The 72,089-nt window shown below is 48.8% G+C and overlaps 1 protein-coding gene across 1 annotated transcript; it reads right to left on the bottom strand.

Moving 5' to 3' along the window:
- Positions 1 to 16,819: 16,819 nt before the first annotated feature.
- On the bottom strand, positions 16,820 to 62,372 carry LOC147093056 (NACHT, LRR and PYD domains-containing protein 3-like). Its single transcript, XM_085976378.1, has 5 exons — positions 62,300 to 62,372; positions 57,992 to 58,158; positions 51,554 to 51,725; positions 51,383 to 51,448; positions 16,820 to 18,627 (listed from the first exon to the last, which is right to left on the bottom strand). The coding sequence occupies exons 1-5, from the start codon at positions 62,361 to 62,363 to the stop codon at positions 16,820 to 16,822; spliced, it is 2,277 nt and encodes a 758-aa protein (XP_085832504.1). The 5' UTR covers positions 62,364 to 62,372.
- Between the last annotated feature and the right edge of the window lie 9,717 nt (positions 62,373 to 72,089).

Below are 72,089 nucleotides of genomic sequence, written 5' to 3'. Positions count from 1 at the left end.
CACCAAAGCATCATGCTCAAGTACGGTGGGTCCCAGCCGCCCCTCACAGTGTGCGGCCTGGCTACCCTAAAGGTAAAGCCGCCTTCGCTATTCACGAACCTTACCCCTAACTGCCGGCCAATAGCGACCAAAAGCAGGAGGTGCAGCTGGGAGGACAGGCAGTTTATCGCGACCGAGGTAGACAGGCTCCTGAAAGAGCGCATTATTGAACGCAGCAACAGCCCGTGGCGCGCCCAAGTGGTAGTGGTAAGGGGTAGCGAGAAGAAACGGATGGTGATCGACTATAGTCAAACAATCAACAGGTACACCCTACTAGACGCCTGCCCGCTACCCCGCATATCAGAAACGGTGAACCAAATCGCCCAACACCGGGTGTTCTCCACCATCGACCTCAAGTCGCCATACCACCAGCTCCCTATCAGACCAGAGGACCGCCTGTACACCGCCTTTGAGTCGAACGGACGCCTCTACCAATTCCTCAGAGTCCCCTTTGGGGTGACGAATGGGGTCTCGGTCTTCCAGAGGGAGATGGACCGCATGGTCGATGACCACCACTTGCAGGCAACCTTCCCCTACCTCGACAACATCACCATCTGCGGTCACAACCAGCAGGATCACGACTCGAACCTCGAGAGGTTCCTGAAAACCGCACAAAAACTCAACCTCACCTGCAACGAGGACAAGTGCATTTACAACACCACACGCCTCTGCATACTAGGCAGTGTGGTGGAGAATGGGGAAATCGGACCAGACCCCGACCGATTGCGCCCCCTACGGGAGCTGCCCCTGCCCAACACTCCCAAAGCCCTGAAAAGATGCCTGGGGTTATTTTCTTATTATTCCCAATGGGTCCCCAACTACTCCGACAAAGCCCGCCCCCTCTTGAAAGCATCCTCTTTCCCGCTCTCTGCTGAGGCCCACGCTGCCTTCAAAAGCATTAAGCAGGATATTGAGCGGGCCACGCTACAGGCAGTGGACGAGAACACTCCATTTCAAGTGGAAAGTGATGCGTCTGACTTCGCCTTGGCGGCCACCCTCAACCAGGTGGGGCGGCCCGTAGCTTTCTTCTTGAGGACCCTCCAAGGGCCCGAGATCAGACACTCCTCCGTGGAAAAGGAGGCCCAAGCCATCGTGGAGGCAGTGCGCCACTGGCGCCACTACCTAGCTGGCAAACGCTTCACCCTACTTACCGACCAGCGGTCGGTAGCGTTTATGTTCAATAATAAACAGAGGGGGAAGATTAAAAATGATAAGATTCTTAGGTGGCGGATCGAGCTCTCCACCTTCGAGTACGACATCATTTACCGGCCAGGGGCCCTTAACGAATCCCCTGACGCCCTCTCACGAGGGATGTGTGCCAGCGCCACCGGGGATCGGCTACAGACCCTCCACAACGACCTCTGCCACCCAGGGGTCACGCGGCTGTTCCACTTCATAAAGTCCCGTAACTTACCCTACTCGATTGAGGAAGTTCGGTCCGTGACCAGGAACTGCCGCACTTGCGCTGAGTGAAAGCCTCGGTTCTACCGCCGAGTTAGAGCCCACTTAATCAAAGCTACACGGCCCTTTGAGCGGCTCAGCTTAGATTTCAAGGGCCCACTCCCGTCCGTCGACCGCAATTTTTCTTCCTGAACATTGTGGACGAATACTCCCGGTTCCCATTCGCCTTCCCCTGCCCAGACATGACCAGCGCCACGGTCATTAAATGCCTCAACAGCCTGTTCTGCCTGTTCGGTATGCCGAGCTACATCCATACGGATAGGGGAGCGTCCTTCATGAGTGAAGAGCTACGCCAGTACATGCTGTCCAGGGGGATCGCCACGATCTGTACCACCAGCTACAACCGCCGGGGTAACGGCCAAGTGGAGCGAGAGAACGGGACAGTATGGAAAGCAGTCACTCTAGCTCTAAGGACCAAAGGGCCTCCCTATCTCCTGCTGGCAGGAAGTCCTCTCGGATGTGCTCCATTCGATATGGTCGCTATTGTGTACGGCCACTAATACCACGCCTCATCAACGAATGTTTGTCTTTCCCCGGAAATCCACCTCAGGCGTATCCATGCCGTCATGGCTCACCACCCCAGGTCTGGTACTCGTGCGAAGGCATGTGAGGGGCCACAAGATGGACCCTCTCATGGAGCCAGTACACCTACTCCACGCCAACCCCCAATACGCATATATCCGGCACGCCGACGGAAGGGAGGACACCGTGTCCATAAAAGACGTTGCCCCAACCGGCATCGACAAAAACCACGGCAATAGCGGCAACGACGATCACAGCAACTCTTACCCACCCACTACTCTTTCATCACCCCCGGAAGAACACCGACCAATGGCACCCCCACCAACTACCCCTTCAACAACCCTGGTGGCACCCCCGGCAGAGACCCAGGAGGCTACCGGGGACACCCAGCCGACACCCGCGGCACCGCAACAGCCACATCGGTCGCAGACGACTATCAAACCCCCGAACAGACTTAGGGCTAGATTTTCAGTAGCTTGCGCCAGCAGTTAGCGCCTTAAGAGAAGTGATTTCCGGGCGCTATGCGTGTAGCGCCCGGGCGCAGCGCAGTTTGCGCCCCGCCCCAAATTAAGTTGCCCGTTAGCGCCGGCGCAAAGTTTAGCGCCCGCCCGGATGCGCACGCAGAAAATGACGTCACATCCTCGTGCAACGCCCTTTGGCCGCCCCGATTGCAAACTTCAGTCAGACCGCCCCATTGTGCGGCGGGCGGCCGGAGCGTTTGGAAAAAGGAACGCAACACAACCAGCGCGGGCCCCGGGGGGCGCTAATTAAAGGGAACGTCCTCTCCAGTATAAAGGCCATCCTTTTTTCAGAAAACAGTCTTGTGCAACGCATTTCTGGAGACACAACAAGGAGGATAGCTAACTGGTTTCAAGCAGCAAGAGCCAGGTATTTTTGGACTCAGGCAACAGCGCTGCAAGTGGCCATTTGGAAATTAGAGTGTTTGCCAGGATTTGATGGGGGTTGCATGGGGTGCCAACGCGGAGCTGCAGCTCCATGTCCGTAGGGCTCGCAGACGCATTGTGAGAGGGGCAGCCCTGGCTAGAGGCAGAGGGGGCTACAGGCGTCGGCCACGTAGGCCTTACCCAGTCAGGCTATACCGCCAGCAGCGCTCCTACCTAAACATGAGTGCCGCGCGATGTGTTAAAAGGCTCCGATTCCGAAAGGGGGTGATTGCAGAGATCTGCCACCTGCTTCGCCGAGATCTGCGGCCAAAGCTCAGGTGCAGGACGTCTCTGTCGGTGGAAGTGAAGGTGACGGTGGCATTGAACTTCTATGCCACCGGCTCCTTCCAATACGCTGCTGGGGACATAGCAAACATCTCCCAGTACGGCACGCATCGCTGCATCCGCCAGGTGACAGAAGCACTGTTCAGAAGGAGAAGCCAATTCATCTCCTTCCCCATGGCCCTGGAGAGCCAGCATCAGCGCGCATTGGGATTTTCCAGACTCGGGGAATTCCCCTTGGTGCAGGGCGCCATTGACTGTACGCATGTGGCTTTGCGGGCCCCTCTGGAGCATGGCGAGCAGTATCGCAACAGGAAGGGCTACCATTCTCTGAATGTGCAGCTGGTCTGTGACCACAAGCAGCGCATCATGGCTGTCAATGCCAGCTTCCCAGGCAGCAGCCACGATGCCTTTATCCTGCGGCAGAGTACTGTGCATGACATGTTCCAGGCACAGCCTCCCCCAAGAGGATGGCTACTCGGGGACAAAGGCTATCCTTTGTGCACCTGGCTCATGACCCCGCTCCGCGCGCCCAGGACCGCTGCTGAAGAGGCCTACAACGAGAGCCATCAAACCACCCGCAACATCATCGAGCTAACTATTGGGGTCCTCAAGCAGCGGTTCCGCTGCCTTGATCGCTCCGGAGGAACTCTCCAGTATTCGCCGGACCGGGTCTCCCAATTTGTGGTGGTTTGCTGCATGCTACACAACCTGGCTATCCGCAGGACTCAGGCACTGCCACCTGACGTTGGACCAGCACCTCAGGAGGAGGAGCAGGAGGAGCATGAGGAGGAGGAGGAGGAGGAGGAGGAGGAGCAGGAGTACGTTCCCAGGAGGGAGCGACCAGGGCCAAGGGCCGCACGACGCCACCTTATTACACGGTACTTCTAAGCCCCCTGTCAGGGAATGGCCAGGGGCCATGAGGGAAGATGAATGCAGCCGCTCCGCAAGCCCTCAGCCGGCGAAGCCAACAAACACTAAGAAGAACAACCATGGAGACTGCATGAATAAAGATAATTTTTTATTACACAAAAATGAAAAGCCCTTCCCACATGAATCCCCAAAAACAATAAACGGGCCCCACAAAAAGCCCAACAAACGACTCACTCCCACAAACTGGGGAGGAGCCACTCCACCTTTATTGAAACCGGGCCTCAACGTCGGCCTAACGCAAAAAAAAAGCCCTCCAAAAGCACAACCATGGGCAAAATAAAGATGGCCACCGCCATATTAAAGGAAAGCTGGCCACACCCTCTACTGAGTGGCCCGCGAGGGCGAGACCTTGGCCAGCATTTTGCCTCCCCTGCCCTGCCTGCTGCTCCTTCGCAAGCTCTGCCCAGTGGCTGCTGCGAGGCTGGGGGAAGGCGCCTGAGGCTCAGATGCCCTTCCGCCAGATGCCGCTGGGGGGCGGCCTACACGGCGTTTGGGCCTCGAGGGGCCGTCTCCTGAGTGGCGCACCTGAGCCTGGCCACCATCAGCTGCAGCCGCTTGCCCTTGACGCCCCAGAGGGGGAATGGTGGCGACGGATGGCGCAATGTGGGCCAGCTGGCGTCTGGGATGCGCTGGCTGGTGCTGTGGCGCGGTGGCACTCGGCCGGGCCCGCACTGCAGGATCCGCAGCAATCAGCCGACGGCCGGCTTGCTGGGATGGTCCAGCGCGGCGCCTGACCTGGCGATGCCTGCCTGAGACAGCGCATGTGGCAGCAGTGAGTGGCCCTGTGGTCCTGGTGTGCGCGCGCATCACATCCGCCAGGGTCTTGACGGCATCAGTTAGCATGCGGCCAGTCGCGGCAGTTGCTGCCTCGAACTCGCGCACACTGGTCGCCAGCGACTCGATGGCCTCAGGCATGCGCCCCACCACGCTCATGAGCTCCGTGTGGCGCCGGTCCGAGTCGTCGGCCATCTGATCGAGCTTCCGCACCTCCTCCGAAGTGAAGGTGTCCGGACTGGAGTCGCGACTCTCCCGCTGGGGAGGAGGGGGCCGAACTAGGGGACCCTTGCCGCGTTGGTGACGGCGAGTGTGCCGAGCAGCAGCACTCCCCTCTGATCCTTCCCCCCTTTGGGGGGAAGGCCGCGGGCCACGCGCACGGCTGCTGGGTGGCTGGACGCCACTGGTCCCAGAAGCTGCATTGCCCTGCGACAGTTCCTCCAGGCACTCGTCCAGTGAGGAGGTGTCGAGCATTTCCTCCTCTCCTGCGGGACGTGACTGTTCCCCCGAAGGTCCGGCTTGCTCCTCCTCCTCCTCCTGGTTGGAGGTGCTGTCACTGGCAGCCTCAGGGTCCTGTTCGTCACCAGCTGAAAGCAGGAATGCACAAGAGTAGCTTCAGAGTGAGGAGACGGCGTCAGCGAGGGAGTTAGGACTGGTGGGATTCAGCGCATTGGTGGGACAGTGGCAAAGGAGGTAGCTCGGATGGGCCAGTGCGACGCGAGAGGGCCAAAAGGCGAGGTCCTTACCATTGCCGGGCAGTGGAGGGTCGGATACACCGCACGCTGTGGGGACAATCACACGTGCTCCCATGAGCACACACACGCGCTCCTCCAGCCGAGTGAGCTTCTGCAGCTTGGCGCGGCCACCCCTGGCACGGGCCTGGCGATTAAACGCTACTTTAGCCTGCAAGAGAAAGGACGGGCTGTAAGTGCGCAGTGAAGCCCTGATGTAGTGTGCACTGCCTCCCATGGTGGAATAGCTTGGACAGAGTGAAGCCCTGATGTAGTGTGCACTGCCTCCCATGGTGGAATAGCTTGGACAGAGTGAAGCCCTGATGTAGTGTGCACTGCCTCCCATGGTGGAATAGCTTGGACAGAGTGAAGCCCTGATGTACTGTCCACTGCCTCCCATGGTGGAATAGCTTGGCCAAAGTGTAGAGTGCCGAATGGCCATTTGATGCTCATGACTGTCCCAATGCTGCTGGCTGAGGGCTGGCCAAAAGGACTTTCAGGTCCCTTTGCCCATCATGTCAGGTGTACATGCAAGAATGAGGAGGAGACTGGAAAGGCTACTCACCCTCACAATCCTGGTCAGATCGTTGTATTTCTTACGGCATTGTTTGTGGGTCCTGGGGGCCTCGCCGGTGAACGTCACCCTCTGGGCGATCTGCTTCCAGGCTTTGGTGTAGTCGTGGTGGGTTGGATTCCTCCCACTCTCTGGAAACAAGATCTTGCGCCTCACCTCCAGAGCTGTGACCATTATGTCCAGATCACCCTCTGAGAAGCGCAGGGCACGCTGACGGGCCTTCTCTGGCGTTGCCATGACTCCCTGGGGCTGAGCAGTAGTGTTGAGGCCTCTTTGCAAGGCTGCAGTGTGCAGGGCGTGGCAGCAGACCAATTCGTCCCTTCCCCCTTTAAGAGCTGGTCGGCACCACAGGGTCTGCTGTCAGTGCAAAAATGACCGCACCCGTGCTGCGCCCCGCCTGGGCGCTATCCCTCTGGACCGCCGGCTTAGCGCCTAAAGAGAGTAGTGGAACGCCTCTTTTAGCGCTCCACCAACCTCTTAGGGCGAAGCCACTGAATTCCCGGCAACGGGGCGCTACTTTGGGGCGGGCGCTAACTTCGGGCGGGCGCTAAGGTTAGCGCCCCAAAACTGCCTATACTGAAAATCTAGCCCTAAATCTATAGAAGGGGTGAACGTGATGAAATATTTCCATTCATCACTGCCTGTGACTGAGATCGGTTTCAGTGTCATTTCCCTTCCCCCAGACCTCATTGTATTGTGTAGTGGAATGTGCTGTATTGTATACTGGAATGTGCTGGAATGTGCTGTGTGTAGGGCTCCGCCCATACCTGGCCCCGTTTGTAAGCCAGCTTCAGTGTAGCCCCAATCTCCAGAAGGACGACATCTCTCTCGCTTACGTGTTTCGTTCTAAGTTAATAAAAGCCTTGTTTTGTTCTGCTCCCTTCGAGTCTCGGAATTATTGAGGCACATCAGGTAATATGCTTCTTTTTTATTCTTCCTGCCAAATTGGACAACTTCACATTTTCCCACATTATACTCCATTTGCCAGATGTTTGCCCACTCACGTAACCTATCTATATCCCTTTTTAGCCTCCTTATGTCCTCCTCACAATTTACTCTCCTACCTATCTTTGTGTCCTCAGCAAATTTAGCAACCATACCTTCAGTCCTTCATCAAAGTCATTTATGTAAATTGTAAAATGTTGAGGCCCCAGCACTGATGCCTGTGGCGCACCACCCGTTACATCTGGCCAAACCGATAACGACCAATTCAGGCCTACTCTCTGTTTCATGTTAGCTAGCCAATCTTCTATCCACGCCAATATGTTACCCCCTACATAGCTTTCATTTCCACAATAACCTGTGATGTGGCAGCTTATCAAATGCGTTCTGGAATTCTAAGTACAGTGCATCCACCGGTTCCCCTTTCTCCACAGCACGTTACTTCCTCAAAAAACACCAATAAATTGGTTAAACATGATGGCCTAAAATTCAGTTGGCGCCGCGCCAGTGCTTTAGCGCCGGAAAGTTAGCGCCGGCGCTAAGTCCCCCTGCGCGCACCAAAAATTCAGTTGCGCCGCGCCCAAATGGCTGCCGGCGCTACTGAAAGGTGTTTGCGCCTGAAAATGGGCGCTACCTGCCGCATTGCGGCGCTATTCCGGCGCTGCGGCGCCCAATGCGGTGCGGCAGGCTCGGGAAGTGCAGGCCTCCTCCTTCAGTTAAGGAGGAGCTGCCTGCACCCGCCCGCTGGCCGGTGAAATCTTCACAAAAATGAGCCCGGCACCTCGGGGAAGTGCCGGGCTCGCAGCCCAGAAGCATCTGTTCGGCGGGGGGGGGGTGGAGGAGTCCGGGGAGGAAGGTGCGGGCAGGCGGCCGGCGGGAAAGCGGCCGGCCGCCGCGCGACCTTAATGCGGCGGCGCAAACTCCTGTAAGACTCGGTTGCCAGAGTCTTAGTTGTGGCTGCCACCGGCGAGGCGGCCGCAACTCAATTTCGGCGCTGGGGCCCGTCACCACGGCAACCGGGACGCTGCGCACACCGATGACGTCATCGGTGCCGGCGCAGCGCAACCGGTCTACCGCCGATGGTAGGGCCCCAGGGAATTTCTGAACCGGCTGTAAGTCCAGCGCAATGACCTCTAGCGCCGCAAAATGGGCGCAAAGCCCACTCAATTTCTAGGCCGATGTCCCTTTCACAAGCCATGTTGACTCTGCCTGATTACTTTGAACTTTTCTAAGTGCCCTGCTCTTTAGTAATAGCTTGTAACATCTTCCCTCGGACAGATGTTAAGGTATCTGGCCTGTAGTTTCCTGCTTTCTCTCTCCCTCCCTTTTTGAATAAAGAAGTTACATTCACTATTTTCCAAACTAATGGAATCTTCCCCGAATCTGGGGAATTTTGTAAAATTAAAACTGACGCATCAACTATCTTGCTAGCCACTTATTTGAAGACCCTAGGATGAAGTCCATCAGCACCCGGGGACTTGTCAGCCCGCAGCTCCAACAATTTGCTCAGTACCACTTCCCTGGCTATTATAATTTTCTTGAGTTCCTCCCTCCCTTCTATTTCCAGATTTATAGCTATTTCTGGGATGTTACTTGTATCCTCTATCGTGAAGACCGATGCAAAATTCCTGTTCAATTCAACTGCCGTCTCCTTATTTTCCATTATTAATTCCGCAGACTCACTTTTTATAGGACCAACGCTCACTTTGTTAAATCTTTTCTTTTTAAAATATCTATAGAATCTCTTACTATCTGTTTTTATATTACTAGCTAGCTTTCTGTCAGACTCTACTTTTTCTCTCCTTATTAATCATTTAGTCATTCTTTTCTGTTTCTTGATATTCTGTCCAATCTATTGGCTTACCACAGATCTTTGCGCAATTATATGCTTTTTCTTAAAGTTTAATACTGTAGCTGTACCACCGAGTGTCCCTTACTTATTATACATAATTCCCTTTAACTTACCTATGTATATATATATAGTTTACCTGTTCGGGCCGTTGCCCCTTTAAGAACGTGACCTAATGCAATGACGTCACGTCGCGCATCACTTGACTCACCTAAATGCGAGCCGGCCCAGCTCGGCCTCCCGCGGCAATCACCGGCCCAGTTCGGCCTCCTGCTCCCGCGGCAATTACCAGCCCAGCTCGGCCTCCCGCTCCCATGACTTCGGCCGCAATGGCCAGCTCCAATACCGGGTGCCGGTTAAACGCGATGACGTCACATCGCAATTCACATGACGCCCCAAAAGCGGGAAACGCGAGCAACGCGATGACCTCACGATGCAAACGCGATGACGTCATCGAGCAAACCTCCAGACTGCCGAGTCAGTCCTCTTGGCATCCCCGTTCGGGTAAGACCTGTTCCAAGGCTTTCCTGCATTGATCTTGGTTGTTTTCTGTATTTCATCAAATCTTTCATTAAAGACCTATTGGATTATTTCTCCTGAGTCGACCTCAGTGATTTCGTTAAGAATACACTTATTCCTACATTGGTGACCCCGCCTCCACGAAGGCTTTTCACGGAAGAAGCGCACAGCCTGAACCTCGCCTTCACAGAAGATGACCGACGTGCACAGCTGAATTCGTCCTACAGCTACATTGGTGACTCCGCCTCCATGAACGTGTTTCATGGCAGAAGCGCACAGCCTGAACCTCGCCTTCACAGAAGATGACCGACGTGCACAGCCGAATTCGTGTGAACGCTTTCACAAAAGAAGAGCCCGACGAACAACATCCGACAAGCAACAACCGATGAACACCTATTCCTACATTGGCGAATGTATTCACAAAGGAAGCGCAACCTGGAGGTGATCCCTTTTTTCACGAACGAAACTCAACCAGACCCCGATTTTTGTGAACGATTTTCACAAAAGAAGCACGCCATGGAAGCATCAGCCGTTTCGCTGTCGCTACCACAATTCAGGGAGCAGCAACTGCCCTCGTGATTTATTCAGGTAGAAGCCCCGTTCGCCAAGAACCTCAATGCAGTGCAGACCAACGAGGTCTCCTTATTCATCAGCTCTACCGCCTTACGAATCGTCCGCCTCCACGACATCTCGCAACGCTACAGCAAGTATGAATCCCTCCAAGCGCGGGTTCCGCAGGTTTGCGGGCCCACAAGATTGGAGCGTGCCCTCGCGGAGATGCCACGAGAACTCGCTCCTCAAGACCCACGTGGACCCATCCCTCGCGAACCACGAGGACCCATCCCTCATGAACCACAAGGACGCACTACTCGTGAACCACGAGGACCCATTCCTCGCCAACCACGAGGAACCATCCCTCGTGAACCACGAGGACCCATCCCTTATGAACCATGAGGACCCATCCCTCGCAAACCACGAGGATCCATCCCTCGTGAAACAAGAAGACTCATTCCCCGCCGACGACGCACCAGCCCGTCAGCCTGCTGGTTGTGTTTTCTACCAAGCTTTTTGGTGCAAAAGCGAAGCGTTGCCGGCCTCCCGGCAGGTTTCCCCCTAAATCAACAACAACTCGAAGCGTTGCCACCCTCTCTACAGTGTTCCCCTCAACAAACGCAAACATCTACTGTCGCTGCAAACACCGACGACAGGTCCAACGGGCATCCGGCGGCCGCGCTCGGTTACGCGAAAGTTGCTGTCATCACCGATCACTGATCAACGCAGCAATGGTTCACGCTCTTTTGTGTTACCATCTTAGCACTACGGCACACACAGTTCCATGCGTTCCAGACTGCCGAAGAGTTCGCTCACCTGTTGGCGAGTTCACGAAACTCGCCCGCCAAGTCCTCCTGGATCACCCGTTCGGCGTTCCTGCAGATTTTGTCAGCCTGGGGACCTTTTCCAACATCATCAGAACCATGGTCCGCGTCTGCCCAACCTGCCCGTCACTATGATGCAGCCTGCTCTTTCGCCCCGGTGCCCGCTTCGACCCACGGGCCGCATCTCCACGGTCCTTTGCATGGCGAAATACATTTATTTGCCATGACGCCACAGTCCTTCGCATGGCTGGATGCATTTTATTCACCACGATGCACGGAAGGATCCTCTCATGTCCAGCACCTTTTGACCTCGCCCGCCAAGTGCAGACAGCACGACTGCCGTGATCACCGACCACCCATCTTCCTTACAGCACATCTGTTACGATCGTCCGCCTGATGACCAACCACCCAACAGTCTCTGTCTCGACACCACAGGAGGCGTTCGGACAGGCTCGTCAGACTACCTGACCTTTTGTCGTTCATTAAAGCGAATTCTGGGGAAGTGCATGTAGTGGTACCACTGAGTGTCCCTTACTTATTATACACTAGCTGGGGGTGCCTGGCGTTGCCAGGGCAATTTTGGGCCACGTGGTCTCCCTGCCCCTGTCTGTCCCCTCTCTCTGTCTCCTCCTCTCCCCCTCTCCTCTCCCTCCCTGCCCTCCATCCCTCCCCTCTCCCTGCCTAGCGCCTGAGGCCCGGTGCCGTTGTGATACCGGCCGTCTGGGGCCTAGCGCTTCAGGCACGACCGGGTTCTCTGGCCGAGACGGACCCCAGCTGAGCTGCCCCGCAGATGGCATGGTCGACGGCCAGCCGCTGCCACTCCCCCACCCGCTGTGTGTAAACTCACCTGCCGCTCCCGGAGCCGCAATGTGGGGGTTTGTTGTGCTGGTGCTGTCGCTGTGGGGATGAAAAAAATGGCGGCAAAGTTTCGGGAGACTGGAGGATTAGGCCCCGCCCATGACACTCCGATTGGTCAACCATCAGTTCACTGAACTGTAGGATTGGTCAACCAGCACGTCACTCAATGCTAATGAGTGGTAGGATTGGTCAACTGCTAATGAGCGGAGTTTTGAGGATTTTTGAAAGTTTTTTGTGTACTGTCCGAACAATTTTTGTCTGACCAAAAAGTAAATACACCTACGAGACTGCCCTAATGATAAGCTTTCTTTTGATATAACATGCGTGTAGGTACGCTCTATAACTTTTGATTGTATAGCCGGACAGTCAGACAGACAGACAGACAAACAGACAAACTCTTTTTTATATATATATATATACATATATATATAGATAGATAGATAATAATTCACTTTAACTTACCTATGTATATATGTAGTTTACCTGTTCGGGCCGTTGCCCCTTTAAGAACGCGACCTAACACAATGACGTCACGTCGCGCATCACATGGTTCACCTAAACGCGAGCCGGCCCAGCTCAGCCTCCCGCTCCCGCGGCAATTGCCGGACTGGCTCGGCCTCCCGCTCCCACGGCAATCTCCGGCCCAGCTCGGCCTCCTGCTCCCGCGACTTCGGCCGCACCGGCCAGCTCCAGTGCCGGGTAAACGCGATGACGTCACATCGCAAGTCACGTGATGCCCTAAGCGCGGGAAACGCGAGCAAAGCGATGACGTCATGATGCAAACGCGATGACGTCATCGCGCAAACCTCCGGACTGCCTAGTCAGTCCTCGTGATGTCCCCGTTCAGGTAAGACCTGTTCCAAGGCTCCCCTGCATTGATCTTGGTTGTTTTCTGTACTTCGTCAAATCTTTCATTAAAAACCTGTTGGATTGTTTCTCCCGAGTCGACTTCACTGATTTGGTTAGGAATACACTTATGCCTACAATACTATCTTTAACTTTTTTAGTTAACCATGGATGGTGGGTCCTCCCCTAGGAAATTTTCTTTCTTGTTGGAATGTATATATTCTGTGTATTTTGAAATAACCCCTTAAATGTCTGCCACTGCAACTCTATTCACCTATCCCTTAACCTAATTTGCCAGTTCACTTTAGCTAGCTCTGATTTCATGCCCTCACAATTGTACTTATTTAGGTTTAAAATATTAGTTTTGGACCCAATTCTAACTCTCAGACTGAATGTAAAGTTCAATCATTTATGATCGCTGCGACCTAGGGGCGCCTTCACTAGGAGGTCATTAATTCATCCTATCTCGTTGCACAATGCCAGATCTAGTATAGTCTGCTCTCTGGTTGGCTCCAGAACGAGCTGGTTTAAGAAACTATCCCGAAAACATTCCATGAGCTCCTCATCTAGGCTACCTTTGCCCATCTGATTTTCCCAGTCTATATGCATATTAAAATCCCCCATGATTATTGCTGTACCCTTCTGACAAGCTCCCATTATTTCTTCCTTTATACTCCATCCTACCATGTGGTTACTGTTAGGGGGCCTGTACACCACTCCTACAAGTGACTTCTTGCCTTTATTATTTCTCAATTGTACCAAAACCGCTTCTACATCCTGGATTCCTGAACTTAGGTCATCCCTCTCTATTGTGCTAATACCATGATTAATTAACAGAGCCACGCCGCCACCTTTTCCCACCTTCCTGCCCTTCCTAAATGTCATGTACCCTTCAATATTCCGGTCCCAATCTATATCATCCTGCAACCAGGATTCTGTAATGGCTATCAGAACAAATTTAATTATTTCTATTTGCGCTATCAGTTCATCTTTTTTGTTTTGAATGCTATGCATTCAGACGCGCAAGCCTTTAGTTTTGTCCATTTATTATTTTTGTAACCTCTAGCCTTATCTGTTGATTTACTCTTAGATTTATCCTCTCTATTCCTTCCTGTTATGGTCAGTTTATCATTTCCCACGTTAATACCTTCCTGTAATGCTTCATCCTAGTCCAATCATACCAAGTAACAACATACAAATATGTGTTTTAGCCAATATTCATGAGAAGTTTCTGTTAATGTTTTATCAAAAATGTTAATATTTATTTTCAATACATTCCATTCTTAGACTGATTTTACTGCATTTTGGAAGCGGCTTAATCAGATGCAGTGAATGGTGTGACATAACGGTACACCCGCAATACTGCTAAGTGTGAAAGGAATGGTTTGGGCATTGTAGGGATACTTTATTTTATTGGTGTGGGGTGGTGCCAACCTGGTACATCATGTGGCAGTCAGGTTGTGCAGCGTCAAGTGAAGTAAATCTAGCCATGGTGACCATTCCTGGTCTCCCGGGAAGTAATATTGTCAGGTGCTGATGTCCTCTGTCCTGTACGGCATCAGGTGATTGTGGAGAAGCTTGGTGTTGATGTTTGTGCTGCTGCTGTGCCTGGAGTTGCAGGTGTTGGTGCTGATCCTGGTCAGATTCTGAGGCCCAAGGTGAGAAAGTATAAACTGTACCCATTCTGACATAATAAATGGCAGGTGAATTTGAGATGACAGAAGAAATCTGTTAATGGTGAGAGAGGTTGAGAGAGGTTGTTCCAATGAGGGGACACTGGTTAGAGTGTGTTATCCAAACACTTGCAACCTGCATAAAGATCAATCTGTCTTCCAAATGCAGTAAGTACTAACTTGTGAGCTTGGAAAGTGACAAGCTGTGAGATGGGAGCATTTATAGCACATTTTAAGCTGTCAAGTAATGAGATGATTCCATGGCCATTCAACTCCTACAATGCTTCACCTACGTGATCGCGGAGTATTGTGCAACACGTAGGAGACCTGGTAAACTCTGGAGGCGTGCTGAAAATAGTTGTTAATCCTTTGTTAACATGGTCATAAGGAAGTGAATTGCCTCCCCCGCTGCTGCATATCGTGTATGCTCAGCACTGACAGACCGGATATTTGGGTAATGCTCGTGGTAGAGGGTTGACAGCGGGGTCCAGACCCGCCAGGGAAAAGTCCATGTTCCCAACCCACCCGCCACTGATCGTGTGCGCTGAACTCTCTCAAAATGTCCTCCTCACTGTGAATGTATCTCACTCTGTCCAGCTCCCCATATATTCAGGGGCGGTCAGTAAATGTGTTTATTAAATAAAGTGCGGTCTGTGTGAAGCCTTTAAATGTCCCTCAGTCCGGTCACATTCCCTGATGATGAAAATTACCCTCATGGAGCTCAGTGACCGGCCCCGTCATGTTTGGGGAAACATGTCTCATTTCAGCTGCTCCTTAAGTTCAGTATTTTTTGGGAACGGGACGAATTACCACTAATCAAATGATAAAGCATTGATTCCCTGTACTTTGTGCATTATATGAATCTGTATAATATCTTGGGGTGAGTTATATTGTGAAACGGCGCCAACTGCTGCTGTAAAATCCGCCCCCCGGATTTTATATATCAAGGAGATTTGATTCTGTCCCATTACAATTTTAAATGTCCCTGTACTCCTAGTTTATAGGGCAGGGGAGTCTCTCACTTGTTCCCCATTAAACAGGCCCTTCATTTATTTCAGGTGTAACTGTCCCGACAGTTTTTGGGGAATTTTCGGAGTTCCCTTCCCGAGCAGGGCCTCACACACAAGGGTGGGAATATGGGAAATTCCCCTGGTTCACTGCCCCCGGTTTATCCAGGAACTGCCCACTGTGTGCATAGCCCCACCACTGGCCGGGTCTAATACCCCACAACACGTTAGATTGGAACGTTTTTACGGGCAGATTTAAGGTCTTGAAATAATTCTCAATACCCCAAAACTCCCAATCCTGGAAACTTCTCACTCGAGAAGACACAGCCTCCATGGTATTGGGTTAAAAATCGAACTGTTAGTGATTTATACTCGGGTTTCTCTCCTGTTTCTAGTTGAAATGGTGGATGTGGAAAACATTTTAAATTAATTTTATATTTACTGCTGGATTGTATTTTGTTTACTTTCTGCTTTCCAGGCGTATTAAATATGATTTGATGGCGAAGATATTCCGATCCCTACAGGTGGGTACATGCTGTGTACCCACCCGTAGTGTCCTCGGAAATGCCGGTTTCAGGCATGCACAGCACATGCGCTGAATACCAGCATTTCTGATCTGTCAAGAATTCTCCTGACAGATCCTTTGCCTGCCCTGGAGAAGTGCCTCTGTGGGCACATAGATCCGTTTTTTGGAGACCCTCCGCCCGCAGAAAATCATTACAATTCTTACGCCTGGTAAAAGCGTAAGGCCTGCTTTTACCAGGATAATAGTGGAAAAAGTTTTTTTTTTAATGTTTTCACTGATTTATCATTTAAAAATACTTTTTAAAAAAAGGTAAGTTTATTTTTAGCCCCGTTAAAATCTTTAATTAATTTTTTGTTTAAAATATTTAACTTATTGTAATTTCAAGTCATTTTAAAAATGTGATTTTTTTTTAAAAGTGTATAAATTTTACTATGTTTTGAGGTGATCTCCATTCATATATTTGACAGTTCTTCCTTTCAAGTGTATGAAAGGAGATTCCCTTCTTTGATTGGCTCCCCATGGCCCACGTGATCCCAGGGATGCTGCGAAATGCCTGCGTCTCTGGGATACATGAGCCCTGCGCACTTGGAGTTTGGATAGGCCCAGGATCGGAAGTGTGTGCGTCCCGAGAACCCTCAGGTAAGAGTGCAGATTTTTCCAGATCGCAGGCCTCCGCATGCGGGAGGCCTGCGATCAGAAAATCCGGGCCATTGTAATTCAATTATTAGACCATTTCAGTGACTTGTATTTGCTCATCTGAAATGACTTTAAAATCCCTAGCTTTCCATGAGGATCAGTTCTATATTTTCCCGCCCTCAGGGAATTACCAACCGATCCTCTTATTATTGGTCATATTTTGTTGAATCTGGTTTATCTGAACTGTTTGTTACCCTTAATTACGGAGAAACAACACCATCCGTGACTATTCTACAATTCACCCAACAGTTCAAGACAAATAAACAGTTACCTCAACTCTCGGCATTTGTGCAGTACGTGTCCGAGCCGCTGGAGGCCTTCACACTGAATGTAGCAGTTCACTAGATTGAGGTGTTTTATTGTATCACAGAGTCCAATGACATGAGACAGGACCGCACAGTCAATTGGGGTCAGTCGCAAGCCATTAAATGTAAGTCTTTCCACAGTTCCCACTGTGGCCCGATTTAGCGCTGTATTCTGAGACTCAAACAGATAGTGCAACGTTTTCAGGAAGTCCCTTTTACCAGTTGCTCTCGCTGTATTTCCAATCTTTCCTTCAAATTTCTCCTTTACCCAGTCAATCACTCGGCAGGTGGTTTGATGAAGAAATGGACCCAGAAACTCCTCCAGTGGCCGATCTGACTTTAAGGAGGAGAGACCAGCAACAAAACGGAGAAATATCTCAAATCGCCCATTTTCTTTGCTGTGGGCTTCGCTGAGGATTTTCTGGATGTCCCCAGGATCTGGAGTCAGGAATTGTGCGAGTGCGGCTACAAACTCTTGGATGGTGAGGTGCGGGAGTGTGTACACCACGCTCTGGACAGAATCATCTCTCTCCAAAAGTTCCATCATAAACCCAGACAGGAACTGGGAAGGTTGCAGATTGTACTTGATCAAATCATCATTTCTAAACACAACCTTCTTCTCGGAGACTCCTGTGAAGGCCATCTCACCAAGCTTCAGTAACACATCACGGGGGCTTTCAATTTCTCGGCCGTGGTTTTTCAGAATGTTGTAAATATAGTAGGAATATAGTTGGGTGATGGTCTTGGGAACTCGCTGCTTTTTCCTGTCTCTTTGTGTAAAGAAGGGGCCCAGTGACAGGCCAAGGATCCAGCAGTAGGAAGGGTTGTAGCACATGGTGTACAGGATCTCGTTCTCCTCCACGTGTTTGAAAACAGCTGCTGCCACCGTCTGATCTTCAAAAAACTTGTTGAAATAATCCTTCCGTTCTTCGCCAACAAATCCCATGATTTCAGCCCAGACACTGAGCTCAACATTTTCCAATAAATGTAATGCAGTGGGGCGGCTGGTCACTAGCACTGAACATCCCGGGAGCAGCTTGTGCTGTATTAAACTGTACACAATGTCAGACACTTCACACCAGTCTTCGGGATCTGTGCACATGTGCTGAGGTTCTGTATTCCTCCGATTGTCAGCAAAATCGATCCCGTCCTTGAATTCATCCAAACCATCGAATATAAACAGCAATCCCTCTGGGTTCTTCCAGAGCTCCCTAAGAATATTCCCAAAGTAAGGATACAGATCCAGTATCAGATTCCTCAGGTTTATTCTACAGTTAACAGCATTCAAATCCCGGAATTTGAAACTGAAAACAAATTGAAAGTGCGGGTATATTTTCCCAGTGGCCCAGTCATGAACAATCTTTTGTACCATTGTTGCTTTTCCAATCCCTGGGACTCCGCTCACTGCTGCTGAACTCCCCTGCACTTCACTCACTGCTGCTGAGCTCCAAGATTTGGATCGCCGGAAGAATTGATTCATTTTCTGGAGCAATCGGCATCTCCGGGAGAAACTGCTCTTGAACAATTGGTCAGTTCGGATTTTTTCAAGCTCTCTCCGTAGGTGTTTCTCTCTCCACTCTTCATGATCTTGGCCTCTTGCCAGCAGTTCATGTTCTACAAGTTTCCTATCTCGAAAAGTAGAAATGACCATTAGCTCAGTGTATCGATCAGCCAGCTGGAAACTCTTAACCTTCTCCTTTATTAGGATAATGTTCACTCTCAGAGTTTCAATTTGTACCCGGAGTATTTCCTTATGTTTCTGTTGAACATCTTTAATTAGAACAGACAGAAATTTCTTCTCAATATCAACACAAATTGGAAATAGCACTTTGCAATTCAGTAAGCTTACAAACGATTTATTTCACAGCTTCATTGGAGGCGTGGAGAGAATATGAAATCAAGTGAGTGAGAAATGTGGTTGAAAGACAATGTTGGCTCAGAAATGTTTCAGATGCTCACTTGATTTTACTATTTATGCAATTTGGACATTTCCCTGAAGGTGCTAGTTTCCCTATGATGGTTAATATTATCAGCCCTACCAGCGCTATGAACATCTCATTAAAAATCAATCATGATTCTGGTTAGAAAACAGTGGTGGTTCTAATGCTAAATGTATGAATAGTGCATAGAATAGTGGAACGCTGGCATCTCGAACAGTGGATGCTGATTCGCTGAATTCCTTCAACCTAGATCTGGACAGCTCTCTCGCTGAGCTGGACATCACCTCTTACAAAAGATAGATACTGCGGGGAATGTAATGCCACAGTGATCTGCTGGAACATGTCCAAACGCCTAGGAGAAGAAATTCCCAGATATCCCCCACCCCCAATTAGTTTAGGTTTTTACCTGGTTTTCTGCTTCTCCCTGGAGATCACTGTGTCTAATAGGTGGAGGGTGTATATAATTTACACAAAGTATCACAATTCTGTGGCTCAGGCGTGGTGGACCAAAGGGTCTTTACCTGTCCGCCATTGTTCATATGTTCCTTGGAACTGTTTTCATCGAGTACATAAGTGAAACTGTTTCCAGTGGCAGACGGGTCGGTAACTAGAGGACACACATTTAAGGTGATTGGCAAAAGAACCAAAGGCGAGGTGACTAATTTGCTGACGCAGCGATTTTTGGTGATCTGGAATTAATTTCCTGAAACAGTGGTGGAAGCAGATTTAATAATTACTTTTAAAAGTGAATTGGATAAATACTTGAAGGGAAAATAATTGCAGGTCTATGGGGAAAGGGCAGGGAAGTGGGCCTAATTGAATAGCTTTACCAGAGAGTCGGCACAGGCAAGATGGAGCAAATGGTCCTCTTATTTGTTGTATCATTCTATGAGTTGGTGTATTCTGTTCAATGGGAGAGGAGCAGATTGCAAATATATCAGAGATCCACTGTAATTTTATCAGATCTTACACAGATTATCTGTGGTACTTTGTTCAGTGAAAGAGGAGCAGACTGTGAATGGACAGAAGTTCCACTCTGTGTCCTTTTTGACCCTAATCTGAGCTTCCCAGCCCATATCCCCTCCACCACGAAGATCACCTTCATAATATCGCCTCTGTATGCCCCAGCTCATCTGCTGCTCAAACCTTAAACAAAGCATTGTTACCTCCGGTCTGGTCTATTCCAAGGCTCTATTGTAATCCTACAGCGTTTGTTACCTCCTGTCTGGTCTATTCCAAGGCTCTATTTTAGTCCTACAATGTTGCAAACTCTATAAACTTGAGCTCATCTAAAATCCTGCTGCTCGTATCCACACTCGCACCAACCTCGTTCACCCATCACCCCCGTGCTCACTGAACTACGTTGCCTCACAGTTCAGAAACTCTTCGATTTAAATATTCTCATTCTTGTTTTCAAATCACTCAATGGTATTGTCAGCACCATATCTCTGTAACCTTCTCCAGCATTACAACCAACAGAGATCTCTGTGCACCTCCTGTTCTGGGCTCTTGTGCACCCCAAATTGCCATCCATCCAACATTGGCGGCCGTGCCGTCAGATTCCTCGGCCCTGAGTTCCCCATTACCTCCTTAACTGTTCCTTCTCTTAATATAAGCTCCAGTGTTATTGTATCAGGACTCGGGCAGATGCTCTGCTTTATTGTGTGCAGAGAGAAGGGCAGATTGTTTGTGTTTCAGGGATCATGCAGGTTAACTGGGGTATTACCTGCACTGCTATCGTTACCCGATCACAGGCAAAGTTTACTACTATTATGAATGAGGGGAATCAGATAGTTGATTTACGTTAACAAGAGTTTAGGATGAGGGTGTTAAGATGTATTGTGTTTGGACATGAGACTCAGGTATTTAAATGGAATTCACAACATTAGTGCAGGAAACAGTTTCACAATTACCAAACAATTAATAATGGAGAAAATTGAATGTCAGAAGTAAGAAGTGAAATCAGGGATATGTGTTCGCCCAAAGACTAAATATAGTGAGGGACTAGTTACTGGGGAAGGACACTAAAGGTGCAATATAAGCGGGGTTTACATACAATTAAAGATGTGTCTGTGTCTGCGTATACACTAAGAGGAAGGGTAGGTGGGATCATCTCTGCTAAAGAGAGAGAATAATTTGGCCAAAGGTAATTTTCCTGACCCTACTCATCCACAGCTGCTGGACCTGGGGGAGAGCAGTGACCGAGGTAGAGCATAACAGCGGCGGCAGCAGCGAGGCCCGACCACAGCGGCTGGACCTGGGAGAGAGCAGTGACCGAGGCGCAGCATAACAGCGGCAGCAGCAGCGAGGCCCGACCACAGCGGCTGGACCTGGGGGAGAGCAGCGACTGAGGCAGAGCATAAAAGCGGCAGCAGCAGCGAGGCCTGTCCACAGTGGCTGGACCTGGGGGAGAGCAGTGACCGAGGCGGAGCATAAAAGCGGTGGCAGCAGCAAGGCCCGACCACAGCGGCTGGACCTGGGGGAGAGCAGCAACCGAGGCGGAGCATAAAAGCTGTGGCAGAAGCGAGGCCCGACCACAGCGGCTGGACCTGGGGGAGAGCAGCGACCGAGCCGGAGCATAAAAGTGGCGGCAGCAGCGTGGCCGGACCACAGTGGCTGGACCTGGGGGACAGCAGTGACCGAGGCAGAGCATAAAAGCGGCGGCAGCAGCGAGGCCCGACCAGAGCGGCTGGACCTGGGGGAGAGCAGTGACCGAGGTGGAGCATAAAAGCAGCAGCAGCAGCGAGGCCCGACCAAAGCGGCTGGATCTGGGGGAGAGCAGTGACCGAGGCGGAGCAGAAAAGCGGCGGCAGCAGCGAGGCATACCAACCCAGCAGCGGGGAGAGAGGTAAAAAGTAATCAGAGTGTGACGTCACCAGGGAGAAGGTAATTTATTGGTTGGTGAGTATTTCTCTATTTTTTAAACTTTAACTCTGGTTTATAGTTGCTAAGATCTTTCTGGTGTAGCGGAGACTGTTGGTAAACCATACAAGCGCCCTAGTGTATATCTTTAATTGGTGGTATTGAATTAATTTAAATTAATTAAAGGGTAAGTCATGTCAGGACAGCCCAGCCCCGTGTTATGCTCCTCTTGCTCTATGTGGGAATTCAGGGACGCTGCCTGTGTCCCTGACGACCATGTGTGCCAGAAATGTATCCAGCTGCAGCTACTAGTACTACATTGCGGCGCTGGAGCTGCGGATGGATGAGCTTTGGAGCATTCACGATGCTGAGAGGGTCGTGAGTAGCACATTTAGTGAGTTGGTCACACCGCAGGTAAGGGCTGCACAGGCAGAAGGGAAATGGGTGACCATCAAGCGGAGCAGTAGAAGCAGGCAGGTAGTACAGGGGTCCCCTGTGGACATCCCGCTCTCAAACAGGTATACCGATTTGGATACTGTTGAGGGGGATGACTTACCAGAGGAAGGCAGCAGCAGCCAACTTCCTGGCACCAGGGGTGCTTCTGCTGCTCAGGAAGGGAGGAAAAAGAGTGGGAGAGCAATAGTGGTCGGGGATTCTATCGTAAGGGGAACAAATAGGCGTTTCTGTGGCCGTAGACGTGACTCCAGGATGGTTTGTTGCCTCCCTGGTGCCAGGGTCAAGGGTGTCATTAAACCGCTGCAGGGCATTCTGAAGGGGGAGGGTGAACAGTCAGAGGTCGTGGTTCACACTGGGGCCAATGACATGGGTAGGAAGAGGGATGAGGTCCTGCAGCAAGAATTTAGGGAGCTGGGCAGCAGACTAAAGAGCAGGACCTCAAAGGTTGTAATCTCTGGATTACTCCCAGTGCCACGAGCTAGTGAGTATAGGAATAGGAGGATAGAGCAGATGAATGCGTGGCTAAAGATTTGGTGCAGGAGGGAGGGCTTTAGTTTCCTGGATCACTGGGCCTGCTTCTGGGGAAGGTGGGACTTGTACAAGTCGAACGGGTTGCAGCTGAACCAGAGCGGGCAAATATCCTTGCGGATGGGTTTGCTAGCACAGTTCGGGGGGGTTTAAACTAACTTGGCAGGGGGATGGGATACAGAGTGGAGCTATAATAGGGGGTGATGTACAGCAAAGTATAGAGGAAAAAATAAGTCAGACTGGAAGGCAGAGCAAATATGTAACGGCACAAGGGAGTAGGGCAAGGCTAAATGTCATGTTTTTTAATGCAAGGAGTCTTACGAATAAGGTGGATGAACTGAAGGTGTTGATGAACACATGGGAGTATGATATTGTTGCTATCGCGGATACATGTTTGAGGGAGGGGCAAGACTAGCAGCTCAATATTCCGAGGTATAGAATCTTCAGGCGAGATGGGGGGGGTGTGGGGAAAGAGGAGGGGGTGTCGCAATATTAATTAAGGAAACAATTACTGCTGTAAGGAGGGATGATATATTAGCAGATTCCTCTAATGAGGCCATATGGGTTGAACTTAAAAACAAAAAGGTGGCTAGCACTTTGCTGGGAGTGTACTGCAGGCCTCAAACGGCCAGGGGGAGATAGAAGAACAGATATGCAGGCAAATCTCAGAGAAGTGTGCAAATAATAGGGTAATTATAGTGGGGGATTTCAACTTCCCCAATATTAACTGGGATAGTCAGAGTGTGAAAGGCTTAGAGGGTGCAGAATTCTTAAAGTGCATCCAGGAGAGTTTTTTGAGCCAGCATGTAGAAAGTCCTACAAGAGAGGGGGCGGTACTGGACCTAATTCTAGGGAATGTGGCCGGGCAAGTGGTAGAAGTGTTAGTAGGTGAGCACATTGGTGACAGTGACCATAATTCGGTGAGATTTAAGGTAGTCATGGAAAAGGACAAGGATGGACCAGAAATAAATGTTCTAAATTGGGGGAAGGCCGATTTTAATATGATAAGGCAGGCTCTGACAATGTGGACTGGGATCAGCTACTTGAAGGAAAATCCACATCGTAGCAATGGGAGTCTTTCAGAAAGGAAATTGAGAGAGTACAATGGCAACATGTAAAGGTCAAGGGTGGGACCAACAAGCCCAGGGAACCTTGGATGTCAAGGGATATACGAGAATGGATTAGGAAAAAAAGGGGAGCTTTTGGCAGATACAAAGGACTAAAGACAGAGGAAGACCTAGAAGAGTATAAAAAGTGCAGGGGGATACTAACAAAAGAAATTAGGCGAGCTAGGAGGGGCCATGAAATAACACTGGCGAGCAAAATAAAGGAAAATCCTAAGGTATTTTATAAGTATATTAAGGGCAAGAGGATAACTAGGGAAAAAGTAGGGCCCGTTAGGGACAAAAGTGGCAAACTGTGTGTAGAGCCAGAGGATTTAGGTGGGGTTTTAAATGAATTTTTTGCATCTGTGTTCACTATGGAGAAGGACGATGTGGACATAGAAATCGGGCAGGGGGACTGTGATATACTTGAACATATTAGCATCGAGAGGGAGGAGGTACTAGCGGTTTTAGCAGGCTTAAAAGTGGATAAATCCCCAGGCCCGGACGAGATGTATCCCAGGCTACTATGTGAGGCAAAGGAGGAGATTGCAGGGGCTCTGACACAAATTTTCAGAACCTCTCTGGCCACAGGGGATGTGCCAGAGGACTGGAGAACAGCTAACGTAGTACCATTATTCAAGAAGGGTAGTAGGGATAAACCAGGGAATTACAGGCCAGTGAGCCTAACATCAGTGGTAGGGAAATTATTGCAAAAACTTCTGAGGGACAGAATTGGTCTCCACTTGGAGAGGCAGGGATTAATTAGGGATAGCCAGCATGGCTTTGTCAAGGGAAGATCATGTTTGACCAATTTGATTGAATTTTTGGAGGGGGTGACTGGATGTGTGGATGAGGGTAGTGCAGTGGATGTGGATTACATAGATTTCAGTAAGGATTTTGATAAAGTCCCACATAGGAGACTGGTCAGGAAGGTAAGAGCCCATGGGATCCAGAGTGCCTTGGCAGATTGGATCCAAAACTGGCTTAGTGGCAGAAGGCAGAGGGTGATGGTGGAAGGTTGTTTTTGTGACTGGAAGCCTGTGTCCAGTGGGGTACCGCAGGGATCGGGGCTGGGTCCCTTGCTGTTTGTTGTCTACATTAATGATTTGGATGTGAATGTAAAAGGTATGATCAGTAAGTTTGCCGATGACACAAAAATTGTTGGGGTGGTAATTAGCGAGGCGGGAAGCCTCAGGCTACAGGACGATATAGATGGGTTGGTCAGATGGGCGAAACAGTGGCAAATGGAATTTAACCCTGAAAAGTGTGAGGTGATACATTTTGGACGGACTAACAAGGCAATGGAATACACAATGAATGGTAAGACCCTAGGAAAGTCAGAGGATCAGAGGGACCTTGGTGTGCATGTACATAGATCCCTGAAGGTAGCAGAACAGGTGGATAAGGTGGTTAAAAAGGGTTATGGGATGCTTGCCTTCATTAGCCGAAGCATAGAATATAAGAGCAGGGAGGTTATGATGGAGCTGTACAAAACGCTGGTAAGGCCACAGCTGGAGTACTGTGTGCAGTTCTGGTCGCCACACTATAGGAAGGATGTGATTGCTTTGGAGAGGGTGCAGAGGAGATTTACCAGGATGTTACCTGGGCTGGAGCGCTTCAGCTATGAAGAAAGACTGGACAGGCTGGGTTGTTTTCCTTGGAGCAGAGAAGGCTGAGGGGGGAACTGATTGAGGTATATAAAATTATGAGGGGCATAGATAGGGTGGATAGAAAGGAACTTTTCCCCTTAGTAGAGGGGTCAATAACAAGGAGGCATAGATTCAAGGTAAGGGGCAGGAGGTTTAGAGGGGATTTGAGGAAAAACTTTTTCACCCAGAGGGTGGTTGGAATCTGGAACCCACTGCCTGAAAGGGTGGTAGAGGCAGGAACCCTCACAACATTCAAGAATTTTTGGATGAGCACTTGAAATGCCATAGCATACAGGGCTACGGACCAAATGCTGGAAAATGGGATTAGATTAGATAGGGCTTGATGGCGGGCGCGGACGCGATGGGCCGAAGGGCCTCTTTCTGTGCTGTATAACTCTACGACTCTATGACTCTATATTACATCTGCTTCATAAATTATGAAATATTTTGCAGCAGATTTATGCATACATTCATTACAATTGTTTTTATAACAATCCTGTCATATCTCTGATTGGAATTAGAAATAGAACTGTCACCCACTTCACTCAGTGTAACACAGAAGCAAAATACTGCGGATGCTGGAAATCTGAATTAAAAACAGAAAATGCTGGAAATACTCAAAAGGTTGGGCAGCATCTGTAGAAAGAGAAACAGAGTTAAAGTTTTTTGATTTTTTTATTCATTTCTGGGATGTTGTCGCCGCTGGTAAGGCCAGCATCTATTGCCCATCCCTAATTGCCCTCGAGAAGATGGTGGTGAGCCACCTGCTTGAACCGTTGCAGTCCGTGTGGTGAAAGTACTCGCACATTGATGACAGGTAGGGAGTTCCAGGGTTTTGACCCAGCGACGATGAAGAATTGGCGATTTTTTCTAAGCCAGGATGGTGTGTGACTTGGAGGTGAACATGCAGTGTTCCCATGCACCTGATGCTCTTGTCCTTCTATGTGGAAGAGGTCGCAGATTTGGGAGGTGCTGTCGAAAAATCCTTGGCGAGTTGCGGCAGTGCATCTTTTAGATGGTACACACTGCAGCCACGGTACACTGGTGGTGGAGGGGGTGACGGTTCAAGGTGGTGGATGGGATGCCAATCAAGCGGGCTGCTTTGTCCTGGATGGTATTGAGCTTCCTGAGTGCTGTTGGAGCTGTACTCATCCAGGCTAGTGGAGAGTATTCCATCAAACTCCTTACTTGTGCCTTGTGGATGGTTAAAAGGCGGGAGGTGAGACAATCACCGCAGAATACCCAAGCCCTGACCTGCTCTTGTTGGCACAGTATTTATGTGGCTGGTCCCGTTAAGTTTCTAGTCAATGGTGACCCCCAGGATGTTGATTGTGGGGGACTCAGTGATGGTAATGCTGTTGAATGTCAAGAGGAGGTGGTGAGACTCTCACTTGTTGGAGAAAGTGATTGCCTGGTAATTGTTTGGCACAAATGTTACCTGCCACTTATCAGCCCAAGCATGAACGTTATCCAGGTCTTGTTGCATGCGGGCATTTTTTTATTTTTTTTATTTTTTTTATTCATTGATGGGATTTGGCCTTCGCTGGCTAGGCCTGCATTTAGTGCCCATCCCTAACTGCCCTTGAGAAGATGGTGGTGAGCCGCCTTCTTGAACCGCTGCAGTCTATATTGTGTAGGTACACCCACAATGCTGTTAGGAAGGGAGTTCCAGGATTTTGGCCCAGCGACACTGAAGGAACGGCGATACAGGTCCAAGTCAGGATGGTGTGCGGCTTGGAGGTGAACTTGTAGGTGTTGTTTTCCCATGCGTCAGCTGCCCTTGTCCTTCCAAGTGGTAGAGGTCGCGGGTTTGGAAGGTGCTGTTGAAGGAGCTTTGGCGAGTTGCTGCAGTGCATCTTGTAGATGGTACACACTGCAGCCACAGTGCGCCGGTGGTGGAGGGAGTGAATGTTGAAGGTGGTGGATGGAGTGCCAATCAAGCGGGCTGCTTTATCCTGAATGGTGTCGAGCTTCTTGAGTGTTGTTGGAGCTGCACTCATCCCGGCAACTGGAGAGTATTCCATCACACTCCTGACTTGTGCCTTGTAGATGGTGGAAAGGCTTTGGGGAGTCGGGAGGTGAGACACTCGCCGCAGAAGTCCCAGACTCTGGCCTGCTCTTGTAGCCACAGTATTTATATGGCTGGTCCAGTTCAGTTTCTGATCAATGGTAACCCCCAGGATGTTGATAGTGGGGGGTTCAGCGATGGTAATGCCATTGAATGTCAAGGGGAGATGGTTTGAGTCTCGCTTGTTGGAGATGGTCATTGCCTGGCACTTGTGTGGTGCGAATGTTACTTGCCACTTGTCAGCCCAAGTCTGAATGTTGTCCAGGTCTTGCTGCATATGGACACGGACTGCGTCAGTATCTGACGAGTCTCGAATGGTGCTGAACAGTGTGCAATCATCAGCGAACATCCCACTTCTGACCTTATGATGGAGGGAAGGTCATTGATGAAACAGCTGAAGATGGTTGGGCCTAGGACACTGCCCTGAGGAACTCCTGCAGTGATGTCATGTGATTGAGATGAATGACCTCCAACAACCACAGCCAACTTCCTTTGTGCTAGGTATGATTCCAACCAATGGAGAGTTTTCCCCTTGGTTTCCATTGACTTCAGTTTTGCTAGGGCTCCTTCATGCCACACTCGATCAAATGCTGCCTTGATGTCAAGGGCAGTCACTCTCGCCTCACCTCTTGAGTTCAGCTCTTTTGTCCATGTTTGGACTAAGGTTGTAATGAGGTCAGGAGCTGAGTGGCCCTGGTGGAACCCAAACTGGGCGTCAGTTAGCAGGTTATTGCTGAGCAAGTGCCGCTTGATAGCACTGTCGACGACACCTTCCATCACTTTGCTGATGATTGAGAGTAGACTGATGGGACGATAATTGGCTGGGTCGGATTTGTCCTGCTTTTTGTAGGCAGGACATACTTGGGCAATTTGCCACATTGCCGGCTAGATGCCAGTTTTGTAGCTGTACTGGAACAGCTTGGCTAGGGGCGCAGCTAGTTCTGGAGCACAAGTCTTCAGTACTATTGCCGGAATGTTTTCAGGGCCCAAAGCCTTTGCAGTGTCCAGTGTCTTCAGCCATTTCTTGACATCACGTGGAGTGAATTGAATGGGCTGAAGACTGGCATCTGTGATGCGGGGCATGGACTGTTTCAATGTCTGAGGAGTTATGAATGCCAATGAACACTTTGCACTCATCAGCGAACATCCCCATTTCTGACCTCTTGTTGGAGGGAAGGTCATTGGTGAAGCAGCTGAAGATGGTTGGGCATAGGACACTGCCACGAGGAACTCTTGCAGCGATGTCCTGGGGCTGTGATGATTGAGCGTCAACCAGCACAACCATTTTCCTTTGTGCTGGGTATGACGCCAGCCAGTGGGGATTTATCCCCGATTCATACTGACTTCAGTTTTCCCAGGCTCCTTGTGCCACACTCGATGAAATGCTGCCTTGATGTCAAGCGCAGTCACTCTCACCTCACCTCTGGAATTTAGCTCTTTTGTCCAAGCACTTTCGACGACACCTTCCATCACTTTGCTGATGATTGAGAGTAGACTGATGGGACGATAATTGGCTGGGTCGTATTTGTCCTGCTTTTAGTAGGCAGGACATACTTGGGCAATTTGCCACATTGCCGGCTAGATGCCAGTTTTGTAGCTGTACTGGAACAGCTTGGCTAGGGGCGCAGCTAGTTCTGGAGCACAAGTCTTCAATATTATTGCCGGAATGTTTTCAGGGCCCAAAGCCTTTGCAGTGTCCAGTGTCTTCAGCCATTTCTTGACATCACGTGGAGTGAATTGAATGGGCTGAAGACTGGCATCTGTGATGCGGGGCATGGACTGTTTCAATATCTGAGGAGTTATGAATGCCAATGAACACTTTGCACTCATCAGCGAACATCCCCATTTCTGACCTCTTGTTGGAGGGAAGTTCATTGGTGAAGCAGCTGAAGATGGTTGGGCATAGGACACTGCCACGAGGAACTCTTGCAGCGATGTCCTGGGGCTGTGATGATTGAACATCAACCAGCACAACCATTTTCCTTTGTGCTGGGTATGACGCCAGCCAGTGGGGATTTATCCCCGATTCATACTGACTTCAGTTTTCCCAGGCTCCTTGTGCCACACTCGATGAAATGCTGCCTTGATGTCAAGCGCAGTCACTCTCACCTCACCTCTGGAATTTAGCTCTTTTGTCCAAGTTTAGACGAAGGCTGTAATGTGGTCGGGAGCTGAGACACCTTGGGGGAAACCAAGCTGGGCATCAGTGAGGTGGTTATTGGTGAGTAAGAGCCATGTAATAGCACTGTCAATGACACGTTCCAGCACTTTGCTGATGATTGACAGTAGACTGATGGGGCGGTAATTGACCGGATTGGATTTGTCCTGCATTTTGTGGAAAGGACATATATGAGCAGCATTTCACATTGTTGCAGAGATGCCAGTATTGTAGCTGTACTGGAACAGCTTGGCTAGAGGGACGGCTAGTTCTCTAGCACATGTCTTCAGCATGATAGCCGGGATGTTGTTGGGGTCCATAGCCTTTGCTGTTTCCAGTGCGCTCAGTCGTTTGTTGATATCACGTGCAGTGAGTCGATTTGGCTGAAGACTGGCTTCTGTGATGGTGGGGACCTCAGTAGGAGCCCGATATGGATCATCCACTTCGCAATTCCGGCTGAAGATGGTTGCAAACGCTTGAGCCTTGTCTGTTGCTCCACCAACATTGAAGATGGGGATATTCAGGGAGCCTCCTCCTCCAGTTGTTTATTGGTCCACCACCATTCACAACTGGATGTGGCAGGACTGCAGAGCTTGGAGCTGTTCCGCTGAATCTGGCATCGCTCAGCCCTGTCTAAAGCATGCTGCTTCCACATTTTTGCTTGCATGTAAACCTGTGTTGTAGCTTCCCCAGGTTGGCACCTCATTTTTAGCTACGCCTGGTGCTGTTCCTGGCATGCTCTTCCATACTTCTTATCTGACGAAGGGTCATCATCCTGAAACGTTAACTCTGTTTCTCACTCTGCAGATGCTGCTTGACTTGCTGAGTTTTTCCAGCATTTTCTTGTTTTTTTTAAATGTAATGTTAGAGCAGAATTCGTTCAGATCTACCAAAAGTATAGGTTTAATTTTGGACTTAGTTTTCTATAATGCAGAATTGGGAAATTAAATATTTGCTGCTGTTAGATATTCCATTGGGTCTAGAATGATATCTGAAATGAAGGAAAATGCTGACAATAGGAATATTAATATTATCCCTTTCACTGCCATTAGGAAGCTCGCCAATAACGTCCTACACACCATAAGTATTGTCTTGGGGTTTCATAGTAAATCACGATCTTGCCAGGTCTGTAGAATCATAGAATGGTTACAGCACAAAAGAAGGCCATTCGGCCCGGCGAATCCGTGCCGGCTCTCGGCATTCAGCCAGTCTTCACTGTCCTATTCTTTCCCCATAGCCCTGCAATTTTTTTCCTGCAAGTACTTATCCAACTCCCATTTGAAAGCCAGGATTGAGTCTGCCACCAGCACCCTTTCAGGAAGTGCATTCCAGATCAGAACTACTCGCTGAGTAAAAAATATTTTCCTCATTTTGCCTTTGGTTCTTCTGCCAATCACCTTAAATCTTTGTCCTCTAGTTCTCGACAAGGGCAAGGATAGACCAGGAATAACATTTCTAAATTGGGGAAAAGCAAATTTTGCTAAGCTCAGAGGGGACTTAGCCATATTGGACTGGAAACAGCTACTTGAATGTAAATCACTGTCAGAGCAGTGGGAAGCATTCAAGGAGGAGGTCCAAATGGTTCAGACCAAATAAGTGCCCTGAAAGAAAAAAGGTGGGATTACAGGATAGGATAAAGAAAAAAGGGAGGTGTTTGACCGATTACGAGGGCTTTTTACTCCAGGATCTTTAGAGGAGAACAGAAAGTGTAGGGTGCAATTAAAAAGGATATTAGGAAAGCATAGAGAGAGCAGGAACAATTCTTGGCAAGTAAAATCAAGGAAAACCCAAAGATATTTTATAAATATATTAAGATTAAGACAGAAATTAAAGAATGGGTAGGGCCTATTAGAGATCAAGAGGGTAATCTGTGTGTGGAGGCGGGAGACATCGGCAGCGTTCTTAATGAATACTTTACATCGGCTTTCACAAAGGAGAGGGGCGAGGCAGATATTGCTATCAGGGGGGAAGCGGTGTGAAATATTAGATGAAATTAACATAGTGAGAGAGGAAGTAAAAAGTGGTTTAGCAGCTTTAAAAGTGGATAAATCCACAGGCCCGAATGTAATGTAGCCCAGGCTGTTAACTGAAGCAAAAGAGGAAATAGCAAAGGTTCTGACCATCATTTTCCAATTCTCTCTGGCTTCCGGTGTGGTGCCGGAAGACTCGAGGACTGCTAATGTAGTACCCTTGTTTAAAAAGGGAGAAAAGGATAAACCGATTAATTACAGGCCAGTCAGCCTAACCTCGGTGGTGGGAAAATTATTGGAAAGAATTCTGAACAACAGGATAAATCTTAACTTAGAAAGACACGGATTAATCAAGGATAGGCAGTATGGATTTGTTAAAGGAAGGTCGTGTCTGATAAACTTGATTGAATTTTTTTGGAGATAATCAGGAGGGTAGATGCACGTAGTGCATTTGATGTAGTGTATATGGACTTTAGCAAGGCTTTTGATAAGGTTCCACATGGCAGACTGGTCACGAAGTTAAAAGCCCATGTGATCCAGGACAAAGTGTCAAGTTGGATTCAAAACTGGCTTGGAGGCAGGAAGCAGAGGATAATGGTTGATAGGTGTTTTTGACTGGAAGTCTGTTTCCAGTGGGGTTCCGCGGGGCTCAGTATTAGGTCCCTTGCTTTTTGTGGTATATATCAATGATCCAGACTTGAATATAAGGGGTATGATTAAGAAGTTTGCAGATGATACTAAAATCGGCTGTGTGGTTGATACTGAAGAAGGAAGCTGTAGACTGCAGGACGATATCATTAAATTGGACAGGTGGGCAGAACAGTGGCAAATGGATTTCAATCCGGAGAAGGGAGAGGTAATGTATTTGTGGAGGGCCAACAAGGAAAGGGAATACACGTTAAATGGTACGACACTGAGTAGTGTAGAAGAACAAAGGAACCTTGCAGTGCATGTCCACAGACCACTGAAGGTAGCAGGCCGGATAGATAAGTTGGTTAAGAAGGCATACGGAATGCTTGCCCTTATTAGCCGTGGCATAGAATACAAGAGGAGGGGATTAAGCTTCAACTGTATAAAACACTAGTTTGGCGTCAGCTAGATTACTGCATGCAGTTCTGGTAAGCACATTACAGGAAAGATGTGATTACACTAGAGTTGGTACAGAGGAGATTTATAAGGATGTTGCCGGGTGTAGAAAATCTTAGATATGAGGAAAGACTGGATAGGCTGGGTTTGTTTTCCTTGGAAGTGAGGAGGCTGAGGGGAGACCCTATTGAGGTGTATAAAGTTATGAGCTGCCTAGATAAAATGAATAGAAAGGACCTATTTCCCTTAGCAGATGGGTCAAAAATGAAGGGGCACAGATTTCAAGTAATTGGTGGAAGGTTTAGAGGAGATTTGAGGGGAAATTTCTTCACCCAGAGGGCTGTGGGTGTCTGGAACTCGCTGCCTGAAAGGCTGGTAGAGGCAGGAACACTAACCACAAATTAAAATTTCCTGGATGTTCACTTGAGATGCTGTAACCTGCAGGGCTACGGCTCAAGAGATGGGAAGTGTAATTAGGCTGCATAGCTGCTTGTTGGCCGGCGCAGATACGATGGTCCGAAATAGCCTCCTTCTGTGCTGTAAATTTCTATGATTCTATGATTCAATGATAATCTCCACACTTTTGAACTCTATACTTCTACTCAGGAAGCCCAGGGTCCCGTAAGCTGTTTAAATTGCTTTGTCAACCTGCCCTGCCTCCTTCAATGATTTGTGCACATATCCCCCTAGGTCTCTCTGTTAATGCACACCCTTTAGGATTGCACCCTTTAGTTTATATTTCCTCTCTTCCTTCTGTGTACCAAAATGTAACACTTCGCACATTTCTGTGTTAAAATTCATCTGCCATGTCTCTGTCTATTCCACCAGCATGTCTATGTCTTTTTGAAGTCTATCACTATTCATCTCACTGTTCACTATACTTCCAAGTATTGTGTCATTTGCAAATTTTGAAATTGTGCCCTGTACACCCACATCCATAAGAACTTAAGAACATAAGAAATAGGAGCAGGAGTAGGCCAATCGGCACCTCGAGCCAGCTCCGCCATTCAATAAGATCATGGCTGATCTGATCCTAACCGCCAATCCACTATCACAGAACCATCTCCTGAATCTAACAGAATTAGACACATGAAATAGGAGCAGGATCAGGCTACACGGCCCCTGGGCCCGCTCTGCTGCCCACAGGGCCATGTCCGATCCAAACCTAGACTCATGTCCAAATTCCTGCCCACTCCCCGTAACCCTTAATTCCCTTTACTTCTAGGAAACTGTCTATTTCTGTTTTAAATTTATGTAATGATGTAGCTTCTACAGCTTTTTGGGGCAGCATATTCCATGGACCTACCACCCTCTGGGTGAAGTAGTTCCTCCTCATCTCAGTTTTGAAAGAGCAGCCCCTTATTCTAAGACTATGCCCCCTAGTTCTAGTTTCACCCATCATCGGGAACATCCACCCAATCCAAACCCTTCACAATCATATATGTTTCAATAAGATCGCCCCTCATTCTTCTGAACTCCAATGACTAGAGTCCCAACCTACTCAACCTCTCCTCATATGTCCATCCCCTCATCCCCGGGATTAACCGAGTGAACCTTCTTTGTACTGACTCGAGAGCAAGTATGTCTTTTCTTAAGTATGGACACCAAAACTGTATGCAGTATTCCAGGTGCGGTCTCACCAATACCTTGTACAACTGAAGCAATACCTCCCTATTTTTATATTCTATCCCCCTAGCAATGAAAGCCAACATTCCATTGGCCTTCTTAATCACTTGCTGCACCTGCATACTAACCTTTTGAGTTTCGTGCATCAGGGAACCCAGATCCCTTTGTACTTCAGTGCTTTAAAGTTTCTTGCCATTAAGATAATAACTTGCTCTACGATTTTTCCTGCCAAAGAGCATAACCTCACACTTTCCAGTATTGTATTCCATCTGCCAAATCTCTGCCCACTTACTTAGCCTGTCTATGTCCCCTTGCAGGTTTTTTATGTCCTCCTCACTCACTACTTTCCCTCCCATCTTAGTATCATCGGCAAACTTTGATATGTTACACTCGGTCCCCTCCTCCAAATCATTAATATAGATTGTAAATAGTTGGGGACCCAGCACTGACCCCTGCGGAACACCAGTAGTTACTGATTGCCAGTCGGAGAATGAACCATTTATCCCAACTCTCTGCCTTCTGTTAGATAGCCAATCCTCTATCCATGCCAGAATATTACCCCCAATCCCGTGATTTTTTATCTTAAGCAATAATCTTTTGTGTGGCACCTTGTCAAATGCCTTTTGGAAGTCTAAATACACTACGTCCACTGGTTCCCCTTTATCAACCCTATATGTTACTTCCTCAAAGAACTCCAGCAAATTTGTCAAACATGACTTCCCCTTCATAAAACCATGCTGACTTTGTCCTATTAAATTATGATTATCCAAATGTCCTGTTACTGTCTCCTTAATAATGGACTCCAAAATTTTACCTAACACGGATGTTAGGCTAACCAGTCTATAGTTTCCAGCCTTCAGTCTACTGCCCTTTTTAAATAAGGATGTTACATTAGCAGTTTTCCAGTCTGCCGGGACCTTTGCTGAGTCCAGGGAGTTTTGGAAAATTATTACCAATGCATTCAAAATCCCTTCCGCAACTTCCCTCAAGACCCTAGGATGTAAGCCATCAGGTCCAGCTGATTTATCCGCCTTGAGTCCCATTATTTTACCGAGTACCACTTCCTTAGTGATTTTGATCATGTTTAGCTCCTCCCCCACTATAGCCCCCTGTTTGTCCAGTGTTGGGATATTCTTAGTGTCCTCTACTGTAAAGACTAAAACAAAAAATTTATTCAGTTTTTTTGCCATCTCCATATTTCCCACCATTAATTTCCCGGTCTCATCCTCTAAGGGACCAACATTTACTTTAGCCACCCTTTTTCTTTTCATATAACTGTAAAACTCTTAGGCATAGAAATTGAGTTGACGCAGCGCCAGGGCTTTAGCGCTGGAAATTTAGCGCTGGTGCTAATTCCCTTGCGCGCGCCAAAAATTAAGTAGCGCCGCGCCCAGACGGCTGCCGGCACTACTGGCGGGCGTGAGTGTCTCCCAATGGGCGCTGAGTGCCGCATTGCGGCGCTAATCCGGCGCTGCGGCACCCGATGTGGTGCGGCAGGCTGGGGAAGTTCAGGCCTCCTCCTCCCGTTAAGGAGGCGCTGCCTTCACCCGATCGCTGGCCGTTTGATTTTTTCAAAAATGAGCCCGGAATCCTCGGACAAGTGCCGGGCTTGCAGGGCAGACGCATCTGTTCTGTGGGGGGGTGGTGGAGGACTCCGTGGAGGGAGGTGCGGGCAGGCGGCCGGCGGGAAAGCGGCCGGCCACCGCCCGATCTTAATGCGCCGGCGCTAACTTGTGTAAGACTCGGTTGCCAGAGTCTTAGTTGCGGCTGCCACGGGCGAGGCGGCCGCAACTGAATTTCGGCGTTCGGGCGCGTTGCCACGGCAACCGGGACGCTGCACACACCGATGATGTCATCGGTCCCGGCGCAGCGCAACCGGCGAACACCGATGGCAGCGCCGAAGTGAATTTCAGAAACGGCTATCATTGCGGTGCTAGGCCCTCTAGCGCCGCAAAATGGGCGCTAACCCTACTGAATTTTCAGCCCTTACTATCTGTTTTTATATTTTTTGCTAATTTACTTTCATAATCTATCTTCCCTTTCTTAATCAATCTTTTTGTTATTTTTTGCTTTCTTTTAAAGTTTTCCCAATCCTCTATCCTCCCACTAGATTTGGCTACCATATATGCCCTTGTTTTTTGTCGAATACTATCCTTAATTTCTTTACTTAGCCACGGATGGCTGTCTTTTCTTTTACACCCTTTTCTTCTCAGTGGAATATATATTTTTTGGAAGTTGTAAAATAACTCCTTAAATGTACACCACTGAACATGTATCGTCTTACCCTTTAATCTATTTTCCCAATCCACTCTACTCAATTCCGCTCTCATACCTTCATAGTCTCCTTTATTCAAGCTTAGCACGCTTGTTTGAGATCCAATCTTCTCACCCTCTAATTGAATATGGAATTCAACCATGTTATGGTCACTCGTTCCAAGGGGATCCTTTACTAGGACATTTTTAATTAATCCTGTCTCGTTACACAGGACCAGATATAAGGTTGCTTGCCCCCTGGTCGGTTCAGTTACATACTGCTCAAGAAACCCATCCCTAACACACTCAATGAACTCATCCTCAAGGCAGCCCTGCCCAATTTGATTTGTCCAATTAATATGATAGTTAAAATCCCCCATAATTATAGATGTTCCCTTATTACAAGCCTCAACTATTTCCTGATTGATATTCCGTCCAATAGAGTTGCAACTGTTCGGAGGCCTATAGACTACGCCCACTAGTGTTTTTTTCCCCTTATTATTCCTTACCTCCACCCAAACTGTTTCATTATCCTGATCTTTTGACCCAATATCATTTCTCTGTATTACAGTGATTCCTTCCTTTATTAACATAGCCACCTCCCCTTCCTTCCTGTCATTCCTGATCGTTAAATAACCTGGTATGTTTAATTCCCAGGCATTGTCACTCTGCAGCCATGTTTCTGTAATGGCCACAAGATCATACCCATATGTAGTTATTTGTTTCTTAGAACTGACCGCTGTTGGAGACCACCACCAGAAGGAGCGGACCTGGTGGGTGCACAGTGAGAGCGGAGCAGTTGAAAGGAGCAATCCCGAGCACAGGAGGCTAATACAAGAAGGAGCGGTCCTGGTGAGAGCACAGCAAGAGTGGAGCAGTTAAATGGAGCAGTCCCGAGTGGAAGGAGCCTGAGACCGGAAGGAGCAGACCTGGAGGGAGCACAGCGAGAGCGGAGCAGTTAAAAGGAGCTGTCCTGAGTGGCAGGAGCCTGAGACCGGAAGGAGCAGACCTGGAGGGAGCACCGCGATGGCGGAGCAGTTAACAGGAGCTGTCCTGAGTGGCAGGAGCCTGAGACCGGAAGGAGCGGACCTGGAGGGAGCACTGCGAGAGCGGAGCAGTTAAAAGGAGCTGTCCTGAGTGGCAGGAGCCTGAGACCGGAAGGAGCGGACCTGGAGGGAGTACTGCGAGAGCGGAGCAGTTAAAAGGAGCTGTCCTGAGTGGCAGGAGCCTGAGACCAGAAGGAGCAGACCTGGAGGGAGTACTGCGAGAGCGGAGCAGTTAAAAGGAGCAGCCCTGAGTGGCAGGAGCCTGAGACTGGAAGGAGCGGACCTGGAGGGAGCACGGCGAGAGCGGAGCAGTTAAAAGGAGCTGTCCTGAGTGGCAGGAGCCTGAGACCAGAAGGAGCAGACCTGGAGGGAGTACTGCGAGAGCGGAGCAGTTAAAAGGAGCAGCCCTGAGTGGCAGGAGCCTAAGACCGGAAGGAGCGGACCTGGAGGGAGCACTGCGAGAGCAGAGCAGTTAAAAGGGGCTGCCCTGAGTGGCAGGAGCCTGAGACCAGAAGGAGCGGACCTGGAGGGAGTACTGCGAGAGCGGAGCAGTTAAAAGGAGCTGTCCTGAGTGGCAGGAGCCTGAGACCGGAAGGAGCGGACCTGGAGGGAGCACTGCGAGAGCGGAGCAGTTAACAGGAGCTGTCCCGAGCAGAGGAGACTGATACAAGAAGGAGCGGTCCTGGTGGGAGCACCACGAGAGTGGGAGCACCGTGAGAGTGGAGCAGTTAAAAGGAGCAGCCCTGAGTGGAAGGAGCCCGATACCGGAAGAAGCAGACATGGAGGGAGCACTGCGAGAGTGGAGCAGTTAAAAGGAGCGGCAGCAAATCAACGGAGGTAGTATTTGAAAAAGTGACATCACACAAGGGAAGGAGCTGAATGGCGAGTAGCTGGTAAGTGTATTTTTTTAAGTTTATAAGTTTATTTCTGCTAAGTTTGTTAATGGCCTATTAAATAGAGGGAAAGTGATGATGGTAAGTAGCTGGGGAGTGTGTTTTATGTTATAAGCTTATTTCTGCTGGGTTAGTTCTAAGTCTATTAAATAGAGGCAGGACAGCTCAGTCCAGTGGAGTGCACATCTTGTGCCATGTGGGAAGTCCTGGACACTTCAAGTAGTCTGGACGACCAAATGTGCGGGAGTTGTTGCTAGCTACTCTTACTCGAGCTCCAGGTTTCAGAGCTTTAGTGGCGGCTGGAGTCACAGCAGTGCATCCCTAAGGCTCAGTGTCACGTGGATAGCACGTTTCTAGAGGTGGTCACCCCGCAGCTTAAGAGTATGCAGGCTGAGAGTGAATGGGTAATCACCTGACAGAAGAGGAGGACCCGGAGTGCATCGCTGTCTCCAACCAGTATTCTGTTCTGAATACAAGTGAGGGCGATGGTTCCTCTGTGGAGTGTAGCCAGGGTCAAGTACAGGGCACCACGGGAGGCTCAGCTGCAGAGTGGGTGAGGAAAACAACTGGAAGAGCAATAGTGTTAGGGTATTCGATAGTTTGCGGAGCAGACAGGCGTTTCTGCGGCCGCAGATGTGACTCCAGGATGTTATGTTGCCTCCCTCGTGCCAGGGTTAAGGATGTCATTGAACGGCTGCAGGACACTCTGAGCGGGGAGGGTGACCAGCCAGAGGTCATTGTCCATATTGGTACAAACAACATTAGCAGAAAGAGGGATGAGGTCCTGCAGGCAGAATTTAGGGAGCTAGGAGAGAGATTAAAAAGCAGGATCTCAAAGTTAGTAATGTCCGGATTACTCCTGGTGCAACCTGCTAGTGAGTAGAGGAATAGGAGGATAGAGCAGATCAATGCATAGCTGGAGACATGGTGCAGGAGGGAGAGCTTTAGATTCCTGTGGCATTGGGACCATTACTGGGGAAGGTGTGAACTGCACAAGCTGGACGGGTTACACCTCAACAGAGCCGGGACCAATATTCCCGCGGGGAGGTTGTTAGTGCTGTTGCGGATGGTTTAAGCTAGCTTGGCAGGGGAATGGGCAGCAGCATATAGGAGTAGAAAAGAGGAATAAGTTGCATTAACAATTGAGTGTGTTGGATAGTGCTAGAGAAAGTAGTACTATAGGCGGTTGCAGAACCATATTAGATCGGAGCAAACAGAAAGACGATGGAAAATTAAAAAATTGGTTTATGAATGCATGTACTTAAACGCATGAAGTGTGGTGAGTAAGGTTGGTGAGCTACAAGCACAATTTGATGTTATGGCAATAACAGAAACGTGGCTTAAAAACGGAGAGGTCTGGGCACTTAATATACAAGGGTACAAGGTGTTCAGACAAGAGAGGTAAGGAAGAAGGGAAGTGAGGTGGCAGTGCTGATTAAGGAAGAAATTGTGGTGCTGGAAAGAGAGAGTGTTCTTGAGGGTACAAGGACAGAATCCGTCTGGTTAGAGTTGAGGAGCAAAACGCATATGAGCACGCTATAGGGGTTATTCTATAGGCCTCCAAATAGTGAGAGGTAGGTAGAGCAGCAAATCTGCAGATAAATCGCAAAGGTAAGCAAAATATATAGAGTGCTGATATTGGGGGATTTAATTATCCAAATGTCGATTGGGATAATGCTAGGGTAAAGGGAAAGGAAGGAGAGGAATTTTAGAAATGTGTTCAGGAGAATTTCCTTTACCAGTATGTTCTTGGCCTAACTAGGAAGGAGGCATTGCTCGATCTGGTGCTGGGGAATGAGGTGGACCAGGACGACCAAGTGTCTGTGGGAGAACACTTGGCTACGAGGGATCACTGTATTAAGATTTAGATTAGCAATGGAGAGGAGCAATGAACAATCTAGAGTGGAACTTCTAAACTTGAATAGGGCTAACTTCAATGGGATACAAAAGGATCTAGAAGGGTAAAATGGAACCAAAGGCAGACAGGAAGAACTGTAATGGAACAATGGGTGATCATTAGGGAGGAGATGATCCACGTACAGGCGAGGTATATTCCAACACGACGGAATAGTAAGGGAACTGAAGCAAGGGATCTTTGGATGACGAGGGAGATAGAGAAGACGATGAAACAAGAAAACTGGGTATATGATGCATGTAATGTGAATTCTTCAAGGGAGAACCAGACCAAATACAAAAAGTTCCGAGGGGCTGTGAAGCTGAAAATATTATTGGCAAAGAGAGAACATGAGAGTAGAATTGCGGTTAACATAAAAGGGATCACAAACATTTTCTGCCAGCATGTAAACAGTAAGCGTGTAGTAAGAAATAACAACAGAAAATGCTGGAAATACTCAGCAGGCCAGGCAGCATCCGTGGAGAGAGAAACAGGGTTAACGTTTCAGGTCTGGGACCCTTCATCAGAACTGGAAAAAGCTGGAAATGTAACAGATATTAAGCAGGTGCAGAGACAGAGGGGGGAGGGCTTTAGGAGGGGAGGAAGGAATTGAAAGAACATGCTGTGAAAATGTTGCAAATGGGAATGGCAAAATCATACTGCATGAAAAATGGGGGCAGGGATTATAAGCTGAAATTGTTGAACTCACACTTGGTCTCACATTGAACAACTTCTCCTTTGACTCCACTCACTTCCTGCAAATTAAAAGAGTTGCTATGGGAACCCGCATGGGCCCTAGCTATGCCTGCCTGTTCATGGGATATGTGGAACATTCTTTGTTCCAGTCCTACTCAAGTCCCCTCCCTCACCTCTTTTTCCGGTACATCGATGACTGTTTTGGTGCCGTTTCCTGCTCTCGCCCTGAACTAGATAAGTTCATTCACTTTACTTCCAATTTCCACCCTTCCCTCACCTTCACATGGTCCATCTTCGACTCTTCCCTTCCCTTGCTTGACTTCTCCATCTCCATTTCTGGCGATCGGCTTTCGACAAACATCCACTACAAGCCCACCGACTCCCACAGCTGCCTGGACTACACTTCCTCCCACCCAGCTTCCTGTAAGGACTCTATTCCATTCTCCCAGTTTCTCCATCTCTGCCGCATCTGTTCTGACGATGCCACCTTCCATACCAGTGCTTCCGACATGTCTTCCTCTTTCCTCAACCGAAGATTCCCCTCTACTGCGGTTGACATGGCCCTTGACTGTGTCTGTTCTATTTCCCGCTCTTCTGCTCTCACCCCTTCCGCTCCCTCCCAGAACCATGATAGGGTTCCCCTTGTCCTGACCTTTCACCCCACCAGACTCCACATTCAATGGATCATCCTCCGCCATTTCCGCCACCTCCAACGTGATCCCACCAACAAACACATCTTCCACTCACCTCCCCTTTCAGCATTCCGAAGGGACCGCTCCCTCCGTGACTCCCTGGTCACTCCTCAATCACAGCCAACAGCCCTTCTCCTTCACCTGGCACTTTCCCGTGAAAATGCAGGAGATGCAACACATGCCCTTTTACCTCCTCCTTCCCACTGTCCTGGGCCCCAAACACCCCTTCCAGGTGAAACAGCGATTTACTTGCACATCTTGCAATTTAATATACTCTATTCGCTGCTCACGATGCGATCTCCTCTACATTGGGGAGTCCAAACGTAGATTGGGCGATCACTTTGCAGAACACCTCCGTTCAGTCCATACGGGTGACCCTGAGCTTCCGGTTGTCTGTCACTTTAATTCTCCACTTCACTCCCACTCTGATCTCTCTGTCCTCGGCCTCTTACATTCTAATGAAGCTCAACGTAAGCTCGAGCAGCAGCACCTCATCTTTCGTTTAGGCACTTTGCAGCCTGCCGGACTCAACGTAGAGTTCAACAATTTCAGATTATAATCCCCGCCCCCATTTTTCATGCAGTATGATTCTGCCATTCCCATTTGCAACATTTTCACAGCATGTTCTTTCAATTCCTTCCTCCCCTCCGAAGCCCCTCACCCCGCCCCCCTGTCTCTGCACCTGCTTAATATCTGTTACATTTCCAGCTTTTTCCAGTTCTGATGAAGGGTCCCAGACCTGAAACGTTAACCCTGTTTCTCTCTCCACGGATGCTTCCTGGCCTGCTGAGTATTTCCAGCATTTTCTGTTGTTATTTCAGATTTCCAGTGTCTGCAGTATTTTGCTATTATATAGCGTGTAATAAGAGTTGTGGTGGGGCCTATTAGAAACAAAGGAGAGATACATGCTTAGAGGTGCAGGGCAAGGCTAGAATACTCAACGTGCACTTTTTATCAGTGTTTGCTAAGGAAGTGGATGCTGACAAAATATCAGTAGAAGTGGAAAAGGTAGAAGCAATCGAGTGGTGAAGATTGATAGACAGTATATACTAGAAAGGCTGGGTATGCTTCGAGTGGAGAAGTCGCCTGGTCCAGACGGCTTGCATCCCAGGTTAGTGAGGGAATTGTGGGAGGAGATAGCGGGTGGGCTTGCAATTTTTCCAATCTTCCCTTGATGCGGGTGGGGTGCCGGAGGATTGGAAAGTGGAAAATGTGACACCATTATTCAAGTAAGGGTGCAAGAACAATCCGAGTAACTACCGGCCGGTCAGTTTAACATCAGTGGTGGGTAAAGTTTTAGAAACAATAATGAAGGAAAAAATTAACAGCCACTTGGAGAGTATTACCCTAATTAAGGAGAGCCAACACGGATTTGTAAAAGGCAGACCGTGTTTGACGAATCTAATTGAATTTTTTAATGAAGCAACAAAGAGGATTGATGAAGGGAATGCAATAGATGTTGTCCACATTGATTTTCCGAAGGCGTTTGACAAAGTACCACATAGAAGGCTGATTAACAAAATTGAGGCTCATGCAATAGATGGGGCAGTGGCAACGTGCGTAAGGATTTGGCTTAAGGACATAAAACAGCGAGTTTTTTTAAATGGCCGTTTTTCAGACTGGAGGATGGTAGACATTGGTGTTCCCCAAGGGGCCAATACTAGGGCCATTGCTTTTTTATATATATATATATAATATATGTGACTCTGGATATTGGAATACAGTGTAGAATATCTAAATTTACCAGATGTTACTTAATACAGAGAAGTGTGAGGTGATGCATTTTTGCAGAAGGAACAGGGAGAGGAAATATACACTTAATGGCACAGTTTTAAAGTGTGTGTAGGGACAGAGGGACTTGGAGTTAATGTGCATACGTCCTTGAAGGTTGCAGGACATATTCAGAGAGTGGTTAACAAAGCATTTTGGCCTAGAATTTCAGTATAGCCAGTTTTGGGGCGCTAATGTTAGCGCCCGCCCGAAGTTAGCGCCCGCCCCAAAGTGGCACCACCTTGCCGGAAATTCAGTCGCTTCACCCAAATAGGTTGCTGGAGCGCTAAAAGAGGCGTTCCACTACCATCTTTAGGCGCTAAGTCGGCGGTGCAGAGGGATAGAGCCGAGGCGGGGCGCAGCGCGGGTGCGGTCATTTTTTGATTGACAGCCGAACCCGTGGCGCCAACCAGCTCTTAAAGGGGGAAGGGACGATTTGGTCTGCTGCCATGCCCTGCACACTGCAGCTTTGCAAATAGGCCTCAACACTGCTGCTCAGCCCCAGGGAGCCATGGCAACGCCAGAGAAGGCCCGTGAGCGTGCCCTGCGTTTCTCAGAGCGTGATCTGGGAATAATGGTGACAGCTCTGGAGAAGAGGCGCAGGATCTTGTTCCCAGAGACTGGGAGGAATCCGACCCACCAAGAATACACCAGAGCCTGGAAGCAGATCGCCAACAGGGTGACGGTCACCGGCGATGCCCCCAGGACCCACACCCAATGTCGGAAAAAATTCAACGACCTGACCAGGATTGTCAGGGTGAGCACCCTTTCCAGTCTCCTTCTCATTCTTGCATGTACACCTGACATGATGGGCAAAGGGAGCTGAAAGGCCTAATGGCCAGCCCTCAGCCAGCAGCTTTGGGACTGTCATGAGCATCAATTGCCCATTCTGCACTCTACACTCTGGCCAAGCTATTCCACCATAGGAGGCAGTGCACAGTACATCAGGGCTACACTCTGGCCAAGCTATTCCACCATGGGAGGCAGTGCACACTACATCAGGGCTACACTCCTTACTTACAGCCCGTCCTTTCTCTTGCAGGCTAAACTTGCCAATAAGTGCCAGGCCCGTGCCAGGACCAGGGGAGGCCACGCCAAGCTGCAGAAGCTCACTCCCCTGGAGGATCGCGTGAGTGGGCTCATGGGAGCCCGGCTGATCGTGCCCACAGCGTGCGGAGTAGCCGACCCTCCACTGCCCGGCAATGGTAAGGACCTCGCCTTTTGGCCCTCTTGCGTCGCACTTGCGCATCCGAGCTACATCCTTTGCCACTGTCCCACCAATGCGCTGAATGCCACCAGTCCTGACTCCCTCGCTGATGCCGTCTCCTCACTCTAAAGCTACTCATGTGCATTCCTGCTTTCAGCTGGTGACACCAGGTCCATGAAGCTGCCAGTGACAGCCCCTCCGAGCAGGAGGAGGAGGAGGAGGAGGAGGAGGAGGAGCAAGAGCAAGCCGGACCATCAGGGGAACTCTCAGATCCCGCAGGAGAGGACAAAATGATTGACACGTCCTCACTGCACGAGTGCCTGGACCAACTGTCGCAGGGGATTGCAGCTGCTGGGACCAGTGGCGTCTAGCCACCCAGGAGCCCTGCGCATGGGCCGCGGCCTTCCCCCAAAGGGGGGAAGGATCAGAGGGGAGTGCAGTTGATCGGGACACTCGTTGCCACCAACGTGGTAAGGTTCCCCTAGTTCGGTCCCCTGCTCCCCAGCGAGAGAGTCCCGACTCCAGTCCGGACACCTTCACCTCGGAGGAGGCGCGGAAGCTGGACAAGATGGCAGAGGATTCGGACCGGCGCCACACGGAGCTCATGCGTGTGGTGGGGCGCATGCCTGAGGCCATCGAGTCGCTGGCGAACAGTGTGCGCGAGTTCGGGGCATCAACTGCCGCGAGTGGCCGCATGCTCACTGATGCCGTCAAGTCCCTGGCGGGTGTGATGCGGGCGCACACCAGGACAACAGGGGCACTCACTGCTACCACACGCGCTGTCTCAGGCAGGCATCGCCAGGGCACCCGCCGCACTGCAGCATCCCAGCGAGCCGCTCCTCGGCTGATTGGTGCGGATCCTGCAGTGCGGGCCCGGCCGAGTGCCAGCGCGCCACAGCACCAGCCAGCGCATCCCAGACGCCAGCTTACCCACATTGTGCCATCCGTCGCTGCCACTCCCCCACTGGGGCGTCAAGGGCAAGCGGCTGGAGCTGATGGTGGCCAGGCTCAGGTGCGCCACTCAGCAGCCGGCCCCTCGAGGCCCAAAGGCGGTGTATGCCGCCCCCCAAGGGCATCTGGCGGAAGGACATCTGAGCCTCAGGCACCTTCCCCCAGCCTCGCAGCAGCCACTGGGCAGAGTTTGCGAAGGAGCAGCAGGCCGGGCAGGGGAGGCAAAAGGCTGGACAAGGTCTCGCCCTCGCGGGCCACTCAGTAGAGGGTGTGGCCAGCTTTCATTTTATATGGCGGTGGCCATCTTATTTTTGCCCATGGTTGTTTGGTTCGTGGGCTTATTTTTTGCGTTAAGGCCGAGGTTGAGGCCAGGTTTGTACAAATGTGGAGTTACTCCTCCCCAGTTTGTGGGAGTGAGTCGTTCGTTGGGCTTTTGTGGGGCCCATTGATTGCTTTTGGGGATTCATGTGGGAAGGGGTTTTCATTTTTGTGTAATAAATAATTATCTTTATTCATAGAGTCTCCATGGTTATTCTTGTCAGTGTTTGTTGGCTTCGCTGGCTGAGGGCTTGCGGAGCGGCTGCATTCATCTTCCCTCATGGCCACAAGGCATTCCCTGACAGGGGGCTTAGAAGTAACGTGTAATAAAGTGGCGTCGCGTGGCCCTTGGCCCTGGTCGCACCCTCCTGGGAATGTACTCCAGCTCCTCCTCCTCCTCCTCCTGCTCCTCCTGCTCCTCCTCCTGAGGTGGTGGTCCAACATCAGGTGGCAGTGCCTGAGTCCTGCAGATAGCCAGGTTGTGTAGCATGCAGCAAACTACCACAAATTTGGAGACCCGGTCCTTCGAATACTGCAGAGATCCTCCGGAGCGATCAAGGCAGTGGAACTGCTGCTTGAGGACCCCAATAGTTTGCTCGATGATGTTGCGGTTGGTTTGATGGCTGTCGTTGTATGCCTCTTCAGCAGCGGTCCTGGGCGCGCGGAGCGGGGTCATGAGCCAGGTACACAAAGGATAGCCTTTGTCCCCGAGTAGCCATCCTCTTGGGGGAGGCTGTGCCTCGAACATGTCATGCACAGTACTCTGCCGCAGGATAAACGCATCGTGGCTGCTGCCTGGAAAGCTGGCATTGACAGCCATGATGCGCTGCTTGTGGTCACACACCAGCTGCACATTCAGAGAATGGTAGCCCTTCCTGTTGCGATACTGCTCGCCATGCTCCAGAGGGGCCCGCAAAGCCACATACGTACAGTCAATGGCGCCCTGCACCAAGGGGAAGGCCACGAGTCTTGCAAATCCCAATGCGCGCTGATGCTGGCTCTCCAGGGCCATGGGGAAGGAGATGAATTGGCGTCTCCTTCTGAACAGTGCTTCGGTCACCTGGTGGATGCAGTGATGCACGCCGTACTGGGAGATGTTAGCTATGTCCCCAGCAGCGGATTGGAAGGAGCCGGTGGCATAGAAGTTCAATGCCACCATCACCTTCACTTTCACCGACAGAGACATCCTGCACCTGAGCTTTGGACGCAGATCTCTGCGAAGCAGGTGGCAGATCTCTGCAACCACCTCTTTTCGGAATCGGAGCCTTCTAACACATCACGCGCCAGTCATGTTGAGGTAGGAGCGCTGCTGGCGGTATAGCCTGACTGGGTAAAGCCTACGTGGCCGACGCCTGTTGCCCCCTCTGCCTCTAGCCAGGGATGCCCCTCTCACAATGCGTCTGCGAGCCCTACGGACATGGCGCTGCAGTTCCGCGTTGGCACCCCATGCAACCCCCATCAAATCCTGGCAAACAGTCAAATTTCCAAAAGGCCACTTGCAGCGCTCTGGCCTGAGTCCAAAAATACCTGAGCTGTTGCTGCTTGAAACCAGCTAGCTATCCTCCTTGTTGTGTGTCCAGAAATGCGTTGCACAAGAGTGTTTGCTACAAAATGGCTGGCCTTTATACTGGAGGGTACGTCCCCTTTAATTTGCGCCCCCTGGGGCCCGCGCTGGCTGTGTTGTGTTCCCTTTTTCAAATGCTCCGGCCGCCAGCCGCACAATGGGGCGGTCCGACTGAAGTTTGGAATCGGGGCGGCCAAAGGGCGTTGCACGAGGATGTGACGTCATTTTCTGCGTGCGCATCCGGGCGGGCGCAAAACTTTGCGCCGGCGCTAACGGCCAACTTAATTTGGGGCGAGGCGCAAACTGCGCTGCGCCCGGGCGCAACACGCATAGCGCCCGACATTCACTTTTCTTTAGGCGCTAACTGCTGGCGCAACCAACTGAATTTCTAGGCCATTGTATCTTGGGCTTCATAAGTATAGGTATTGAGCACAAAATTGGAGACCTTATGCTGAACCTTTATAAAGCACTGGTTAGGCTACAACTGAACCAATGCTTCTAATTCTGGTCACCACACTTCAGGAAGGATGTGAAGGTCCTTGAGAGGGTGCAGAGGAGATTTACCAGAATGGTTCCGGGGATGAGGAATCTTAGCTACAAGGACAGGTTGGAGAAGCTGGATTTCCTTTCATTCGAGCAAAGGAGGTTGAGGGGTGATTTGATAGAGGTGTACAAGATTATGACGGGTTTGAATAGACTAGATGGAGAAAGGATGTTGACACTAGTTGATGGTAAAAGGACTAATGGCTGCAGATTTAAGGTTTTGGGCAAGAGATACAGGGGGGACGTGAGGAAACGCTTTTTTACACAGCGAGTGGTGACCTGGGCTTAACTGTGAACGAAAGTGGTGGAAGCAGAGACACTCAATGTTTTCAAGGGGAGACTGGATAGGCACTTTATGGAAATAAACTTGCAGTGCTACTTGGATAGTGCGGGGGAATGGGACTGACTGGATTGCTCTACAGGGAGCTGGGGCGGACTCCATGGGCCAAATGGGCTCCTTCTGCGCCATTATGATTCTATGGCCTTTCTCCAGACCAAAAAACAACCGTTCACCACTACTGTCTGTTTGCTGTCACTTAGCTAATTTCTTATCACTGCTGCCATTGTCGCTTTTATTCCGGGGGCTTCAACTTTGTTGGCAAGCCTTTATGTGGCACTTTGTCGAACGCCTTTAGGAAATTCATGTACACCATGTCAACTTCATTGCCCTCATCAACACTCTCTGTTACCTCATCAAAAAAATCGATCAATTTGTTTAAACATGATTTGCCTTTAACAAATCCGTGCTGGCTTTCCTTAATTAATACACACTTGTCCAAGTGACTTTTAATTTTGTCCCTGATTATTGTTTCTAAAAGAATGCCCACTTCCGTGGTTGTAGTTGCTCGGTTTATCTGTATATCATTTTTTGAGCAAGGGTGTAACATTTTCAATTCTCCAGTCCTCTCACACCATTCTCGTTTCTAAGGAGGATTGCAAAATTATGTCCAGTCCCTCCGTGATTTATTTCTACACTTCCCTCAGTATCCTACGATGCATCCCATAAGGTCGTGGTGACTTACCTACTTTAAGTTCAGCCAGCCTTTCTATTACCTCTTCTTTATCATTTTTACCCCATCCATTATCTCCTATACCTCCTGCTTCAATATGTCTATGGCAGCATCTGCTTCCTTGATGAAGTCAGATGCAAGTACTCATTTAGCACCTTAGCCATGCCCTCTGCCTCCATATGTAGGTCTCCTTTTTGGTCCCTACTCGGCCCCACCCCTCCTATTACTACCCGCTTACTATTTATATGCCAATAGAAGACTTTTAGAATGATTTTGTTAACAGCCATTCTATTTTCATACCTTCTCTTTTCCCCTCTTATTTTCTTTTGCAGCTCTTGCTTGAGCTTCTATATTTTGCCTGATTCTCAGATGTAATCTCGATCTGAAATCTGTCATAAGTGCTCTTTTTCTGCTTTTTCTTACACTCTATCTCTTTCGTCATCCACGGAGCTCTGACATTATTTGCCCTACCTTTCGCCCCAGTGGGAATGTACCTCGACAGTATCCAAACTATTTCCTCTTTAAATGCAGCCCATTGTTTGATTACAGGTTTGACTGCCACTCTTTTGATCGCATTTACACGGGCCAGGTCTGTTTTGATTCCACGGAAAATTGCCTTCCACCAATTAAGTATTTTAACTCCACATTGCTCCCTGTCCTTTTCCATATCTAATCTAAACCTTATGATATTATGACCATTGATCCCTAAATATTCACTTTGCTCCTCTTGTCCTACCTCATTCCGCAGAACCAGAGCCAGCAATGCCTCCTCTCTCATTGGACTGGAAACATACTGATCAAGAAAGTTCTCCTGAACACTCTTCAGAAATTCTTCCCCATCTCTGCCCTATGGGGTTTCAGAGTGTATCAGGATTCTGCCAGGTGTGTCTGGCATTTCACAGTGAATCATGGTCCTGCCAGGTGTGTATGGGGAACATAGTGTATCAGGATCCTGCCATGTGTGTATGGGGTTTCACAGTGAATCAGGATCCTGCCAGGTGTGTATGGGGTTTCACAGTGTATCTGAATCCTGCCAGGTGTGTATGGGGAACATAGTGTATCAGGATCCTGCCATGTGTGTATGTGGTGTCACAGTGAATCAGGATCCTGCCTGGTGTGTATGGGGTTTCACAGTGTATCAGGATCCTGCCATGTGTGTATGGGGTTTCACAGTGAATCAGGATCCTGCCAGGTGTGTATGGGGTTTCATAGTGTATCTGAATCCTGCCAGGTGTGTATGGGGAACATAGTGTATCAGGATCCTGCCATGTGTGTATGGGGTTTCACAGTGAATCAGGATCATGCCATGTGTGTATGGGGTTTCACAGTGAATCAGGATCCTGCCAGGTGTGTATGGGGTTTCACAGTGTATCAGGATCCTGCCAGGTGTGTATGGGGAACATAGTGTATCAGGATCCTGCCATGTGTGTATGTGGTGTCACAGTGAATCAGGATCCTGCCAGGTGTGTATGGGGTTTCACAGTGTATCAGGATCCTGCCATGTGTGTATGGGGTTTCACAGTGAATCAGGATCCTGCCAGGTGTGTATGGGGTTTCATAGTGTATCTGAATCCTGCCAGGTGTGTATGGGGAACATAGTGTATCAGGATCCTGCCATGTGTGTATGGGGTTTCACAGTGAATCAGGATCATGCCAGGTGTGTATGGGGTTTCACAGTGTATCAGGATCCTGCCAGGTGTTTATGGGGTTTCACAGTGTATCAGGATCCTGCCAGGTGTTAATGGGGTTTCACAGTGTATTTGGATCCTGCCAGGTGTGTATAGGGTTTCACATTGTATCAGGATCCTGCCAGGTGTGTATGGGGTTTCACAGTGTATCAGGATCCTGCCAGGTGTGTATGGGGTTTCACAATGTATCAGGATCCTGCCAGGTGCGTATGGGGTTTCACAGTGTATCAGGATCCTGCCATGTGTGTATGGGGTTTGACAGTGTATCAGGTACTTGTCAGTTGTACTTAACACTTCACAAGTGATAGCGATCAGCAGCTGAATTTAGAGCACGTTTACAGGAAACAATAAAAATCATATTAATTGTAACTTGAATTGACAGTGAGTAGTTCAGAATTGATGACAAATCCAAACCACGTTCAATCCTGTTTACCTAGACTTTGCGCCTCTGATTCCCATATTCTGACAATCTCTAAACATATGGCTACATTCAATCATTCCGATTTTCCGAAGGTAAATAAACGTTTTTTAATCTCCATTCCATCACTTACCTTTCAGTTGACTGGGTATTTCGGATAAATCTCGTGCGATGTTCATGTAATCAACTGGATCAAAACCTGTTTAAATCAATTAAACTTCATGGAATCATATCTGTGTAACATTATAATAAAGTCTGCAGTGTTTGAATCTGAATTTGCTTTCAGTGTGTGATTTTACCGTACCATGTTCCTGTATTTCTATCAGTATTTTGTTCAGCTTTGGTAACCTGTGGCGCATTTTCACAAATGATTCCCACATCACCCTTAGGGCCTGAGAGCCTTTATCCATCACCAGGTTTAGAAGAAGTTTGGAACTGTCCTCCCGGTTTCCCTTCTCCGCGAGCTCAGTTATTTTCTCTTAAAACATTAATGAATATATTGAGGACCGCATTGAAAGACAAACAGTGAGAATGGGAAGGAAATGATCTGCTCAGTGATGGGATCTCCAATTTGTTTTGATCAAAGAAAACAATCACAAGGCCGGGTACTGATCCATTCTGACCAGGGGGACAATATTCTGTAAACATCTTGATCCACTCATTAACGGGACATACATGTAAAGAAACTAAAATAAAATCAGAAATATCATTTCTGGAAAGTCAGGAATCACTGAGAATCTGCAATAGTTTCAATGGGATTAATTTTCTCTGCCCTTCCGTCTCTAACATGACATCAGATTACTGATTGATAAGATGATGCACTCGGTCTAATGTTAAGTGAGGGAAGCAGCTAGAAAACTGGCTGAGAATTTACACCGACTGATCAAAACAACCATTGGTGGTTATCGGTGTGGAGAATCGACCAGTAATTCTAACAATGAAAATTCCCTTCACTCTAATCTCTTGTTCCCCCTCAGTAATTGAAATATTATTTTGCACACCCGCTGCCAGTATGAAACCTCGATAACCAGGAGCACATGTCCAGCAATGGGGCACTTTAATCGACAATAGCCTAAATTTATATGTCGTCTTTTTTAATTCCATTTTTTAATTCACAGGATGTGGGCGTCACTGATGGGGACAGCATTTATTGCCCATCTCTAGTTACCTTTGAGATTGTAGGGGTGAGATGCCTCCTTGAGGCGCTGCTGTCTATTTGGTGAAGGTACTCCCACGGTGATGTTAGGGAGGGAGTTCCTGGACTTCAACCCAGCGATGATGAAGGAACAACAATATATGTCCCAGTCAGGATGGTGTATTCCTTGGAGGGGAACTTGCAGATGATGATGTTGCCCTGCTCCTTTTGCCTTTGTCCTTCTAGGTGATAGAGGTCAAGAGTTCATGAGGTGCTGCTGAAGAAGATTGGCAAGTTGCTGCAGTTCATCTTGTAGCTGATAAACACTTCAACCACCTTCCGCCAGTGGTACTGGTCAAGTGGATTGCTTTGTCCTGGATGGTGTCGAGATTTCTTGAGTATTATTGGAGTTGCACTCATCCAGGCAAGTGGAGAGTATTCCATCACACTCCTGACTTTTGCCTTGTAGGTGGTGGTAAAGTAAATACTCGAAAATCCATTTGGGCATTGATAGTTTAAACTGCAAAAATAGCAGTGTGTTGTCACTGAAATCACTTTAGCGGCTTTAAGAATATTCAATAACTGTTTAGTAGCAGGCGTCTCGTTTGCAAAAACTACTGATAAGGAAGTAAGGAGGCAATTGGGACAGGAATAATAAACTATAAAATGTACCAAATGATCAAAAACTGCTGAGGTGTTCAGCCTTTCCTCATTGCAAAAACAACGGCCCTATCAGCGTTCGCCATTATTACACCACTGAAAATGACCACAACATCAGGATTTAGCACATGGGCATCTAAATCTGGACATCCTGAAGTTGCGGTATGTCCTTCCTTGCTCTGACACTGGCTGCGCCGTGGACGAGGGCTTCCCATTCAAAGAACCTAAAGTGCCAGGTGGGAGCTGATCACTCTGCTGCCTTGACATGGATTCCTTGGTATAAAGGTTGTATGTATCGCTTGAGGCTTGTGTGAATTGCTACATCATTATTATGGATTATAAAATATAACTTTTGATAACAAAATATGTAGTGTATTGCCCAGATAAGTCCTGTTCACAAAAGGCAGATCAAATCCAATCCAGCCAATTAATGTCCTATCAAACAACTCTCAATCTTCAGCAAATTGAGGGATGCAGTCATCAAAATACAGTCAAGCAGCACTTACTCACCATTAATCAGCTCACCGGTGCTTAATTTAGTTTTTACCAGGACCAATTGGATCCAGACCTCATCAGAGCCTTGGTCCAAACATGAACAAAAGAGTTAAATTCCAGAGGTGAAGGTAGAGTGATTGTCCTTGACATCAATGCAGCATTTTACCGAGTAGGGTTGAGAGAAAGCAGAAAGTATGTGTTTAGTTTTAAGGAGGAAATGAAGCTGGAAAGGTGGAGCGATCTAGTGAGTGAATTCCAGAGCGTAGATCCTAAGGCAAATGCATGCTGTACCACCACTGGTAAGCAGAAGGTCGAGGGGTGCACAAGAGGCCAGAGATCGTGGAACAGGCAATCCTAGGCCTGCAGAAGGTTTCTGCACTGGAGCTGGATACAGAGATAGGAGAGGGCGAGGTGGTGAAGGAATTTATATTGGAAGATGGACAGAAGGCATTCGAGGACCGGGAAAGAGCACATGAGCGTTGGTTAACGGGGTTTGCGGCAGGACAGGGTACAAGCAAAGATTTGGATGAGCTGACGTTCACGGAGGGCTCAGGAAGTTCGGTCGGCCAGGGGAGCATTATTATGATGAAGGATAACGGTGACAAATGCACGGATGAGGTATCAGCAGGAGATGGGCTGAGGTAGGAGTGGAGGTGGACAATGTTATGAAGGTGAAGATGTGGTATTTGAGATGGAGAGGATGTGGGGTCGAAAGCTTATTTCTAGAGAATATAGGATGCCGAGGTTGTGAACATTTAGGTTTAGCACCAGAGAGTTGCCGGGGAGGGGAATGTAATCAAGCGGTGAGAAGACAGAGTTTGTGGGATTGATATTAGATGATGATTCAGTCTTCCCAATATTTAACTGGAAATCAATCAAACTAAATAAACGGCATGATATAAAGAAATATACAGATGCTAACCAGTGCAAGAATATAAAAAGACTTAGCTACCAATCTCTCAGTCACTATCTCCATAATCAAACTACCACCAAATTAAAGTTAACCGACAATAAATTACAGAATGAATGAGCTCAATTTACTGCTGTTCCCTAGGGTCACAAAGTTAAGTTGTATAAGGCTAGATTTAGGTTAGATGTCAGGAGGTAGTTCTTTCCCAGAGAACAGTGGATGTCTGGAACAGGCTGGACCTGTTCAAATCAAATCAAATCGACTTTTATTGTCATTGTTAGTGCACAAGTGCAGTACAACGAAATGTAGGCTTACGGCTCCCGAGAGTGTACATTTGGATTAAGACATTTAAACATTCAACATACATTTGGCTTGTAGTATATTAACATAAACATAATCATAATAAAGTGCATTGGCAGATGTGCAGGCTTTAGAGTTTATTTGTGGAGTTCAGTAGGATGACAGCCCTGGGAAAGAAGCTGTTCCTAAATCTGGTCGTACGGGTGCGAATGCATCTGTAGCGTCTCCCAGATGGCAGGAGGGCGAACAGACTGTGGCTGGGGTGGGTAGGGTCTTTGATGATGGACTGTGACCTCCGTAGACAGCGTTTCTGGTATATGTGCTCTATGGTCAGTAGCCGGGTGACGGTAATGCGTTGGGCAATTTTGACTACCCGCTGCAGGGCCTTCCGATCATAGTAGCTACAGCTGCCATACCATACTGTGATACAGTTTGTCAGGATGCTCTCCATAGTGCAGCGATAAACGTTAGAGAGGATCAGGGGTGACAGGTTACATCCCTTCAGCCTCTTTAGGAAATATAGGCGCTGCTGGGCCTTCTTCACCAGAGAGGATGTATTGAGGGACCAGGAGAGGTCTTCCGTGATGTGGACTCCGAGGAACTTAAAGCTGTCCACCCTTTCCACCACAGCCCCATTGATGTGGATGGGGGTGTGACTTCCGCCTTTGGACTTCCTGAAGTCCACAATGATTTCTTTGGTTTTCTTGATGTTAAGGGCCAGGTTGTTATCGGCGCACCACTTCACGAGATGCTGGACCTCCTCCCTGTAGGCTGACTCATCGTTGTTGGTGATCTGGCCTACTACCGTGATGTCATCTGCAAACTTGATGGTGTTGGAACCATTAACAGTCACACAGTCGTGGGTGCAGAGGGAGTAGAGGAGGGGGCTCAGCACACATCCTTGTGGGGCCCCCGTGTTCAGGGTTAGGGCGGGGAGGTGTGGTTACCTAATTTGACAGACTGGGGTCTGTTTGTTAGGAAGTCCAGGGTCCAGTTGCAGAGGGAAGTGTTCAGGCCAAGAGTTTAGAGTTTGCTGGCCAGCTTGTTGGGGACGATAGTATTGAATGCTGAGCTGTAGTCTATGAACAGCATTCTGATGTAGGTCTCCTTACCATCTAGGTGATTCAGTGCCGAGTGTAGAGCAGTTGTGATTGCATCCTCCGTTGATCTGTTTGCACGAGAGGCAGGAACACTGGCTTTGATGTGGGCTAAGACCAGTCTCTCGAAACACTTCATTATGATGGGTGTGAGTGCGACAGGTCGATAGTCGTTCAGGCACGTCACAGCCGTTTGTTTTGGCACAGGAATAATGGTAGCGGTCTTGAAGCATGTAGGGACTACTGCCTGGGCCAATGACAGATTGAAGATGGCTGTGAAGACATCAGCCAGCTGATCAGCACATTCCTTGAGTACCCGTCCAGGGATGCTATCCGGTCCAGCAGCCTTTCGTGTGTTCACTCCGCGTAGAACACCCCTTACGTCGGATGTCGACAGAGTGAGCACCTGGTCTTCCGGGGGAGGCAAGGCTGTGGTAGCCGGCTCCCTGTTGTCCCTGTCGAAGCGAGCGTAGAAGTTGTTAAGCTCCTCCGGAAGGGAGGCATCGCTAGCCGGGGGGCTGATGTTTTTGCCCTTATAGTCAGTGATGGACTGGATGCCTTGCCACATGCGCCGGGTGTCCGAGTTGTTGCGGAAGTGATCCTCTATCCACAGTGTCTGTTTCCTTTTGGCATCCTGATACCCTTTTTTATGTTTCTGATGGGGTGGAGATCACCTCCTACAGAAGGTAGGTACTGCAGGGAATTCTGGGTCAGAGTGATCTCCTGGACTTTTTTCGATCGCCCAGATGGGTCGGAAAGGAAGTTCCCAGATTTTTTCCCCCAAATTGACCTGGAATTTTACCTGTATTTTTGCCTCTCCCAGGAGATCACATGGTTTCGGTTGGGGTGGGGAGGAGTGTATGGCCTAGAAATTCGCTATCGCCGCGCCAGGTCTTTAGCGCCCGAAAGTTAGCGCACGCCCAGATTCCCGTAGCGCCCGCCTGAAATTCAGTTGCAGCGCCCCAAGACGGAGGCGGGCGCTATTGCAGTGTTTGGCCGCCTCCGCTTGGGGCGCCGAAAGTCAATTTCAGGCGTCCAGCTGCCGCAGCGCCACCCGATGCGGTGCGGCAGGCTGGGGTACTGCAGGCCTCCTCCTTCTCTTAAGGAGGAGCTGCCTGCAGCCGTGAGATCGCCGCTGGATTCCCCCGGCAAATGAGCCCGGCACCACGGAGAAGTGCCGGGCTCGCGGGGGTCAGAGACCAATGCCGCGGGGGGGGTTGGTGTGGGAGTCCGGGGAGGAAGGTGCGGCCAAGCGGCCGCCGGGAAAGCGGCCGGCCGCACCTCCACCTTTATGCCCCGGCCTCTCGGAGCTGCAAGGCCCCGTTTTACAAACGCTCTTTGCGCCCGCTACGGGAGAGGTGGCGGCAACTGAATTTGGGTGTCGGGCCGGCATCGCGTTGGAACTGGGGCATTGCGCACACCGATGACATCATCGCTGCCGGCGCAGCGCTACCGGCTAATGCCACCATTTGCGCTACACTGAATTCCAGGCTACCAACAGCGCCGGCGCAAAAGACCTCTTTAGGTGCTAAGTGGGCGCTAACACCACTGAATTTCTAGGCCTATATGTTGTGATACACAAGGTATCGCAATTGTGTGGGACAGACTCAATGAAGTGACATTGACCAACAAGAGCACAGGACCAGGAAATGGCAGACTGAATGAGCTCAATCTCATATTATTCCTGGGGAGTGACATTCCCCACCAAGAACACAGGACCAGGAAATGACAGACTGAATGAACTCAATCTCATATCCATTCTGGGGACTTACATTCCCCACTAAGAGCACAGGACCAGGAAATGACAGACTGAATGAGCTCAGTCTCCTCTTTCTGCTGGGAAGTGCCAATTCCCACCAAGAGCACAGGACCAGGAAATGACACACGGAATGAGCTCAATCTCATATTCCCTTCTGGGGACTGACATTCCCCACCAAGAGCACAGGGCCAGAGGATTTCCTCTTTTGCACTCAGTTGTCACCTTTTCGTATCATGGTTTCAGATTCACAATATTTGCAGTTTTATCCTCTATTCCCCCATTTGCCGGTTTCAATTCCATAACATTCTATAATTCTAAAATTTGATATTTTGTTAGTTCTGTGATGATAGAATAAACTAAACTCAATCTGCGTCTCTCTCACTTACGTGATATTCTTGTGAATTGAAATGGTCCTCTCCTGTTAACCAGAGACCGAGTCCCTCCACACCTTCTTCGATCGCCTGTTCTAGACTGTCCCGGTAGAATTTCGTCAACTGGAACAGCTGGTAATCGTCACACTTCGTCAAGAACCAAGTGATTGTAGTGTTCGGATCTGTGAACACAAATGGAGAAAACTAAATACTTTAACACTTTCTATCCGGGTGGCTATATTCCCTCTAATATCAAACGATTGAAAGCTCCTGTGAGCCACATTATCAAACAGCTTCTGATAACGCACATACACCGCAGGTTATATTTTGGGACAGTTGCGACTGCCAGTATTAAAGTCCTGTTGTTCTTGTACGGGTCCCTGCAGTGTCTGTGAATCTTCCCCTCTATCTCATCTCTGCTGCACGGCCAGCAATGCCCACCGAGAATTGTGATATTTCCCTTCCTATTCCTCAACTACGTCCGTACATAAGGATTTTATCTTAACAAAACTCCCGACACACCCTTCTTTTCTGGTGCCATCAGGGAACCCTTTCTTAATAGTGGCATCCACGGTTGTTTCTTTCTCCTCTCAAAACATTATGACCGGAATATTTTTCTAGAATTCTGTGAAAATCCAGGCAAATGAATGCAAAAGACAAGGCTGAAGCATTTGCAACTATCTTCAGCCAGGAGTGCCGAGTGGATGATCCATCTCGGCCTCCTCCTGAGGTCCCCAGCTTCACAGATGCCAGTCTTCAGCCCATTCAATTCACTCCACGTGATGTCAAGAAATGGCTGAAGACACTGGATACTGCAAAGGCTATGGGCCCTGACAATATTCCGGCAATAGTACTGAAGACTTCTGCTCCAGAACTAGCTGCGCCCCTAGCCAAGCTGTTCCAGTACAGCTACAACACTGGCATCTACACAGCAATGTGGAAAATTGCCCAAGTATGTCCTGTCTACAAAAAGCAGGACAAATCCGACCCGGCCAATTACCGTCCCATCAGTCTACTCTCAATCATCAGCAAAGTGATGGGAGGTGTCGTCGACAGTGCTATCAAGCGGCACTTACTCAGTAATTACCTGCTAACTGACGCCCAGTTTGTGTTCCGCCAGGGCCACTCAGCTCCTGACCTCATTACAGCCTTGGTCCAAACATGGACAAAAGAGCTGAACTCAAGAGGTGAGGTGAGAGTGACTGCCTTTGACATCATGGCAGCATTTGATCGAGTGTTGCATCAAGGAGCCCTAGCAAAACTGAAGTCAATGGGAATCAAGGGGGAAACTCTCCATTTGTTGGAATCATACCTAGCACAAAGGAAGTTGGCTGTGGTTGTTGGAGGTCATTCATCTCAATCACATGGCATCACTGCAGGAGTTCCTCAGGGCAGTGTCCTAGGCCCAACCATCTTCAGCTGTTTCATCAATGACCTTCCCTCCATCATAAGATCAGAAGTGGGGATGTTCGCTGATGATTGCACACTGTTCAGCACCATTCGAGACTCGTCAGATACTGACGCAGCCCGTGTCCATATGCAGAAAGACCTGGACAACATTCAGACTTGGGCTGACAAGTGGCAAGTAACATTCGCACCACACAAGTGCCAGGCAATGACCATCTCCAACAAGCGAGACTCAAACCATCTGCCCTCGACATTCAATGGCATTACCATCGCTGAATCCCCCGCTATCAACATCCTGGGTCTTACCATTGATCAGAAACTGAACTGGTCGAGCCATATAAATACTGTGGCTACAAGAGCAGGCCAGAGGCTGGGAATTCTGTGGCGAGTGCCTCACCTCCTGACGCCCAAAAGCCTTTCCACCATCTACAAGGCACAAGTCAGGAGTGTGATGGAATACTCTCCACTTGCATGGATGAGTGCAGCTCCAACAACACTCAAGAAGCTCGACACCATTCACGATAAAGCAGCCCACTTCATTGGCACTCCATCCACCACCTTCAACATTCACTCCCTCCACCACCGACGCACTGTGGCTGCAGTGTGTACCATCTACAAGATGCACTGCAGCAACTCGCCAAAGATCCTTCAACAGCACCTTCCAAACCCGCGACCTCTACCACTTAGAAGGACAAGGGCAGCAGACGCATGGGAACATCACCACCTACAAGTTCCCCTCCAAGCCACACACCATCCTGACTTGGACCTGTATCGCCGTTCCTTCACTGTCGCTGGGCCAAAATCCTGGAATTCCCTTCCTAACAGCATTGTGGGTGTACCTATACCATATGGACTGCAGCGGTTCAAGAAGACGGCTCACCACCATCTTCTCAAGGGCAAATAGGGATGGGCACTAAATGCAGGCCTAGCCAGCGACGCCCAATCCCATCAATGAATTTAAAAAAAAACTGTCTTATAGATACCAAATCACAGCTCACATGCCTCTTAAGATCCATATGTGTTTGGAGTGATTTGCACATATTACCGGCAAAGCACTCAATCCAAATTCCATTTCCTTTGAATATTTACCCGTTTTCATTTTTCTTTTAATAGCAAGTGACTTTATCGCTCACTACTTGAAAATATTTTCCTTCTTTCCTGGTAATGGCTTTTCACTATTTCATAATCTTGTGTTCCATCTCTAACAGTTTTAATAATTCCTCTCTCTAGTCTCAGATCCTGAAATTTCCCAACTTCCATTCCTATCAGCTTCTCACTGCTCCATTCATTTTTATGCAAAACCATTGTTGGCTATCGGTTCAGATCATGGCCATCCATTCCATTCTACCTGAACTCACTCTAGTGTCCCAAGAACGTGAACACTTCCCTTCTGCTCCAGCCCTGCCGCCGCACATTGAACTGCCCCATGTTGCACTACTGAAGCGAAACAGTGTAAAACAATCTGTAGATCACCACCTTGAATTACACTGAATGTACAGCATAGAAACAGCTCATTTGGCTATTTTAGTCTGTGCTGGTGCTTACACACCACATGATTCCCCTTCAATTCTATCTACGTCACCTCAGCCTTTCAGCCCCTCTTTACAATCTTTTTTTTTCTATCACGTACTCATCTAGTTTCCTTTTGAAAGCATCTAAGCTATTTACTTCAATCACTTCATGCGATAGCAAATTCCGCACTTTAACCACTCTTTGAGGGAAGAAAGTTCTGCTTAGTTCCTTATTGGATTTATTATTAACTGTCTTGTACTTATGGACCCTAGTTTTGGATTTTCCCACAAATGGATACATTCATTCCACATCTACACTTTCCAAACAATTCAAAATATTGAAGAACTCTATCAGGTCGCATCTAAGATCTTTTTCTAAGGAAAAGTCCTGATCTGTTCAATATTTCCCGACAGCTGTAACCCCTCAGTTCTAGTACCATCCTTATAATTTTTTCTGCACTTTCTTCAGTGCTTGAATGTTATTTTGTATATTCTGGATACCAGCACTGTGCACTGTACTCGAAGTACTGCCTGACCAGGTTTCTTTACAAGTTTAAAATAACTTCATTAATATTGAACACTAAACCCCCAGAAATAAACCCAGTGTTTGTTGGGGTATCTAAATGTTTTTCTGACCTCTGAAACTGTTTTAAGGAGTTGTTTACCTGTATTCCTAGTTATCTTTCCATTCTATCTCATTCACTTTGTATTTTCTAAGGTGTAGGTGATGTTTCTATTTTTCCTACCAAAGTGCATCACCACAGTTTTATCTATTTTAAATTTCATTTCCCACTTAACTGTCCCATCTGCAAGATTACGAATGTGTTCTTGTACTGAGAGCTTGTTTGTAGTCTAGTGCAGAAGTCTTAAAATTCCCTTCATAAACTTAAGTTATCGGTTCCTACCATGGATAAATTCTGCTCTCCTTTCCTTTCCAGAGATGGTCAAACCCGTTCCAGTAGGTTCTTCCCTCTGGCACCATGGAGGAAACTTACCATTCGCGACCTGGTCAGGGCTTCAGTAGAGTACGTGTATCCCCCTGACTGTAAAATCTCCCATCACTATCGCTCTGCTATACATGTTCGCAACCTGCCCCTCACCTCAGCCAAACTTGGGGTGGTTTCCTGCTCCCTGGTGTCAAACTGTTGCTCAGGAAAACACTCCTCTGAATCACTGTCTCTATCCACCTTATAAGCTCCAATACCAAGTACATATTGGACAGTTCCAGTACTCAGGGGCTCCCTACAACTGTGACTGTGATGCCCCAGTGGAAAATCAGTCACTGCCCTCTTTTTACTCAGCTCCTGTCCTATTCCCTCACCCGGTGTGAGTTGTTGGTTCTTGCTGGAGATCTGGACCTTTTGTCAGGACGAACATAAAACTCTAAGGAATTTTGTGAACCAACCTGTGTCCATTCTCATTCTTCTTGAAGTTATTCGATCTTCTCCCCTGGTTGGACCTTCAGCCATTGTGGTGACAGGCGTTCCCAGATTCTTATTCCCTGTAATAAATGTAATATTAGGAGGGATAGATGGAAATAATAAAATGAGATGGAGAATATTGCCTTGTTAAACATGATATCAATCCCTCCTCCCCCATCAGTACAACAGCTGTTAGCTCCGGGATCGAGCATTTCCCGAGTGTTATGATCAACTCTCCACATCAGGTGTGACACAGACAGCTGCCCAGTGAAATCCAGTGAGTTCCGCTGATCTCCACAACCCAGTTCCTGACGGGTTCGCATCGGCCAAGACTCCGCACTGGGAGCGCCTATTGGTGAGATTTACTCACACAGTGCAGGCGAAAACCAGCCTTATTCCTGAGGTAGAGAATATTCTGCAGGGAAATATGGAGTGGGGCGATCATTGATGAATTGAATAATCCACCAGTAGGTTTTCGCAGTCTGGTGGAATTGGATTATTTTTAAGCACAGATTTGTGTTGAATGACAAGATTGAGTTTTGATATTAAATTCTGGTGCTTTATGAATATGACATCTATCCACATATACAATATATAGCTGGGTGTGATCGCTCTGGTCTCTATGGGCAGTGACATTGTCCGTGTTTTCATGCAGACGTGTCCTGGTTGGTGTTTATATTTGAATATATTCAGCATATCTCTCATGGTGTCAGCACCGACTATTGATCACTGTAGGGCATTTACCGCTGTTCCACTAATATTAACACCAATGTATAATGAAGTGCATCATGTAATTTTAAATGTTAAGATGCTGCTCAACATTGATTTGTGGATTATCTTTAGGGGTCTTGCAATCTCAAAATTGGCCATGTATATATAAGTGGTGGATTTGCCTGCTGTTTAACAAACACAATTCTGCAATTGTACGCGTGTCTCGCTGTATGTGTGTCCACGTACGTGCGTTCAATCAAATTCTCAATCAGTGACCTTTCCTTTCCCCACTGGGGAAATGTAAAAGTGATTCAGTCTCGGATCAGTAATACCTCCAAAATGTAATTGAAGTTATTCTCCCGCATTAACTTATAACCAAGTTTGAGATCTTGTAAGATTCAGTTATCTGCTGTGTCACTCACGCTGCCACTGGCACAATAAACACACAGCAACAACAACTTACATTTCCATCGAAACACATCACAAGGTGCTTCACAGAAGCCAAGCATGACAAAAGATGGGCTCAGACTAAAGGAGGTAGAAGGAGGCGTGGTCAGAATGTTGGTCACAGCAGTGAGTTTCGGGGGGTTCTAAAGGAGGAGGGAGCTGGAGAGGTCTACGTGGGGAATTGATGAGCATTGAGCTGGGATAACGGAAGGTACAGCCGCCATAGACATGGGGAGGAGTGGGCGAAATGTCACAAGAGGCCAGAGCCGCAGGAATAGAGCGATCTTGGTGGTGCTGGATTGTAGGGCTGGAGGAGAATACAGAGACAGGGAGGGAGAAGACCATGACGGAATTTAAACGATGTTGTCTGTTTTAATTTGCATGTGCTGGGGATCCACGAGCCATTGCAAGTTCGCAAGGACAGGGGGGATCTGTGAGCAGAGTTTTGATGCTTTTTTTCACACCGCAGTCGCAGCCACCCACACAACAGACCCAGCCAGGAACACCACTGAGCCAACTCCGCACCTCACTGACCGAGCCCCATACCCCACTGACCCAGCCCCATACCCCACTGACACAGCCCCACACCAAACTGACACAGACGCACACCCCACTGACCCAGCACCGAACCCCACAGACCCAGCCCTGAAACCCTACTGACCCAGCCGCGAAACCCCACTGACCCAGCCCCGAACCCCACTGACCCAGCCCCGATCCCCACTGAGCCAGCCCCGCACAACACTGATGCAGTCCCACACACCGCTGCCCAAGTCCCACACCCCAGTGACCCAGCCCCACATCCCACTGACCCATCCTGGCAACACACAGACCCAGCTCAACACCCCACTGACGCAGGCCCACACCCCAATGACACAGACCCACAACCCACTGACCCAGTCACACACCCTTCTGACACAGCCCCGCACCCCACTGACCCAGTCCTGCAGCCCGCAGACCCAGCATTGCACACCAATGATCCAGCCCCGCACCCCACTGACCCAGCCCCGCACCACACAGACACAGCCCAAAACCCCACTGACACAGCCGCACACCACACTGACCCAGAACCGCACCTCGCTGACCCAACCACGCACCCACCTGACCAAACCCCACACAAAATTGAACTAGCCCCGCACCACATTGACCTAGCCACACACCCCAGTGTCCCAGCCCCTCACCCAACTGACCCAGAAACACACCACAGTGAGCCAGCTGCGCCCAACCATTGACAGAGCCCCGCACCCCACTGACCAAGCCCCACACCACACTGTCGCAGCCCTGATCCCCACAGACCCAGCCCAGAACCCCACTGACCGAGCCTCGAAGACCACTGACCCAGCCCCGCAACACACTGACACAGACCAAGCTCCACACATGACTGACCCAGCCCCACACCCCACTGACCCAGCCCCGCAACACACTGACCCAGCCCCACACACCACTGACCCAGCCCCACACCCCACTGACCCAGCCCCGCACCTCACTGACCCAGCCCCATACACCACTGACCCAGCCCCACACACCACTGACCAAGCCCCACACCCCACTGACACAGCCCCACACCCCACTGACACAGCCCCACACCACACTGACCCAGCCCCGATCCCTACAGACCCAGCACTGAACACAATGACGCAGCCACGAACCCCACTGAACCAGCACCGCACAACATTGACCCAGCTCCGCACAACATTGACCCAGCTCCACACATCACTGCGCCATCTCCACACCACTCTAAACCAGCACCACACCCCACTGACCTAGTCGCAAATCCCACTATCCCAGCCCCACACTCAACTGACCCACCCCAACGCCCCACTGTCCCAGCCCCACATCCTACTGACCCAGCCGCACACCCCAGTGACCCAGCCCCACACCCCACTGACGCAGATCCACACCCCATTGATTCAGACCAACACAGACATGCCACTAATTCATCTCCACACCCGACAGACTGTGGTGATTATTCTTTATGTTTAGTAAGAAGTATTGTGATTGGTTGTTTGTTTCCTGCCTTGGGATATATGCTGTAATCTCATTGGTAGTTGATGTCATGTGATTTGTGGTGGCCATCTTAAATTCAGTTCTTTCCAGCCTTTAGTTGGGACTGGGTGTTGAAGAAGTGCTACAGGATTTTTAAGTTAATAAAACCTAGATTAGAAAGGCAAATCTATTCTTTATTTCAATTTATTAACTTTATGTCAGAATGGAGCGATATCTACAACCAGAACGATTCAATGCTGACCCTAATTCTGCAGGAGTGGATGATAAATGGAAACACTGGTATTGTACATTTAAAAACTTTTTGGGCGTGTTGGATCAGGAGTCTCTAAATAAGCTGAATATGCTGATCAACTACATTGCTCCGGATGTGTATAAGTATATTTTGGACTGTAAAACTTACGAAGTGGCTATTTCTACATTGGAAAAGATTTTTGTTAAACCAAAGAATGAGGTATTTGCACGTCACCTTCTATCTGCCCGTAGGCAGCAGGTGGGAGAATCTTTGGATACTTATTTACAAGCACTTCGGTGCCTTAGTGTTAACTGTAATTATAAGGCCGTGACGGCTGAAGAATATAAGGAAGAATCGGTACGGGATGCTTTTATTAATGGATTACTGTCTAGATCAATTCCTCAGCGGTTGTTAGAAAATAAGACTTTGGATCTTAAGAGTGCTTTTGAGCAAGCTTCTACATTGGATGTGGCTCAGAGAAGTTCGGATTCTTATGCTCTTTTTAATCGGCCTGTGACTGAGGTTTCGGCAGTTCTGGATGAAAAGGAATTATGTGGGCTTAATAGGAGTGGTTTACTAGATTCTGAAATAGTTTCTACTTCAGCGGCTGTTGCCTCTAGGATTCAGAAGTGTTATTTTTGTGGGAACGTCCGGCACCCTCGTCTGAAGTGTCCTGCTCGGGAGGCTGTGTGTAGTAAATGCGGCAAGAGAGGTCATTAAGCACGTGTGTGTAAATCATCAGGTTCAATTACCTCCTCTGTGACTATTCAGCCTTTAGATAGGGCATTTATTGCATCAATTTCTGCTGCATTTGCTCATGGCCTAAACAAAGCTATATTTACAGCCCAAGTTAATGGGTTGGAAGTGAAGGCCCTTATAGATACGGGCAGTACCCAGAGTTTTATAAGTCTTCAGTTTGCAAAGGAGAAGCATTTGAAAATTTCGCCTGTTTCCTATCAGGTGTGTATGGCTCAGACGACTCTCACTTCACAAGTAGCTGGTTGTTGCCTTGTGAAATTGATTCTTCTAGGTAATACGTATACTGATATACGCCTATCTGTTTTGCCTAATCTCTGTGTGGATATTTTGATTGATCATGATGTGCTTCAGTTACACGAGTCTCTCAGTCTTTCATTTGGAGGGATTAAGCCACCTTTATCTATTTGTGGATTAACCTCTTTATCCATTTCTCCATTATCACTTTTTTCCAATTTGATGCCGGATTGTAAGCCAATTGCTACCAAGTCAAGAAGGTATAGCAGTCAGGATAGATAATTTATTAATTCTGAAGTTCAACGTCTCTTATTGGAAGGAATCATTGAACCTAGTTGTTCGCCTTGGTGGGCACAGGTAGTTGTCACGACTAATGAGAGACATAAGAAACGAATGGTGATAGACTATTCCCAAACTATTAACAGGTATACTCAATTAGATGCGTACCATTTGCTTAAGACTGATGAGCTTATCAATAAAGTATCTCAGTATAAGGTTTATAGCACTATTGACCTAAAGAGTGCTTATCATCAGATTCCTATTGTTAAGAAGGATCAACCATATACGGCCTTTGAGGCTGGTGGAAAGCTGTATCAGTTTTGCCGAATACCATTTGGTGTTACTAATGATGTTGCTTGTTTTCAACGGGCAATGGATGCTTTTATAAGTGATAACTCTCTCTCTGACACCTTTTCATACTTAGATGACATCACGGTGTGTGGCAAATCAAGGGTGGAGCATGATTCTAATTTAGAATGATTCCTTCAAGCTGCAGAAAAAGTTGGTTTAACTTTCAATAAAGAGAAGTGTACCTTTTCGACCACTGAGGTAAATCTACTGGGGTACATTATCTCGGGAAACAAGATTAAACCAGACCCAGAACGTCTGCGACCATTGATTGATTTACCTTGTCCTACTAATTCTAAGGCTTTGCAACGAGTTGTTGGACTGTTTTCTTACTATTCTAATTGGATTGCAAATTTTTCACAGAAGATCCGGCTTCTTATTTGGGTTACGACATATCCTCTATCATGGGAGGCCAGAACGTGTTTTGATAATTTTAAAAAGGATATCCTTGGAGCAGTTGTGCATTCTATTGATGAGCAGGTTCCTTTTGTGATTGAGACGGACGCTTCTGATTATGCAATTGGGGCTACTCTGAACCAAAATGGAAGACCTGTGGCCTTTTTCTCACGTACCTTGAACAATAGTGAAAAAAGGCATTCTTCAATAGAGAAAGAGGCATATGCAATAGTAGACGCACTGCGTAAATGGAGACATTATTTATCGGGGCGACATTTTACGTTGGTAACTGATCAAAAGTCTGTGTCCTTTATGTTTGATGTCAAACATTTTGGAAAGATTAAGAATGATAAAATAATGAGGTGGAGGATTGAGTTGGCATGTTACCATTTTGATATAGTTTATCGTCCGTGAAGGATAATGTTGCTGCTGATGCGCTGTCGAGGGCTTATTGTTCTGTGATTCACGGAGATACGCTTATTAATCTTCACAATGCCTTATGCCATCCTGGGGTTACGAGGTAGATACACTTCGTACGCAGTAAGAATTTGCCCTTTTCAGTTGAAGACGTCAAGCGAATGACTTCATCATGTTCTATCTGTGCTCGGTGTAAACCGAATTTCTTTAAGCCTCAACGAGCTCATCTTATAAAGGCTACTTCTCCTTTTGAACGTTTGAGCGTCGATTTTAAGGGGCCTCTTCCTTCAACGACTCAAAACCGATATATACTTACTGTTGTGGATGAGTTTTCAAGGTTCCCTTTTGCTTTTCCTTGCACAGATGTATCAGCTGCTACAGTTATCAAATGTCGGACTCAACTTTTTGTCATCTTTGGGATGCCTGCGTATATCCATTCGGATCAGGGAAGTTCTTTTATGTCTTCCCAGTTGAAGGAATACCTTCAGAGTCGGGGAATTTCTGCTAGCAGAACTACCCCGTATAATCCCCAGTGTAATGGACAGTGCGAATGATACAATGGGGTGATCTGGAAGGCAGTTATGTTGGCTTTGACATCGCGGAACCTTAAGAATACACAGTGGGAAATGATACTGCCTGATGCCCTGCATTCCATTAGATCATTGCTTTCAACGGCTACTAATGTGACCCCCCATGAAAGGCTCTTTAACTATCCACGGAGATCTACTACGGGATATTCGGTACCTTCATGGCTTACTATGCAGGGACCTGTGCTGCTTCCACGCCATGTTAGATTGTCAAAATATGATCCTTTAGTGGAGGAGGTGGAGCTGTTGGAGGCAAATTCCCAATATGCTCATATTCGATTCCAAGATGGGAAAGAAAGTACCGTTTCAATTAAAGACTTGGCTTCTTGTGGTGGCCTGCCCTCTTCTGAGGATATTAACAATAGTCATGATTCAGGTAATGTGGATGCTGTTACAGATACTACGAATATTTCCAATCCGACTGCAGATAATTATACTTCTATTAGTCAGCCCTTGATGGAAGTTCATGACCATCCCAGTTTACCTCCTGATGGGATTTCTAATCCGGAAACCGTTGAAAATCGGGATATGGATAGCCTTCCTGCAGAAGATACTTCTCTGTCTCCTGGTGTGGGAGGGCAAGGAATTTCACCAAGGTTAAGAAGGTCGACACAAACAAGATATCCGGTCGACCGATTGAAAATGGACATTTAAATTGATAGTAATGTTTTAAAATTATATTATATTATATTATATTGTTTTAGTTGAGAGATACTTAATACTTCTGGGCAATGTTACTATTTGTTGTTGCTCACTTAGTATTGTGTCATGTTGAATAGTTTTATTTTGTCTGTGCATAGTTTTAGTTGTAAATAATTGTAAATTGTAAAGGTTATTTAGATTGGAGTATATTTTAAAAGGAGGGGTGAATGTGGTGATTATTCTTTATGTTTAGTAAGAAGTATTGTGATTGGTTGTTTGTTTCCTGCCTTGGGATATATGCTGTAATCTCATTGGTACTTGATGTCATGTGATTTGTGGTGGCCATCTTAAATTCAGTTCTTTCCAGCCTTTAGTTGGGACTGGGTGTTGAAGATGTGCTACAGGATTTTTAAGTTAATAAAGCCTAGATTAGAAACGCAAATCTATTCTCTATTTCACAGACGCTTTCCCAAAACACACTAACACAGCACAACACCCCACACAACTGACCCAGCCCCACAATATACTGACCGATTGCCACACTACACTGACACAGCCGCACACCCCACTGACCCAGACCCACAACCCACTGACACAGCCCCGAACCCCACGGACCAAGGCCGGCACCCTACTGACACATCCCCACACTCCACTGGCACATCCCACACCACACTGACATAGCCCCACATCACCCTCACCCAACACCATGCCCCACTGACACAGCACCAAACCACACTGACCCAGCCCCTCACCCCACTGACACAGATCCACAACCCACTGAGCCAGCCCCGATACCCACTGTCCCAGCCACACACCCCACTGACCCAGCCCCACACCACACTGACCCAGCTCCACACCCCACTCTCCCAGCTCCACACCCCACTGACCCAGCCCCAACACCTACTGACCCAGCCCAGCAAACTACTGAACCAGCCCCACACTACAATGACAAAGCCCAACACCCCACTGACACAGCCCCACGCTGGACTTACCCAGCCCCGCACCTCACTGTCCCAACCCCACACCCCACTGACCCAGCCCCACACCCCACTGACCCAGCCCCACACCCCATTGATTCAGACCATCACAGACACGCCACTAATTCATCTCCATACCCTACAGACGCTGTCCCAAAACACACTAATAAAGCACAACACCCCACACCACTGACCCAGCCCCGCAACATACAGACCGAGTGCCGCACTCCACTGACACAGCCACTCAACCCACTGACTCAGGCCCAGCACCCACTGACCCAGCCCCATCACCCACTGACCCAGCCCTGCAACCCACTGACCCAGCCGCTCACCCCACTTTCCCAGCCCCACACACCACTGTCCCAGCCCCACACCACACTCTCCCAGCCCCACACCCCACTCACCCAGCCCCACACACCACTGATGAAGATCCACACCCCATTGATTCAGCCCAACACAGAACGCCACTAAATCATCTCTGCACCCCAGGGACACTGCCCAAAACAAACTAACACAGCACATCACCCCACATAAACGGCCAATCCCCGCAAAATGCTAACTGAGACCCACACTCCATTGACACAGCCCCACACCCCACTGACCCAGCCCCAGCAGCTACTGACCCAGCCCAGCAAACCACTGACCCAGCCCTGCACCCCACTGACCCAGACCCACACCCCACTGACCCAGACACGCACCACACTGACCAGACCCGCACCACACTGACACAGCCCCACACCGCACTGACACAGCCCCACACTACAATGACAGAGCCCAACACCCCACTGACACAGCCTCACGCCGCACTGACCCAGACCTGCACGCCACTGTCCCAACCCCACTGACCCAGCCCCACACCCCATTGATTCAGCACAACGCAGACACTCCACTATTCATCTCCACACCCCAGAGACACTGTCCCAAAATAAACTAACACAGCAGAACAACCCACACCACTGGCCCAGCCCTGCAAATTACTTACTGACTTCCACACTCCACAGACACAGCCCCACACCCCACTGACCCAGCCCCAACACCCACTGACCCAGACACGCAAACCACTGACCCAGCCCCATCACCCCCACTGACCCAGCCACACATCCCACTGACCCAGCCCCACACGCCAATGACCCAGCCCCACACCACACTGACCCAGCACAATACATCACTGACAGAGCACCACACCCAAATGAACCAGCACCACACACCACTGACCGAGCCCCACAACCCATTGACCGAGTCCCATACCCCACTGACCCAGCAAACACCCCGCTGACCCAGCCTGACACAGACACCCCACTGACTCAGACCCACAGAACACAGACGCAGCCCCGCACCCCACTGACCCAGCAAACACCCCGTTGGTCCAGCCTGACACAGACACCCCACGGACACAGACACACAAACCACTGACACAGCCCCACTACCCCCACTGACGCAGCCCCACACGCCAATGACCCAGCCCCACACACCACTGACACAGCTGCACACCCCACTGACACAGCCCCGCACCCACTGACCCAGCCCCACACGCCACTGACCCAGCCCCACACGCCACTGACCCAGCCCCACATGCCACTGACCCAGCCCCACACGCCACTGACCCAGCCACACACCCCACTGCCCCAGCCCCACACGCCAATGACCCAGCCCCACACCCCACTGACACAGCCCCACACCGCACTGACACAGCCCCGCACCCACTGACCCAGCCCTACACCCTACTGACACAGGCCCACAC

The sequence above is a fragment of the Somniosus microcephalus genome, unplaced genomic scaffold, assembly GCF_052327205.1.
Source record: "Somniosus microcephalus isolate GS21.2 unplaced genomic scaffold, FLI_Smic_1.0 unresolved_chr2, whole genome shotgun sequence".
Classification (NCBI taxonomy): domain Eukaryota; kingdom Metazoa; phylum Chordata; class Chondrichthyes; order Squaliformes; family Somniosidae; genus Somniosus; species Somniosus microcephalus.
This window is presented reverse-complemented; position numbering and strand designations above follow the sequence as displayed.

What these genes read in the sequence shown, in the direction of transcription:
- LOC147093056 (XM_085976378.1), bottom strand. Translation starts at nt 62,363, where the DNA reads ATGGCTGAAGGTCCAACCAGGGGAGAAGATCGAATAACTTCAAGAAGA. An exon ending in AAGAATGAGAATGGACACAG is followed by an intron (nt 58,159 to 62,299) that starts GTTGGTTCACAA and finishes TTGTGTTCACAG; the next exon opens with ATCCGAACACTACAATCACT. An exon ending in GATAGAAATACAGGAACATG is followed by an intron (nt 51,449 to 51,553) that starts GTACGGTAAAAT and finishes TGATTTAAACAG; the next exon opens with GTTTTGATCCAGTTGATTAC.